This window comes from Engraulis encrasicolus, chromosome 19 (assembly GCF_034702125.1).
Source record: "Engraulis encrasicolus isolate BLACKSEA-1 chromosome 19, IST_EnEncr_1.0, whole genome shotgun sequence".
Lineage (NCBI taxonomy): Eukaryota > Metazoa > Chordata > Actinopteri > Clupeiformes > Engraulidae > Engraulis > Engraulis encrasicolus.
In genome coordinates, this window is record NC_085875.1 from 2,204,918 (window position 1) to 2,272,417 (window position 67,500).

Here is a 67,500-nt window from a genome sequence, read left to right on the forward strand (position 1 = left end):
CTAGAGGTCAGGGGCCTTCTTTTCTGGATATTATGTATTAATCCAATCGGTAGGCTTTGTGTAATTCTGGCAACGGGCAAACAAACATAGAGGATCACACAGCTCTGGTAGCAAACGATTATGCCCTATAAAGGCAAAGTGCAGCAACTACGACAACATCGATACTGAAAAAAGGGCCTTCAAAGTATTGGTAGGTTGGATGTTGTAATTACTGCAAATCTGGCATAGGAGTAGCTCTGAAATGGGACACATTTTCACAGTAAGGCTTTGTCACAAGATAAAGGAGATGTCATGAGGACTATTTTCAGTCTAAACTCAATTGTGACAAAATATGTTGTTAGTGCACTGGCTTTGTAGGGCAATATTTCCTAATGCTGTACAGCCAGCCCTCTGCATGTCAAGCAGCATGAGTAGCCGAGTTACCAAGCTGTGGATGACAAGGACTCAGGAGTGCATTTTTTTGGATCGGGTTTGTTTTTATTCCTTTGAGGAGCTTATATTTTTTAATCTAATACCGTATTTTCCTGAGCAATGCTGCTTATAAATTAATCTTTCTAAATTGCACCAGCTGTGCAGCATGGTCTCCACATGGGCGTGGCTTATCTACAGGGAACACATGTTAGCAATACACCGTCGCAGATACTCTGCAGTATTTTTATTTCTAGCCATTTCAACATTTTTATTTTTCATTAAAATTCATGCAACGTCTTTTTATAAGGACATTTCTGGAGACTAATTTAAAAAAGGACAGATTTGTGAAAGAAAACGCTGTGAGAGTAGTAAGCATTTTGGGATGTGCAATAGAGATCTCTGCTGTAGTGGAAGTAAGTGGTGCCCTATTCTCCTTCCACTGCAGCAGCCATGTGCATGATAATAACATAAGCTGACAGGTGACAGGCCTTAGAGTAGGGCAGGCAGAGGAGTAGTAGAAAAGCTCTATTACATAATAAAGCTGGAAATGTATTTATATGTTTAGCAATGAACTGTAAATGCTTCAAACGGTCTACAGGTACTACAAATTCTGAAATGTCCTGCACAGGAACACATTATACACAGCACACTCATATAGCGTGTAGAACTAGCACATTTTTGGTTGTCAGACACCAGCATTGACATGAATGACTTGGGCTGTTAGCTTGTTAACTTGCTTGTCATTCATACACCCTATAAGGGAAATTGTGGAGTCCAGAATCGAAATGTGTTGACATCACATACAATTTAAAACAATATTTCACTACACTAACTATACATTTTACATTTTGAAGCCTATTTAAAGGAAATACTTGTGCTGCTGTTGTCGATCTTTTTCTACAACTACAGCTCTACGAGGCAGTGGGGCAGATGTTCAAAACTTTGTATTACTGCCATCTATCTACAGGACGCAATACGCTATTGCTGTGGAACGGTATGGCACAAAATCCATACCTTGGTGAAAAAAATACAGCTTACAGTATTATACCATCCACACCGCCCTCCCTATGTATCAGTACACGTATGTTAATTTGTTTGTGTGTGTGTGTAAACTGCACATTGGAGACTGGTCAAATGCAATTTCATACTTCTGTGCTAACCCTGTTAAATAGATTTTTGACAATAAAGTACACTTGACTTGACTTGACATACACAGTCCATACATCACAAATGTGACTCAGTGAAGTCGCTGTGCTAAGATTATAAAATACCCACTGTTTTGTTGAATTAACTCATTTATATTCATGTATACGCATTACATTAGAAAAAAAATAAGAAATTAAACGCTGAATGTGCAAAAATAAATTACTTTCAGAACACAGGGTACTTAAAGGACACACACTTTTGTCTTGCTGTGCAGCAGATTGCTGATATAATATTTTCATTTTTAATTTCACAGTCACACTGTTTTGTGTTAAATTTCTTCTTTTAAAAAAAGTAAAAAGAAAAGTGGAAAAAAATATAGTTTTACTGGTTTTAAAAAGAGTATTGCTTTTAAACACTATCTTTGCACGTTTGTAAGTAAAATCAAGAATAGGCCCAATTGGAGATCAGACTCTCTGGCCTCTTAACCAATTTTGTCCTAAGCCCTTTTTGGGAAAGGGTGCCCTCTGGCTATTAAAACCTAAATATCTCAGCCTCCGAAGCACATAAAAACATGAAATAAGTTGTATTTAAAAGCTAGGACCTTCATTGTGCACTAGATTGTGTTCATTCCGCTCTAACATACCCACATTTTTTAATAAAACAGCTCAAATCTCAAGAACTTGAATGCAGCGTATATGTCGCTCCAGGACACAATGGGTTAAACTGGGAGACATGGTGGCCTTGCTAAGCAGCTGTATGCTAATGCTCTTGCATTCATTTACATACTTAGCTTTGTCTTTTGTGAAATATAAGACCAGGGGGGAATAATAAATAATAGACACGGCAATAATAAAAAAGTTATAAAGTCAAAGTCAAAAGTCGTCTGAGGTGCTTATTACTTAATTATTACTTAACAGGTATTCTTCTCCCATTTCTTTTTTGAAGAAGTGTGCCCAACTCGATCAGTATATGTGATGCAGAGAAGATCTCTTCTACAGTTCTATTTCATTATTATTTAGTGAGAAAGCGTGGCATAGACCAGGGTTTCCCAAACTGGGGTGCGTGCACCCCTGGGGGTGCGCGGCCTGCCATAAGGGGGTGCGCGAGCTGAATAAAGCAATGGCGGATATGTGAGTTTTTAGCATTAATGAACATTACGGGTCCATCTGAAGTGTAGTTTACTTCCAAGACTATTGGAAGAGAAGATTCCCCAAAAACGACTGTGCATAATATGCAGTGAATGAGCAGTGAATGTGCTGTGCATAATATGCAGTGAATGAGCAGTGAATGCATAGGCCTACTTGCGCGGCCATCAGCACACCGAAATATTCGCTCAGGGCGTGCGCGAACCACATTGAAATGTACAATGTTTGGGAACCCCTGGCATAGACAGTCAGACAGACACTGAGGATGGCTTAAGCCCGGCCAGCAGACACTGAGGATGGCTTAAGCCCGGCCAGCAGACACTGAGGATGGCTTAAGCCCGGCCAGAACATCTGCCTGTCTGTGTGTCATGCTATTCCGCTAAATATGGCTTTACTGGTTCGTGATGAGGGAGTGATGAGGGACCATTGACACTGTAGTATATCTGTCAGGGAGTGTGGCTCTGGCTTGACTGCAGATGCTTCCTTTGTTTGTTCCAGATCGGGAAGGCCGCCCCGTCATCTCCCACCAAAGATCGCAAGACCGGCTCACCACTACGCAACCCTGGCAGCCCCATGCGCCGGAACAGCCGCAGCGACAGACGGTAGGCTACCTTTTTACATTACATTACATCACATAGGGATGCACGAAAATTTCGGCCGATACCGATATCCGATATTGATATTGCGGTTTTGGCCGATAACCGATATTAACCGATACCAATGTTTTTTTTTTTTTTAAAGAGATAACATTTAATACAGACTGACAATGATGCAAACAAACTGATTTTTTGAAAGTCCTCTTATTTCCAAAAATATTTTTTAACCCCCTGTGATAAAATTAGATAAAAAATAGAGGCAAACTAGAAGACAAACAATGAAAGTCACCTTCAAGTCCAATCTCTCAGAACCGTAACATATAAAAAAAATACATTGGCGTTAACATCGGCCCAGTTTTACCCATCGGACCGATGTCCGATGTGTTGAGAAATGTCAAATATCAACCTATACCAATACATCTGGCCGATACATCGTGCATCCCTAACATCACACTTAGCTGACGCTTTTATCCAAAGCAACTTACCATTGTTTACGGGGTATTGGTTACAGTCCCTGTATTACAATGGCCTGGCACAGTAGTGAATCAGGTACAGGTAACCTTGAGGAGGTGGTAAATTATCTAGTAGAAGAGCTTGGAGTGCTCATTTTCTTAACTAAACAACAGTAATTCATTACATTACATTACTTAGCTGACAATATTATCCAAAGCGACTTACAGGGTATTGGTTACAGGCCACATTATGGGTTCAGGTGCCTTGCTCAAGGGCACTTCAGCCATGGATGGAAGTGTAGAGAGGTAAGGGTGGGATTCGAACGTGCAACCCTCTGATCCTAAGGCCACCTTCTAAACCACGGCTGGCCACTGACTTCATGGATTTGGAACATTTCCTGTTACTTACTGCCACCTTGTGACAAAAGTCAGTATTAGTGTCATGATGTTGAAATGATGCTTAGATTAATGTATGACACAGAGAATCCTCTACAATTGTCTGACATGACATGACAGTTTTGTTACGGTGCATGTATGTTTCTGTCCACCAAAGGGTGGGGGTGCGCTTTCTGAGCGCTTTATTAATAGTTAATAGTTAATATTAATAGTATCTAGTTATTAATGTTGTGCTGTGGGGCTCTACCGTGGCGCAAATGGATTGGTACTGGTTTTCTATGTTTCCGACGCGGGTTTGACTACCGGCCTGCGTCCTTTGCCAACCCTTCCCCATCTCTCTCTGCCCACTCACTTCCTGTCACTACCTTCACTAGCGGTGTCAACAATAATCCAATGCGGGGCATGGACGATCCAACTCAATGCGGCAAGTTCCAGAATCAATGCAGCAATTTTTTTTAAAGTTTCAATTACTTCCGTGGATATTTCGGGAGCAAATGAATGTTAAATTAAATAAAAGCACTTCAAAGCATTGCAAGACTGATACATTGCAATCAACATTGCTGTGGAAATTGTTGCTCAGTATCTGACTACTTGTATTGCCTCATCATGACTGATGAAACATTTGCTTTGCTTTCAGTAGAAATGTAATGCATTGCAATGCATTGTAGAATTGAATCGGATGGAATCGCATAGAATTTAATCGAATCGAAACCTCTCGAATCGTAATCGAATCAAATCGTGACGGCAGTGCCAATGCACACCACTAACCTTCACTATCCTGTCAAATAAAGGCAATACCCCCACCCCCACCCCCACCCCCCCCCAAAAAAAAAATAAAATAAAAAAAAAATGTTGTGCTGTGTGTTGCTTTTGCAGGCCTTCTGGAGACAAGAAGAGTATGGAGCCCAAGCCTCCGTCCGACCTGAATGGCTACCAGATCCGCGTGTAGTGTGGAGAGTGCGCCTCCCTCCTTGTTACCAGAAGATGATACCAGATCCGAGTGTAGTGTGAAGAACTCGCTCCCTCCTGGCTACAAGAAGAAGATGATACCACTGACAACATTTTTTCTACGTTTTTGTTACAAAAGTCAATTGTACAGTTGATAAAACTATTGCATTTTTACTCCGTTAACCAAGTATTTTGGTCAACCGACCCGACTGACCGTCGTCACAAGACTACTCACAAGACACAAGTGAACAAACAGCAAAAATGTGTGTTTTTTTTTTTTTTAAACAATGAACAGGGTTCGAGTGATGATATCGTAAGTGAAGTCTGGCGGCGTCAGACGTTGATGTTAAGAGTCATGCTGCTTCAAGGCTCTCCTCTGCATGACCTCTGCTATACCCAGAGATGCCAGAACGACTCCGCTCTACACCACTCCGTCCCGCTCAGCTCTGTCGACCGCCGCAAGTGTTCCCAGTGCAGTACCTGCATGAGGAGAGAAGTGCCGCACACTCCTGAGTTGCATAAACAAGTTTTTTGGAACCACTGACGTGACCTGAGGAAGGCCGACAGGCCGAAACGTTGTCACATTAAAAACTTGTGTATGCAACTCGGGAGTGTGCGGCACTCCTCCCCTTTTCCCAGTGCAGTACCTCTCATAAACTCTAAACTCCTTTGACATATCGTTGTACTGTACGTAGCCTTTAGTCTCGTTCAGACGCCTTCCAACTTTTTTGGAGGTGTTTCTACTATATCAGATCCCAAGTGCCTTTTAAATCATTGTTAGGATCCCCCCTCTCCTGTCCGTCCGTCCATCCGTCATGAATACCTACCTACCTACCTGCCTACCTACCCTACCTACACTCCCATGCTTGGCAGTTATGACTGAAGACTCACCCCTCAGAGGCCTATGTATACTACAAAGCTGGTTCAGGAGTGAACCAGGTTAAGTTAAGAGGTAAATCATCTAATAGCAGAGCCTGGAGTTTAATTTACCGTACCTGGCTCTTAACGTCACCTGGTTTACTCCTGAACCAGCTTTGTAGTAGTATAAGCCAACGACGCTGTGGGAATCCAAATATGCTTCAATAGTTATTGTACACCTGTATACTCGTTGCCAGTGCTACTTGAAAACATTTTTGCCTCTCTCCATCCCTCCAGTGCAATGCAATGCTTCTTAGCACGTCTGACTGAAATTCTGCATTCAGTAAACTCTTTTTAATGTACCGTACGGCTTTGTGAGCGACTACTTATTAAGCAGTCAGTCAGTCATCGCATTACGCAAATCCACCTGATCAAAAGGCTTGTTTGCGTCCATTCAGACATTTCATTAGCCACTCCAGCAGAGTGCAATGCTATCGTATCCTCTGCCAAGTTGGTGAAAGCACTACTAAAGCTTATTGAGTTGCAGCTCTGACAGGGAGAAACTACAGTATAATATTATCAAAACAAATCATTCAGTACATGTCTAAACTCCACAAAGGTCCATCTGATCTGACTCATTTTTTATTGTTTTGATGTCAATCTGTCCAGTGAACTGAACGGATGTTTACTGAAATGTAGCCTTTTATACTAAATGCTTCGCAGTTGAAAGTAGCCTTCTAGAATAGATGATAGGTGGTTAATGTGAAGGGCAAGAGAACAAGTGATGTATTATCTGTAGACTGGTGGCTTTAAGGGTTTTAATTAAATGCCTTGACTTTCTAATTTCATTTGCTTGTAAAATCATGATGAGACCATGAAAATGTTTCTTTTTGTAAAATGTAAAAAATGTTTTCACTTGAAATTCTTGAAGTCTGTCATCAACATTAGACTGAGCCAGCGAAGTATCAGTCTGTAACCATCAGTATGTATCTGTCTAAAACCACTGTCAGTACAACCGCATCACACACGCACACACACATTGAAGATTTTGTCGACTACACATCACAGATTGCGAATGAGGAATGAGATGGGTTTCAGGGTATATGGCTCCGATGTAGCCTAAATCAGTTAAAGATTTGTCAGTGGAGTGGAGAAGGGAGACAATCAGAAATGTACGGTAACCAACATTTGCTATGTGGAATTATGGTGAACGGGGCCCTAAATTAACTCTTCATCACCAGCCAAAATGGCTAGTAGATGTTTTATCTTAATAATAAGTAATTAGACGTCCCGGTTTAACCGGGACAGTCCAGGTTTTGAGTTGTGTGTCCCAGGTCCCGAGCAAACTCTGTCGGGACACAAACATGTCCCGGTTTTGGCCACCCGCTACATTGCGCTACATGTCTATCAGGGAAAACATATGGAAAAGATTACATTACCTGCCACAATTAATGGCAGCCAGCGCTTGTATAGAAAGTCTGAAGGAGTCAGTTGCGATTTGTCATTCCTCCCCCTAAAATTGATTAGAATGCAGGAAATTGCATCTAAAAAATACAACATTTTCTGGGGGAGGTCACCCTATCTTACTAAACACACTCACTAATGGGTGGAAGTGGCTTGTAAGTAAGTCTTCTCTCTACCAGCCAAACAGATTTCCACCAGTATTTGGCTGTTAGGCTGGTGTTAATTTAGAGCCTGGATGGTGAATATATTGTTTCCTGTGTGAAGGTGGAGTAGTTATGCTCAGTAATCAATCAGTTAGAGCAGGGTTTCCTAAACTGGGGTGCGTGCACCCCTGGAAGGATCCATCTGAAGTGTAATTTATAACTCCTAAACTTGTCATGTAACAAGTTCCATTGTGATGATGGCAGAAAAAACCTCCGGTCTATTGGAAATGCGGATTGGCCACAATGTGCAGCTGTGCAACATACTTAGGGGGTGCGCGAACCACATTGAAATGTAAAAAGTTTGGGAACCGCTGAGTTAGAGGGTCAGAACAATATGGAACTGTTGTGATATTGATTGTCATGGTAACCAAGGGAGTATTCCAATTGCCTGGCACAGTAGTGAATCGGGCATAGGGAACCTTGAGGAGGTGGTAAATCGTCTAATAGAACAGCCCGGAGTGCTCATTTTCTTAACTTAACAACATTAATACATTTCATTATACTTAGCTGACGCTTTTATCCAAAGTGACTAACAGAGATGACAGGGGTATTGGTTGTATTGTCTCTGAAGCAGTGTGGGCATAGGTGCCTTGCTCAAGAGCACTTCAGCTACAGATGAAGGAAGGGATTGGTGCGGATGGGGATTCGAACCTGCAACCCTGTGATCTACAGTCAGCCTCCCTAACCATTACACTATGGCTGCCCCTGTCTAACATCTGTGAGCTGTCCATTAGCAGTTTTACCACTTTGCCAGGTTTATCACTTAACCTTGGGTAACCCTTTACTTGACGCCGGTGTCATAAGCATGTCATTACAGTGTCATAATGGTGTTATGCATGTGTCATAAGCATTTAATGACTGTTGGCCTTAAGTGACATTCGGTTATGGCAAAGAATATTTATGACGTGGACATAATGTTTATGACTTATCTATGACTGTGTCATGACACTTGTGAATCTGACTGTGTCACGACACTTGGAATACCACCCAAGGGTATCAAGAGCCACATGTCTACAACTGAATCCGACCATTGCCTTGTATTAGTCATATTTCTCCAAAGTCTCATATTCACTGATGACAGACAGTGGCGACATAAGGTAGCCTGGTAAACCAGCGCCACCTGCTGGACGCCAAAATTGTTTGGCTCACAGTAAGGGGCTGGTTTATCAGGCTAGACATTAAGGGCAATCATTTCAATAAGCAGGCTTGATTGTTGTTTTGTGTTTTTGTTATTTAGTTATTTTGCCATCTAGCCAATTTTATAGTTAGCTTTACCTACACGTGGGACATGCATATACCTGTTATGTTGAAAGAAAAACGGGACATCTATGGGACATGATCAATGACTTATTTTTTTTGTACAGTCTATTTTTCCCCTTTTTAACAAAGAAAAAATCTTTTTTTGTTTTTTTAATGAATATGCATTTACACTTTACCCTTAGGTAACTGTAGTGGGGAGCAGAACACAGTTGTAATTGAAATGTGTGTATGTGAATTGAATTGTATTTCAAATTGGAAGATGTTCACTTGAAATTAAACTCCTGTGAATCGGGCACATACATTGGGCATAGAACTACCTCTCATTACAAAATCTCTATGGTAAGCCAGTGTTATTCACCTCTTCATCACGGAAGAAAAAAAAATATTTCTTTTTAAAAATGTGTACTAAGTACAGACTGTGTACTTGTGACTGTTCAACTGTTGTAGAAGGTCTGGCTGTGTGACTAAAGTATAAAGCCACATTTCATGATTTTGGACACTGAGACAACAATATATGAAGCAGAACCACAATTAACAATAAACTATAATTCTTCTTTTAAATATAAAGTACAGTGATATACATAAGTTTACAACTTTTCCCAAACCCTGTTTGGAGGAAAAGGCTGCGTATTTTGTGGAGCAGCACGGTAACAGCTTGTGCATGTTTATTTCAGAAAAGCAAAGAAAAAGAAAAAGAAAAATCTGTTTGACTTCCATAACTGGCTGAGGATGGACTGGTGACTTTAATGGGTCATGAGGTTTACAGGGTACATATGAAAATATTGTTTAACGAAAATAACAAACGTTGGCATGGCAGGCCAGTTTTGAGACGTGCCAGCAAGAAGGGTGTACTAAGAACATGGTCAAAAGATAAACCAGGCTTAGTTAACCTACAGGAAGTAATAAACCAGGCTTAGTTAACCGACAGGAAGTGGTAAACCTGCTAATAGATATAACCTGCAGGCATCATTTAGTTAAGAAATATGAGGACTCCACGCTCTTCTATTAGGTGATTTACCTCTACCATGAGGTTAAAGGGGTATGCCACTATTTTGGGGCTTAATACAGTTAAAATCGTTGGGCAGGGTTTATAAAGGTGGTAAAGTGTCTTATTTTTCATGTTAAGCGTTGTCTTGCTTTAAGACAAGTTAAGAGGGAATATGTCGCTAAGCTAGTGAAAGTCAATGTATCCGTGTAGCATTGTAGCATGCTACATGGATACATTGACTTTCACTAGCTTAGCGACATATTCCCTTTTTTAACTTGTCTTAAAGCAAGACAACGCTTAACATGAAAAATAAGACACTTTACCACCTTTATAAACCCTGCCCAACGATTTTAACTGTAATAAGCCCCAAAATAGTGGCATACCCCTTTAACTTAACCTGGGATAGCCTATACTTAATTTAACCTGGTTCACTCCTGATCCAGCCTCTAAGAGGTAAATAATCTAATAGAAGAGCCCGGAGAGGACTCCAGGCTCTTCTATTAGATGAGGAAAATGAGGACTTCTATTAGATGAGTTTCCTCTTAATTCAACCTGGTTTAATCCCATTTAGTAAAGAAAATGAGGCCTCCGAGCTCTTCTATTAGATGATTTACCTCTACCATGAGGTTAACTTGACCTGGTTTACTACTGAACCAGCTTCTTAGGGTGCGTTCCAATATGTGACCTTGCGTCCTCCACTTGTGCTTGTGGCCTCGTACCAGGAAGTAATAAGTTGTGATGACATCACTGATAACAGCATTTTATTTCAATATCTCGCAAAAGCTCAATTGTAAAGTCATTTTTTCATTTGCAAACTGGATCGTGAATGAAGAATAGCCCCCGAAAAATTGTTGTGGTTAGGCTGACAGCGGGGAAATGTAATTGTTTTCTCCACGGAGGCGGGCCATTAGCAAAATGTAAGGCCACAAGCACAAGTGGAGGACACAAGGTCGCATATTGGAATGCACCCTTAGTATCCCCCTCAGGATGGCCTTGGTCTGCTACAGTACTGTGTGCTGCTGGTGGCTCACTAGTTCCACGCCACCTCGTTACGAGGGGGCTGTATTTGCGTCTTTTATGTCATTCCATTGGTTAAAATCATGCCAGCCCGACGCAACTTTATCTTGACAACTAGACTGTAATTATAACAGTTTGCAGTTAGTCACCGCTGTGCTGGTAGTCGGGTAGAGATTTTCAGAACGTCTCAAGCATAGGCTATTAGAAGCATACATAGGCCTATCGTTAATGGATACTATTGGAAAAATCCAATAGCCAACTTATTAGCAAACGGTATTGCAGATCATACTTTGATGGTGTACTTCAACTGAAAACACGTAACCTACCGGTGGCTACCAGTTATCCTCTGCATCGTGGAGCAGCTGATTTCTGATTGATTTAGGACGAAAGTACAGCCCCCGGTCGGAACGAGGTGGCGTGGAACAAGTGAGTCGCATGTTGTGCTGGTGATGACGTGATTGTTTATTGGTAGGACCACTGAGGGTTAGCTTATACATCCACAAGATAAGAACAAAGAAGCTTTCATAAAATTTCCAAAAAGGTGTGTTAAGGCTCATCTGCAAAAGGGTAAAACTTAAAGGCTTTAAAAACCAGGCAGAAACGATAAAGGGTACCGTACCGTACCGAACAGGACTTGGAACACAAACAAATGAAGAAGAAGAGGTTGAATTGTGATGAGAATTAAAGAGTCTCCTCCGCGATAGAGAGAATATCCAGTGAGATGTTCTGAGACATGTGCCTGTGTCTCAAATGGCAGACTTGTGCACTTTGGGCACTACGTATATTTCTGTGCATACAGTATGGCACACTGACTGTACACTGAAAAATAGTGCACAAGTGTCAGCGTACTCTGAAAACATAGTGCCCGGAGTGCACAAGTGCGCCATTTGTGATACAGAAATAGTGTGGAAGACGACGATAGTCTGGTCTTTTTCCATCATGGCAAACCACACCTGACACCGAGTGTGCAGATCAGTGGCAGTCACCATGTGATTTGTGGCCTACACTGAGCTGGTTCAGGAGTACACTACGTTAAGTTCAGAGGTAAATCATGTAATACAAGAGCCTGGAGTCTTCATTTTCTGAAGAAAACTAGGTTTCCAGGCTCTTTTATTGGTTGATTTACCTCTTGACATAACCTGATTTACTCCTGAACCAACTCCTTAGTGTACGCCCCCCTGATCTGTCACTCCTGAGGGGTTAGACAGGGCTGCCGGCGGCGGCAGGCAGCTGAAACTTGGCCAGTACGACAATAGTGTGGAAGACAACTATACTCTGGTCTTTTTCCAGCATGGCAAACCACACTGACTTATGCCTCTTTTCCAGTGCCGGTTTTCTGGTAGGCCTACAGCTCGACAAAGCGTGATTCGACCGCCATTTTTTGCTTTTTGAATAGGCACGACACAGCTCAATCGCAAAGCAAAAAGTGGCGGCCAAGTCGCGCTGTAAGCCAACCAGAAAAAAGGCAGTGGAAAAGAGGCATTAGAGAGCAGACCAGTCGCGGTCACCATGCGATCTTCCACTCCTGGGGGGTTAGACAGGGCTGCCGGCGGCGGCGGCAGGCAGCTGAAACTTGGCCAGCAGGCTGAGGTGGTCGGAGGGGAAGACGTGGTTTGGCAGCCCCCGCATGGACATGAGCTCCGACTCCGACAGCAGACCCAGCCGGCCACACAGCTTCAGACTCCCTCCTCCACCACCCTGCCGCTCGTCTGGAAAAGAAATCATGCATGCAACAGTTAGAATATGACACGAAAACAATGAAAGTTGACTTGGAAGCCATCAATATTGTGATTAGAAAAATACAAAATATCTTCTAATAACATTTTCACATTTCACAAAAAAAAAAATCACATTTTGCAAAAGTAAGATCTACATTGCGCTTTTCCACTCTACTAAGGGCTTTTGAAGAAATACTACATGCAAATAATAGAACCGTTTTCAGATTAGAGAAATATCTGTATACGTATATGACCATGATGCATATTATGGGCCCTAAATTAACTTTTTTCACCACCTGTCAAAATGGCTCTTAGATCACACTAGCCAAGTGCAGAGAAATCACACTAGCCAAGTGCAGAGAAATCACACTAGCCAAGTGCAGAGAAATCACACTAGCCAAGTGCAGAGAAATCACACTAGCCAAGTGCAAAGAGATCACACTAGCCAAGTGCAGAGAAATCCCGCAGACTGTCCATTCCACCAACTAAACATTCCAACAACTAAACATTCCACCAACTAAACATTCCACCAACTAAACATTCCAACAACTAAACATTCCACCAACTAAACATTCCACCAAGTAAACTTTACCTGAAAAGTTTGTTGGTGGAATGGACAGTGTGCTGGATTTCTTTGCACTTGACTGACAACCCCGCTGGGATAACATCCTATGCACCTGGGTCAAAGACGAAACAGGGTTTTCAGGACTCCAAAAAATAAAACTGTCCCCTGACACCGTTCTTCAACTTTTTTGGGTACATTGGAGTGTAGAGTGATTAAGTTTATTATTTTCTGTTCAGAAAATAGTAAGGAACATGCATTTTACCCCATTTTCACCCATAAAATGTCATTCAGTGTAATACGGTGTTAAACTGTTGATAATGCAAAAAACATAAAGATGACGTTAAAAAACTGAAATAAGCTACATACCATAGTAAAGGCCTATATTTAAGGTCTTCATCAAACCTAAAATTTCTAGTAAAAGGCATTTGCAAATAGTTTTTGCAGTGTTTGTAGTCTTTCACCGAGTGCATTTCACCCATTTGGCTTTAAGAAGTTTTTCCACTGAAGAGAAAATCCGTTTAAAATGCACAATTATTCATTTGTTGTATGCCCCCGCATTTGTTGTGCTAAACAAATAAGTTTCGTAAGAATTTGACTTTATTTTCACATAAAAATGTGCATTTCACTGAATGACCACAACTATTACACTGAATGATGCCTTGGCAAAAAAGCCTATATAAACAGCTACTTTTCATTGCTATCATATTGTTACCATCATACTACAGTACTCAACGTCCTGAATGAGTGACAACAGAAATAGATGTTGTCAAATAATTGGTATTTTACTTAATATTGGGGCATTAAAATGTGTTTTGAAGAACTTCCAAGATCACAAGCTTAGAGATAGACTACTACTTAGGCCTAAAACAAAAAAAAAGAAATGTTTGTCTGTTAACCTGCATATTTCGGGGATTGTGACTTAGGGTGTTCTGATAATTCATGTACAACTTCCAAAATCCCAGAATCTACCCAGTAATATGGATGCTACATGGCAATAACAAGGTTATAATGGAAATAACAATAAAAGTCATAATTTCAAGTAGTATCATCATATTATTGTATCTTAGAGTAATATTGAAACTTATATTGCTGTTTTGATTCTTAATATACAACCATGAACTGATTACACTGAATGAAATGGCCCTTACACTGCATGTCACTGAATGACATCTCTTACACTGAAGGACGACCAAATACTTTTCACCTTATTTTTACCTTTTTACAAGCACACAGTTAGTCACCTACATGAGACGATGACTTTGACCCACAATGTTTACTATGTCTATTTAGAAAATATGCTTGTTTGGATGAATATCTGAGTATAAAAGTGCTTTTTGACATTTCACTGAATGACATCTGTTTTTGTGGACGCTGTAACCACAAGATAAAAATACAGAATTTTTGACTATTGAAGAACAAGATTCTCCCTTTGCATCATCACTTAAGGGGTCCCTAGGGTTCCTTTTGATGATGTCACATATTGTGTGTGACTATCACTTTTTATTATGATTTAAAAGCACCATGTTGATCTTATTACACTGAATGATATCTAAGGAATTGAAAATCCGGACAAAAGTCCCCAGATGATTTGAATATCTAAACAAAATGGTAATGAAGCGTGCTTTTGATACAATAACAAGAACACTTCTAGAATTATGCCCAGAGAGTGAAAAAAGAATTTTGATCGTCATTTTGCATAATTATTCAAGGATGTATTGATGATTTTTAAGTTCGGACCATTACACTGAATGACGTTTTTGCACTTTATGAGATTATTTAACACATACATTCACAATTATTTTTCTTTAAATGTTACTGAAATGAGACACCAGACTATGCTGTTTATCAGCATAACATTCAAAATTCATTAATTTACTTTTTTGATAGTTAAATGAGTGCGGAACAAAAAAAATGCACGTCTCGTCTTTGACCCACCTGCCCAACTACAGAGGTGTGCAAAAGCGAAGCTGAAATTTCACCAGCATTTGGTTGGTTAGCTGGTGTTAATTTAGAGCAGGGATGGGCAACTTTTATGATGAGGAGGGCCACATTTTTTCATCGCCACTATCGGAGGGCCACATTTTTTCATCGCCACTATCGGAGGGCCACAAGACCTCAAACTTGACTGCCACTCGAGTTTGAGGTGCTGTTGGTTGCTCACTGACAGGTGACAGCCCATATAGTTTGGAGGGAATAGAAATGTACTCTATTGGCGAACAGTATAATTACAAAGGATTGATTCAGTGGTCATTTTTTTTTTTAAAAAGGTCATTATTTTTTATAAGTAATGTCTTATCTACGGGCCGTACTGAGTGGTGAGGCGGGCCGCATGTGGCCCTCGGGCCTCCAGTTGCCCATCCCTGATTTAGAGGCCTGTGTATGACAAACCTCTTTGGTCTTCGTCAGCGTCTTCTTCCTTTCTTGCGGAGTAGAAGATATAATCTACGGTGACGCCGGCGTTGCTGTGGATGGTGCTGGCCTCTCCGCTCTCCTTCCAGGGGATAACGTGGCGATACGCAGACCTCAGGCTCAGACTGTGGCACGCCGTCGTGTTACGCATCCTGAAAATCAGGACAGTAGTTTTAATTTAACTGGTACAACTTTGTTCTTCACATCCCATTGTGCTTCAATCCGTTAAGACACAGTGTTACAAATGTGCTGTTACCAAAATGGCAATGACCAAGTCGTAGTGCATTACTAAAGGTTCTGTGTTGGGTCATAGCACTGTAGTACCATGGTAGTTAACTTTTTAATGACGACTACAGCGTGCCACTGAAGGCTGGGCGTGCATTATGGGGCTATTTTGATAGAAAACACCACATCTTCACTCATTCGCACTCTGGAAATCATGAAAATAGTTTTAATTACGCTTTTTGTTCTTTTTTCGGAGTGAGGTGGAGTGTTTTCATACACAGAGCTTTCAATACATTTCAAAATATCTTTTCATTTACATTTGGGTGCTTTTTTTTCTTATTTCAAAATGTACAATTTACGCCTTCATTCTTCATTTCCACCTGCTTTAATTTGATTAAACACACTACATACATCTTTGCCAACATGTTATACAGTTTACATACCTTTTAGTGCATGGCCGCTGGTCTTCGGGATCTAGAAAACAAAAATGTAAAGGTCAAGCACTTTAGACTGTCTATGTACATAGACTACTACTACTCCTTGAAACTATGCAGTGTTGTTGCTCCACACACAATTCTGTTGCCTACAATGACAATGACAATAAACTCTTGAATCTTATGAGGTGTTTACCAGGTGTGATGTCAGTGAAGTCAGGTACAGTATGAGATGTTTACTAGGGGTGCATTTCTCAAAACCAAAGTCGCTTACTACATTAGATACATTGTTGTTTTCAATGCATTTTCCCATTGCCAACTACCGAAGTTGCTAACAGGCTAACAACTTCTCTTTTGAGAAATGCACCCCAGGTATGGTGTCAGTGAGGCCAGGTATGAGGTGTTTACCTGGCGTGAGGTCTGTAAATCCAGGTATGAGTGCTAGATCTCTGGGCCGCACCAAAGCTGCCGGACAGAACCGCAGGCCTAGCAGGAACTCTGGACTGTACTTCAGTCTACCTGCAAAGGATAAAAATAACAAACACCAAAAAGTTTGTGTTAATGAGAGGTTTCCATGATTTAAAACAATGCTGCAACAGTATTAATTATATTTCTAATTGTAGCTACTGGAAATCCACCATCAATACGGTGTACGATGAAAATACATATGTACGTATATTAGTGTTCAGTGTACTAGACAGTAAACTAAGCCGTTACACAATAAGGACAAAAACACTAGAAACTACACCCACACAAACACGGAGTGCACTATCGTTTAATACAGTGGTTCCCAACCGCCCTCCCTCGCGAAGCCATCTTGATTTTAAGGGGTTTCATTTTAAATACCATATAAAGCCCATGTCGAATAAATGACAAAGCATGTAATTAATATATGCAAAGAAGCAACAAAATTTAAGTGCTACATTTAACATTTATGGGTCACCAAAGCTCACAATATAAAAATATGGGTCCCTGAAAAAAAAGGTTAGGAACCACTGGTTTAATAGAGTATGACGTCGATCATCATGTCTGTTTTAGCAAAACTTCACTTCAGACATGTAGAAGTGTTATCTTTTATCTGACATGTTTCGACGGTATAGCTTCTGTCTTCTTCAGAGGGTCACATGTGAGGTAAAAGGTAACACTGAAATATAAGGAAAAACTTTTTGCATGGACTGTACTGCACTAACCCGATGCTAATGGCTTGAACTTCTTTGCGGTGACGTATTGGCAGTTGTCATCGATGCCGAGGGAGAGAGGCAGGAGCGGGGAGTAGAGCTTCCTGGGGTGAGGCTGATACGACAGGTCCTCTTGGCCCGATATCTGATAAGAAAAGAGGAATTTAGGTTTGAAATACAATAAAGGTTTGAAATGGGGCAGGCGCGGTCTAATGGTTAGGGAGGGGGTCTTAAGATCAGAGGGGGGGTTCGAATCCCATCCTTGCTTCCATGCAAGACAAACCCAGCCCTCTATAACCTTTTTCATTCGAGGGGCCACTTCAACTTTTATGAAGTCCTCCAAGGGCCGTACTATGAACACAAACCAGGATTTCCCCCCGCTCTTTAGACCTGTATTGAAGGTAGCCACCTTTTCAACTGGCCCCACCTTCTAAGAAACCCCAAACTTCTAGAACAGTGGTTCCTAACCTATGGGTGGGGACCCAACCTATGGGTTGCCAAAGATCCACAGTGGGTCGCGAAGCCCTCTTGATTTTAAGGGGTTTAATTTTAATACCATATAGCCCGCGTTGAATAAATGACAAAGCATTTAAACTAATATGCATAGAAGCAACAAGATGTAAGTGATGCATTAAACAGTTATTCTATATTCGACTGGAGACAAATTGAGGAATAAAATGAGGACTAATGAGTTTTCGCAGGAAACAGAGTGTCATGTGAATCCCTCTCGTGCGGGTGCTCACGCGGTTGGGTCACCAAAGCTTACAATGGTAAAAATATGGGTCCCTGAAGAAAAAGGTTGGAAACCACTGTTCTAGAACTCTTAATGCACCCCCTTACCTGTGCAAAAGACAAGCCGCGCACCCCCACCCCAAACTTGTATAGGTACTAAAAATGATTGTGATTAATTGCAATGATTCTTGCTTAAGACACTAAACAATATCATAATGCCTTTACATGGGGACCAAAACATGCATTAGTTTGGTTTTGATTTGGACCAATTATAATGTTCATAAGCTAAGTTTTGGTCACAACCTCAACACAAACTAAATTCTGTGCACCCCCTGAAATCTCTGGCGCAACCCCAGGGGGTGCCCGCACCCCAGGTTAAGAACCACTGTTCTAGAATACCTACATTACATACCCGCACCCCAGGTTAAGAACCACTGTTCTAGAATACCTACATTACATACACCTACAGGGATGATGATGATGATGATGGAATGCTCACCGACCACGCTGGTAACCCGTGGTAACAGAGCTGTCCCAGAGTGATGAAGTCATAAAGGGGTAGATGGGGCAGCGAGTTGAAGTCTCCGCACAAGACGACTTCGCAGCCGCGGCCCATCATCTCCTTACAGCGCCGCACCACGCCGTCCACCTCCGCCAGCACCAGCATCAGCTGCGCCAGCTTGATGTCCCCTCTCCTGCGGGGGTGAAGATCGATTTGATTGTTTACATTTATTACACATAAATGAATAAAGACGCACTCATCAGATTTCTTTTTTGTTTTTTATATCACTTCTATGTTCTGCTCTATGTATTTTTTTTCTACATTTATTTTCCTTAACATGTCTTTATGTGTCTGTCTGCGTCTGTAACTGTGTAGGGTGCCATTTTGACAGAATTAGACAGTCCTGGATAAATAAATAAAAAATAAAAATACAGACGCAGCCATGGGGTAGAAGAGCAGGTGGGTGGTATTATTATTATTATTATTATTATTATTAAATGAGAGGTCACCTGGGATTGAAGAGCAGGTGGGTATTATTATTATTATTATTATTATTATTATTATTATTATTATTATTATTATTATGATATATGAGAGGTATAGACCTGGGGTTGAAGAGCAGGTGTGTGGTGTATTATTATTATTATTATTATTATTATTATTATTATATGGGATGTCACCTGGGGTTGAAGAGCAGGTGTGTGGTGTATTATTATTATTATTATTATTATTATTATTATTATTATTATTATTATTATTATGATATGAGAGGCATGACAGGTCACCTGGGCTTGAAGAGCAGGTGGGTGGTGGCGATGCAGATGGGAGGGAACCGCTCCTCCTGGTAGGTGAACCCTGTGGTTGCCGAGGTGACCGGCTGGAGCAGGAGCACGATGGCCACGTTGTCACGGTCCAGCACCTGTAATACATCCCATAATGCTTTTAGAATGGGATTTGAGTGTGCTTTTATGGTGGACTTTTAAAAAAAAAATTATTTATTAGCTTTTAGTTTGTATTATGTGTTTGTCTGCTCCTGTTGTTATTGTGTGGATGACCAGGGGCATATACTAAGAAGTTTGTTCAGGTTAAGTTAAGAGGTAAATCATCTAACAGAAGAGCCTGGAGTCCTCATTTTCTTAAGATTTCAATTGTTATCAATTAATTTCCCCCTTGGGATTTCTCTCTCTGTCTCACCCTCTCTCTCTCCCTTCCTCTCTCACCTCGCAGCCGTTCTTGAAGAGATCCAGCAGGCTGACTGAGAGCTGTGTGAAGCGGCTGTTCTGGAAGCAGACCGCACAGCCGTCCGTCTTGGAACCCGTCCGCCGCTTATACGCACAGGTGTACCCTGGTGGATACATGGGAGCAATAGAGGTTAGCAGCACAGGTGTACCCTGGTGGAGATCGCAGCATAGGTAATAAACACATTACAACATTACAACAGGTGTATACGCACAGGCGTAGCCTGGTGGAGATAGCAATAGGGGTTAGCATTATAGGTAATTAACACTTTACACTGTAATAAGTACTTTAGACCGCACACACAGGTGTATACACGCAGGTGTGCCCTGGTAGAGATAGCAATAGGGGTTAGCAGCACAGGTGTACCCTGGTGGAGATAGCAATAGGGGTTAGCAGCACAGGTGTAGCCTGGTGGAGATAGGAGCAATAGGGGTTAGCAGCACAGGTGTAGCCTGGTGGAGATAGTAATAGGGGTTAGCAGCACAGGTAATAAATACAATACACTGTAATAAGTACTTTAGACCGCACAGGTGTAGGACTGGGTACCGAAATTCGGTTCCTTAATGGAATTGAATGAAAGGCTAAGGTTCTACTTGGCATCGAAACGTGCCTTGGCTGTCGGTTCCACATTTCGGTTCCTAGATGTCCATCACGTCAGTTATCATTTCGCATTTATAACCCCAGAACGTTAACGCAGTCAGAACGGCAGCCGCTTCTGGCAAAAAATCTGGTAACATTAATTGTGATCATTCTGGCTTGCAGAGACTGCTGGCAGGCTACAACCCCCTTTTAAACAGGTCGTCAAATCATCTATGGATACTAACGCTGTTACGAGAGAAACTACCATCAGCCCATCTTTAATTTGTGTAGGTTTACCGAGAAGAGTAGCCTATTTCTAGCGTTTGTAGACGGCAAAGAATTCAAACTTTGTCTTCGACACAGCCACTGCGAGCCAAGAAACAGCCAGAGGTGTGCAAACGAAGCATTCCATCATTCTCACGCAGATGGTTACATCGGCGTATGAGGAAAGTAAAAGTCGGCAACACTGTTCACTCCACCATGACTCATCAAACAGTGTTGGGGACCTTTTCCCTTTAGTGGTGGGTGCGCGCATTCTCTGACTTTTTGGATTACACCGTGAATCATTGCAAAGTTTAAATTTCATGTCAATAAAATGTAAACTCATATCAGAAGCATCAGGTGAGCTCAGTCACTTTTGGCCGCGAGAGACTTTCTTTGTGCCACGGAAGGCAGTAACGTGTATTATTGAAACTGAAGACTTGATTTCTTCTATGTGGATATTTTTTTTCCGTTTGGTAGCCTATAATTACGGACCATGCAAAGAACTCGAAACAGAGCGCGCCCAGTGCTTCACTGCGTGCGTAACAAGCTATAGCCAAGTCGCCTCCGCCCGTTCCCCAAATCCGCCCGCCTACTTATAAGTGATAGCTAATTATGTATCCACTGTTTAAGTCAGGAATGGATATCGACATGATACGGAGTTCGTATGCATACAATTTGAAACGGTGATGACATTTAAAACTGAGTCAAACGGCCATAAACAGCATTGTAATGAAGGGTGTCGTAACGGCAGCATGAAGGTGGAACTTTAATTTCATGACGACATTCTGGCTAAAAACTTGCCCTGGCTGCTTCCCTGTTTCGCTTTAGGACTACAAGTGTGAACGAAATAAGCAAAACAGCATGAAGGAATAACAGTAGGCTAACGGAAATACCGACGTGACCTGAAATCAAGCGGGCGGAATTGGGAGCCTTTCGCCGGCGAATTGTGCTGAAACTAGATTTTGGACATGCTGGACGTTATCTCCAAATTACGATAGAAAGGGCCACCAATGTTAGCTAATATTGCTCATTACCTCATCTACACAGTTGCCGCTATCCAAAAATATACGATAACATAATCAAATAGTATTTGAAATAGTGACATTATCACGTTCACAGTGATCAGTGAAGTGGGCGGAATTTGGCGACCTTACTTGTTTTAAAAGTGTTTGCAAGAACAGCATACCTGTTAGCTACAAAAAACTGCAAAATTGCCTGATTTTAAGACAAAAGTTGGAAAAGTTTCAACAGGCCAAATCCTGACAGTCAACGGGACGGCAGTGACAGGTCAGACAGTACACCATGCTTTTCCATTTAACAGTCCCTGCGCGAGGCCAAAATCCCCTCACACAGGGCATGTTTTAAAAGGAGCATGTGCAGCGTAAAAAATGAAATATGAGTTTCTCCTTGTTTTGCCGCTCAAGTTGTCTGGGGCTGATGCAAAACTTCATGCTGGTTCAGTTTGTAATCAGGTAAATTCGCACGATTGTCTGCGCGATTGCCATGAACATCGACTGTATGACTATGACCTGATGCTCCGATGCAAAGATGCACAACCACGAAATGGATAGGGTTGGATTTAGATTGTAGTTCTCAATTTAAAATAAATTCCCGGGAACTTCAACTGGATAATGAGGTAGGCTCGGTGGTCGTTTGAGATTTTTAAACATTTCGTTCAGTGTTTATAAATTAGGAACCGAAAATGGCACCGTCAGGAACCGGCATTGAAACGTAGGTTCTGGAACCGGAACCGGAACCGAAAAATTCTGATCGGTACTCAGCCCTACACAGGTGTACCCTGGTAGAGACATAGCAGCAATAGGGGTTAGCAGCACAGGTGTAGCATGGTGGAGATAGCAATAGGGGTTAGCATTATAGGTATTAAACACAATATACTGTCCTTATCAGACCGCACACGCAGGTGAATACGCACAGGTGTATACGCACAGGTGTACCCTGGTGGAGACATAGGAGCAATAGGGGTTAAAATGATGCGTATTAATCACTTTACACTAAGTAGTACACACAGGTGTACACGCACAGGTGTACCCTAGTTGAGAGGGCAGCATGGAATGAGGATAGCATTATAGGTAATAAACACTAACACAATACAGTTGTAATAAGCAAGCCGCACAGCAGTCCTGCTTATAACCGCAAGTGTACCTTGGTGCAGATAGCAATAGGGGTTAGCATTATAGGAATTGGGGTAATAAACACTGCAACACAATGCCCCCTGAAGCTGAATGTAATATTAGGGCCAAAACATACCAAGGCGGAACAGAACGAACGTGGTCTTTCTGCTTAGTTTTGGCCGGCGTGTTTTTCTCTGCCTTTCACACTGACAGCGTCGGCGTGCGCGGCCAGTCCTATTCAAAACCCTCCCCACAGCCAAAGCTAGCATGCTACTTTGCCATTCATTTGAATGAGACACCGCCGGTCGCCGGCGTGAAAAATGCGCTTGAGTTCTATTTTCCAAATGCAGCGCGGCGCGGAGCCGGCTCCCGCGCCGCTGGTGCTCGACTACCGCTGGCGCTCGACTACCGCCGGTTGGTGTGTAAGGACAGATATGTTTCAATGCATTTTCACCGACGCCGGTAAAAAACGCGGCCGTTCCGCGACGCTTTACCGCCCTGGTGTGTAAGATCCCTTATATTGGAGCTTACCCATGTCAGTGAGAACCGGCTGCATCTGCTCCTTGAAGTGGTCCTCCTGTGCCTCTTGCAAACACAGAATCTACACATGATAATAAAAACATGATTAATTAATCTTGTTTGCAAGTATACAATTGTTCATTACAACCAAACAAATTCTGCATGATGCCAGTAAAGTTCAGTCAGTAGATTACTGATCACATGATAACATAACAGGCAGAAAGCAACATCAATATCATGCTTTAAAAAAAAAAACTGGATATCAGTGATATTGCCATTATACCTTTGGTGTATGATGCTTGTGTTTTCCTAAGATAGTTGGGAGGCAGGCTATTTCAAACTGTGATGTGCAATGCTCAAAATCATGCATGTTGTTGTCTTATGTGTTGTACATTTTGATATGTACATTTTTTAGCACACCCTCAGCTGGCAGGTGCGTAGGAGACTACTCATTCACAAATCACAAATTCGCTGCTTTTGTTTTAATACACAACATTTCGATCCAAGCGAAATGGTCCGTGTGCAGAAAATGTTTCCCTAATTGTCTGATATATAAATGTTTAAAAATAAATATCGCCCTATCGCGGCACTACCGTTAGGGCACTCATCTGCTACGCGGCTGACCCGGGTTCAGTTCCGGCCCGGGTCCTTACCCGTCTCTCCCTCCCAACTCCTTTCCTGTCTTTCCACCTCTATCGATTACATTACATTACATTACATTGCATTTGGCAGACTCTTTATAAAAGCGACTTTCAATATCCCGACTTTCAATATCTCAATAATGAGATATCCCATCTCATAAAAAAAACGAATAAAGGCTCGAAAAGCCCCAAAAATGTACTTGAAAAAATAAATAAGAAATGAATATATAATCCCGTCTCACATCTGGTTTCCATTGCTGTATCTCCTTGAGGATGCCCTTGAGTCGCGTGCCCCAGACCAGCGCCTCCTCTGGGCAGTAGGTGTACAGGTGGGGGTTGCCCTCCAGCAGGTCCTGGACACAAGATGATGGGTTTTTTTAATCATTTTTATTTTACTCAGTCATTTAACTGGATTACACCACACTCTTGATTAAAAGGTGCCAATAATAATACTGCCCTACAAAGCAAAAAGGCAGTAACTGCGCAGAGCTCAAAACTGAGTCAGTTGACTTTAAAATGATACTGCAATCTAGTGTAAGTGTTTTTTGGGAGATTATTGGCATGTGACAGTTTTGTTACTTTATATTACCACCTTTTTTGAAAATCAATCATTTTATTTTACTTTACACTTTGATATATATGTCATTAAAGTCATAGTAACACATCTAAAACAGCAATGCAGTTACTGCCTTTTTGCCTTGTAGGGCAGAATAGAGGTGAGGGTTGGCCTCCAGCTGGTCCTGGGACATAAGATGATGTTTATAAATTAATAAAAAATACTCAGTTAAAGGTTTGTAAAATCTTGAACATATTATTTGTATATTTTTTATAAAGCATGAATAAAATGTTGTTAATAACAAAAATACTCTGTTAAAAGGTTTGTAAAATCGTAAACATATTATTTGTAGATATTTTATTAAGCATGAATAAAATGTTGTTAATAACAAACACATGTGTTAATGTTTTGTTCATCATTAGTTAATTGTTTACTAAGTGTTTATAAGCAGACATTACAAGTGTTACCAATAATTCTTATTTTACTCTGTTATTTAACCGGATTACACCGCTCTCTTGATTAAAGGGTGCCATTAATAATAGAAAAGTGTGATACATGAAAGAATAATGTCTGCACACTTCAATCCCTGTTGTGTTTTTTTGATTTGCCAAGCTTTCGGTCCATATATTCAGTTTACTCAAACATCTCTACCTACATATCTTCTATTCACCCCTCCACACGAGACTAACCGACACCACCCACACCCACACCCACACACTCACACATACTCACACATACTCACACACACCCCTGGGCCAAGATTTTGTAGGACATCACTGTAAACTCAAACATGGACACGCACGCACACACGCATGCATGCACGCACACACACACACACACACACACACACACACACACACACACACACACACACCTGGGCCAAGATGTTGTAGGACATGACGGTGAACTCAAACATGGAGTCTGGTGTGTTCTGGCCTGCTGTCTTCTGCCCCTGCTGCTCCTGTTGCTGTGGTGCTGATGCTGAGGAGGGGGTCTCATCTGTAGTTCCATCTGGGGGGCTCTCTTCCACATCCTCCCAGACTCGCCACGTCACTACACACAAACGTGTTGTTGAAGAAGTGAAAAGTGAAAGACCATCTGGGGCCTATTATACTACACAGCTGGTTCTAGAGTAAACCCAGTTAAGTTAAGAGGGAAATCATCTAATAGCCCTGTTCTTAGGAAAACGAGGACTCCAGGCTCTTCTATTAGATGATTTACCGCTCAACTGAACCTGGTTTACTCCTGAACCAGCTTTGTAGTACAGGCCTCTGGGAAACTCCAACTCTCATTCATTGTGTGACACAGCACTGCACAGCACACAAGTGCACACAGCACACAACAAACTTGCATTTATGCCTCACCCGTGCAAGGGGGCAGCCCCAAAAGGGAACAGGCCGGCGGGAGGGTACCATGCTCAGAGTAACTCAGTCATGGAGGAGACAAGAGCATTGGTAATCAACCCCTCCCCACCAACCTGGTGGGTCGGGAGTCGAACCAGCAACCTTTGGGCTACAATATCTTCTCTTGCAAATACCTGTACTAAGTTATAAATAACCATCATACACATAAACTGTTATATATTGATATATTACATTTCCATTTACATGGGGCAGCGTAGGCCTCATGGGCTTTAGATCAGAGGGCTGCAGGTTCGAATCCCATCCTTCCTACACTACTACATGTAATGTTCAGCAGACTACCTTAATTTAGCCAATCACATCTCACCTTGAAACTCTGTGTTATCCTGCTGTGCAGGTGGATAGTAACTCATGGATGGAAACTGCAAACAAGGCCGATACACCACCTCAGTTAACCCTCGCCCTGCCGGAAAGTGAAAGCCCTGGACCGCTGTTGCTGCTGCTTGAGTTTGGCTTCCAAGAAAGCCTGCCTGGTCCAAGGGCGGCCAGTCATCCGTATTCGTACCGGGACAGCCCTGGGCAGCATCACCCGAGTTAAAGTGAGTATGTGCCACTAATTCGTGAGCAAGCCAAGCCTTCTGCTGCACGTCAGACTTGTCGTTTTTCCTCTTGGGGGCAGGCTCTCCTCCTGCCCGTGCATCTATAAGCAGCATATTGTTGTTGTCCTGCTGGTGGCTCTTCGTTGTCTTGTCGCCGTCTGTGTTCTCTTGTGGAGGTGCAGTTTCCAAAGTGCCCTGGAAGGTAACTTTGGGAGCTACTTTGTGTTCTGCCGCCTCCGGTCCCATCTCATCAGTCCTTCTCTCTAACTCCATCACCTGGGGGCATTTAGTTTCACCTCGCACTATTTCTGTTTTGCGATTCAAATAGTCTTCACCCGAGCATTCATTCGACAAAGGCGTCTGGTGTCCGCAGGCCAGAAGCTGTGGTAGTGTCCCTTCTTTATCCCATGCTATTTCTCCATTCATTAACACCACCGACACCACTTTTAGCAGGGACACTGTGTGTTGGGAAAAGAAAACGCTTTAATAGGAAAGCAGCAGTGTCACAAACCTTAATTACTAACTACTAAGATTGCAAACATCTTCGCAGAGCACAGAGATGTGTGAGGGTATTTTTAAATGCCCAAAACTGACCAGTGGGAGGGAGTAGCCATAATAGTTCTACGTGCTGCACGTGCATTGTGTTGTGCTTCGGCAGCCCCCCTCACTAACTAGCAAGCTAAGCAGAATTCAATGCCGCTAAATTGTGAATGTATCTGCGCGATTTCACGTGGTGTATCATAATTTAACAGACACGTAGACGACAGTAGAAGTAAACTGTTCATATTCAGCTCTAAATTCACGACTATGGTTGGTTCAAACAAGCAGATTAGCAAATAAACAGGTTAACAACAACTCTTGTCTGTTTACGTCTGCATGCATGCTGTGTGCTACATTTCTAACGAATTAGTGCTTCGCAGGACAATCGTGACAGCAACGCATCAATGAATAAATATGTCAAAACTATGTTGTTGGCCTACTACATTACCTGAGACACTTGTAATTACGCGACTCAGTGGATAAAGTGCATAGTACAGACAGCTTCCCAGCATGGTATGCTATGCCATTGCCATGGCGTGCTATCTGCTAACAACTGACCAACGGGTGTCAAAATAAAAGTTGCTCATGGGGACAGGTTTTTTTGTACTGTGGCTCAACACAGGAGGCCCTTTTTCAGTTGCCAATGAGCAGTGCATTCTTGATATTCACTTCAAATAGTTAAGACAGACATTCCAGATACATTCCAGTAATTTCAAACCATATGGCATATGTTTTTTTGTTTGTTTTTTTAAGAATAGTCTCTAGTCTCCTTAGACAGAAGGTAGCTGTACTGTATGTGTGTATGTGAGTTTCCCCCTGGGGGATAATGAAGTGTACCTTAACCTTGACCCTTGACCTTCCTTAACCCTATGCATTTACGAACTGAATTCATTTATTCAGTCAACCATTCAATTTGAAGATTTTTTAAAATGCTAATGCACGTAGAGATGCATGATGTGTATGAATGTGTGCTATATGAATATGATTATTAATAGTACTGTATATAAAGCACAGCTCTGCAATTTAGGGCAACGGGCCTCTGTTGGCACTGAAAGCTTTATTATTACAGACAAACAAACAGGCAGACCAATGAGACCGAAAACACAACCTCCTTGGCGGAGTTAAAAACATAATAATTAATCTAGGAATGGCCTTGTTTGATTTCCCATAAACATTTCCAAGTCAGATTCATTGGGAGGAGTAATACTTAGTTTTGGAATTCGGTAACACCTTACCAGATTAAACATTCATGGTTTAACCAAACACCCTCATTAACTTTGCATGAAGCCTATTCTATTGGATAGTAGCCTACAACTCAGGGAGCTTGGGTGTCACATAAACCCACGGAAGGGTATGGTTGCTAAGAATGCCCAAACATTTTGTCAGAGGACGACATTAGAGACTGAGAGACAACGTGACAGGAGGACACTGACGGCAGCGATATTGCAGATGTTTTTTTGTCATAATGGAAAAAAGGACATTAGAAGCAGAAAGAAACAGTGACAAGACACACAGCGTTCGGGCAATATTGCAAATGTTCTGTCATGATGGGGGGAAGGGACATTAGAAAGAGAAACAGAAAGAAACAGTGACAAGACATGGCGGTGCCGGGGACATTGCAAATGTTCTGTCGTAATGGAAAAAAAGGACTTTGGAAGGTGAAAAAGTGGATCGCACTCGGGTTCTTCTTTTCTTCTTTTTTATTTTGTATTATTTACATAGCAGCAGAAGTGTAGACAAACGTTTCGGCTGTTGCCTTCATCAGTGTCTCCTTTAGGAGGACTTTAGAAACAGAAACAGAAACAGTGACAAGACACAAGGCGAGGTGACAGGACACACTGACAATGGAAGTGAATGAGACTTTGTTGAATGTGGATGCCCTCAGCCTAACGGATCAGGACATTTCTCCGCCCCCCACCCCAGTGGGCCAGGAGGAGAGGGACGAGTGGGACACAGACCTGGAGATAGAGGGTAAAATTCAAGATTATTATTTTATTTTTTATTTGTATTTTTATTGGTGGCAAAGGAAATATGTCTTGGACATAGCTGCTGCATAGGCCTAACACACAACACTGATACACATGACGGCAAAAAAAAACAAAACAAAAAACACACACACAGACATAGAGTGTCATCATAGAGATGCATAAAGTGCAAACTTAAAGTGCACATCTAGTACAGTCTCCCACATACAGAGTACATGGCATTACAAGGATGGTGGTAAGATGCTGGTTACATGTATGGTATGCCGATATTTTTAAATGTGGATTTTGTAGCCCTGTAATGCACGCCGTACCACCAGTGGCTCCCTGTAATAGTAATTGAAAGGTTAACCCATTGATGCCTAATGTTGCATTGCGCAACATTGGCCCTGGCACCTGGAGCTGCATTACACAACATTCAGGCTCATGAGATTTAAGACAACTTTCTAAAAAAATCTCTAATATAATAATCTCTAATTAACTCATTGCCAAACTGCAAACTAACCCATCAGTGAGGAGGAGCTGTTTATCTGGCCTAAAGATTGCAGATGATGTCACAAGCGATGGTTGCAATGCAAGGAGTAAAAGGCGCTATATAAATGCATATAAGTCCATTTACCATTTTTCCCATTTACTTTTACCTTTGACACCTCTGCCCAGCAGTCATGGGGCAGTCATCATAGGGCAGTCATGGGTAACTGGTTAGGTTTGTGGAAATTCAAAATGGCGGACCATGGAGAAGATCCCCCTTTTCATGTATGAAAAATGCAATTCTTCCCAGTCATAATGAATACTTAGAATTTGATGCTGGTGGAAAGTATTCATGAAAAAGATAACATTAGTGAATAGACAGCATGAATTCTGGAAATAAACAACTAAAAATCTCACACAGTGTCCCTTTAAGTCCATTTATTTTTTTACCATTTTTTACCATTTTCTTTAGGAGACACTGACGAAGGCAACAGCCGAAACGTTTGTCTACTCTGCTGCTATGTAAATACAAAATAAAAAAGAAAAAAAGAAGAACCCGAGTGCGATCCACTTTTTCACCTTTCAAGTTATTCAACTGGAGACGCACCACACGGAAGAGCGCGGTGTATGAACTACTACCATTTTCTTTAACCTTTGACACCTCTGCCCATCAGTGGCCAAGCCCATCAGGAAGGAGGAGCTGTCCAATCGGGAGCTGAACAGATAGAATTTTAACTGCACCCCTGTGTTCTAATTTCTCTGACTGCACCACCTCTGCCCATCAGTGGCCAAGCCCATCAGGAAGGAGGAGCTGTCCAATCGGGAGCTGTACCTGGAGGCATGTGACCTGCTGGGCGTGGTCCCCGTGTCCCACTTCCTGCGGCACCTGGGCTCCGACAAGGTCGACCTCACGCACCACGGCCTGGGACCCCTGGGGGCCAAGGCACTGGCCATCGCACTGGTGGTGAGTTTATACTAGATAGATGGATGGATGGATGGACAGACAGACAGACAGACAGACAGACAGACAGACAGATAGATAGATTAACCATGTCTTCCTCACCCATCACAGCCTGAGGCCTCTCGGGGCCAAGGTACCGGCCATCGTACTGGTGGTGGTTTTATAATAAATGTGTCCTTTTTGTTGTGCATATAGACGGATATGAACGCCACCAGTCTGGAGTTGGCAGATAACCACATCTTAGCTGAAGGGGCGAAGTACATCGTGGAGATGCTCAGAGCCAACTTTACTATCCAGCATCTGGTGAGTGTTGTACTAACAATATAATTACTAGGGCTGTCAAATAATATTTTTTAAAATCGTGTTTCATCTTGGAAATCCCATAGTTAATCGCGGTCAATCACGATTTTTTTTTCCATGTTTCATTTTTTATTATTTTGCATTTCAAATAAATGTAAATAGTAATTGTAAGTCACTTTGGATGAAAGTGTCAGCTAAGTGTAATGTAATGTAATGTAATGTAATGTAGTGTAATGTAATGTAATGTAATGTAATGTAATGTAATGATACTATATAGCTGAAGATCCAGGGTGCGATTTGTAGTGGTGGATTGGGGGGATTGTCCCCCCTTCTGGTTTTGATATTGAGACTTTTCTACATACTTTTAATCACAGCTTAATGAAATTCTATTGATAATGCTTAGAATCTTAAACATATCCCCCCTTCTGGTTTTCTGACAAATCGCACCCTGTGAAGATCTCTGTTCATTTGAGCATGTTGCACCATATACAGTATGCAAAACAACAACTCTTAGAGCAGTATTTAGGTTTTGAGTTTTGACTAAGTGTTTTTTTTCCCTTCTTACAGGATCTTTCCAATAACCACCTTCAGTCTGCTGGGGCAGAGTGTGTTGCAAAACTGCTACTGGAAAACATTTCCATCAAAACCTTGAAACTAGCAGGTAATGGTTACAGTACAATTAGGACTCTACGCATCATCCCTCAGCTTGCAGGTGCATCACAGTTGGGATGTTGGGACAAACATCACTTAGATGTAGAAGCTGTAGCACACTGCAGTTTAGTTTTTAAAAAAAAATAGTTTTAACGTTTTTATTGGGTGCAAATACTACTCCAGCCTCTATGTCTAGGTAATAATGTACACTTGGCAGATGCACAAGCAAAATATAAGAGATTTGACTCCTTTTTTGTGTCATGTTTAACCAGGCAATGAATTCATGGAGGATGATGCCAAGTACTTTGCTGATGCCTTGGCGGTAAGATAGTGAGTAACTCATGGCTGAAGTTGCAGTTTATTGAGCAATCACAGAATTCAGGTGGTTTTAATTTGTTTGTTTTTCTCCTCAGTAGAGTAACTACAGAGTAAAGGAACTGGATTTAAGTCATAATCAATTTGCTGGGAGTGGAGGAGATCATCTGGGACAAATGCTAGGTAACGAGAAAAAAAATCATTTGTTGCCTTCACAACAGAACTGTATAATCATTGACATAGATGATTAACCCAGTAATGTACTGTATTACTGTGCACTCATATTGGTGTAGTACTGTGGTAATAACGTTTTTTTTCAGTGACTATTTTATTGCGTTCCACTGCTGGAAGGGCATGTGTTGAGAGGTTGAGCTTCACTGATGTCTGGTTTTAATGTTTAACTTTAATATCTAATTCCACAGCTACTAACGAAGGCGTAGAGACACTGGACCTCAGCTGGAATCATCTCCGAATGAAAGGGGCCGTGGCATTTTGTGCCGGACTGAAGGTATGGAACCAGTCTTCATCATGCTCAGGTGTGACTTGTGCAGCTGAACTGAGTCAATTGTTTTTGGATAGGATGTACAAACTTAATCTTCCCATTACATGTAGTGTTTATTACTTACGGAGTGAGCACCCAGTTGCTTTTCTCTTTTGTTGAGTTGAACACGTTATAAAGCTTATTTTGATATATTGTTCAGAGTAATGTGACTCTGAGGTACCTGGACCTGTTGTGGAATGGTTTCTGTAATGAGGGGGCGCTGGCCCTGGGGGACCCACATCGTTAGACCACTTACTAGTTTCCTGAAGTTTCTCTAACCCAGTTGCTTTTCGAGGGGGCGCTGGCCCTGGGGGACTTCCACTGAACTGATCTACCTATAATGTCATGTCATAAATTATCCATATATTATCCTCCAGAGTAACGTGACTCTGAAGTACCTTGACCTGTCCTGGAATGGTTTCGGTAACGAGGGGGCGTTGGCGCTGGGCGAGGCCCTGAAGTTTAACAACACGCTACTGCACTTGGACCTCAATAACAACCGCATCACCAACGAGGGAGTCTTCATGCTCTGCAAAGGCCTCGAAGCCAACGAGACACTTAGAGCACTGCAGGTACAGTCTGTGTGTGTGTGTGTGTGTGTGTGTGTGTGTGTGTGTGTGTGTGTGTGTGTGTGTGTGTGTGTGTGTGTGTGTGTGTGTGTGTGGAGGGGGTCTTCATGCTCTGCAAAGGCCTCGAAGCCAACGAGACTCTTAGAGCACTGCAGGTACAGTGTGTGTGTGTGTGTGTGTGTGTGTGTGTGTGTGTGTGTGTGTGTGTGTGTGTGTGTGTGTGTGTGTGTGTGTGTGTGAGGGCGTCTTCGTGCTGTGCAGAGGCCTCGAAGCCAACGAGACACTTAGAGCACTGCAGATACAGTGTGTGTATGTGTGTGTGTGTGTGTGTGTGTGTGTGTGTGTGTGTGTGTGTGTGTGTGTGTGTGTGTGTGTGTGTGTGTGTGTGTGTGGTACAGTGTGTGTGTGTGTGTGTGTGTGTGTGTGTGTGTGTGTGTGGTACAGTGTGTGTGTGTGTGTGTGTGTGTGTGTGTGTGTGTGTGTGTGTGTGTGTGTGTGTGTTTGTGTGTTTGCAAAGGCCTCGAAGCCAACAAGACACTCAGGGCACTGCAGGTACAGTGTGTGTGTGTGTGTGTGTGTGTGTGTGTGTGTGTGTGTGTGTGTGTGTGTGTGTGTGTGTGTGTGTGTGTGTGTGTGTGCACGCATGCAAGAGTGTTTCATGGTAGGGGGTTAGGGTGTAGGAGGGCAATCATTTTGTTTACAGTACTTTTAATAGTCCTGGTTTTCTGTTTCTTGCTAATGAAAACATAGCAACGTACTTCCCTTCACATACAGCACACTAACTCATCTGGGGTGCATTTCTCGAAACCAAAGCTGCTCACTAATTTAGCAACTTTGTTGTATGCAATGTAATTTCCCATTGGCAACTACCAAATTTTCTAACTGACTAACAACTACACTTTTGAGAAATGCACCCCTGCAATTCGTCTCCAGTTGGAGTATAATTACGTCCGCCAAGGAGGCTATGTTTTTTTGGTCGCATTGGTTTGTCTGTCTGTCTGTCTGTCTGTCTGTCTGTCAGCAGGATAACTCAAAAACGTTATGCACATGATTTTGATTAAATTTTGTGAAGTTGTTGGAAATGACAAATGGAACCATGGATTCAATTTTGGTGGTGATCTGGATCTCCGGATAACTAACTTATCTGCTTAAACACTTAGGGTTTTCTTTTGCCTTAAGACAGGTAAAAGTTTTTATCTTTTACCTGACATATTTCGAGGGTGTTACTTCCGTCTTCATCCGGGGGTCATTAAAGCACGTCACTCATCAACATCACAGTGACGCTCTGATGAAGACGGAAGTAACACCGTCGAAACATGTCAAGTTAAACAGTTAGACATAATGAACTTAATACATAACTCACCTGCTCTTTGTCTCCAGTTGGAGTATAACTGCCTGACAGTGGAGGGTGCTCTGGCTTTGGTCCAGGTGGTCAAGACCACCCCGAAGAGCGCTCTGGAGGAGATCAACATGTCTGTAAGTTTCATTTCAACATCGCCATATGTAGGTGCTGGTTACACCTATGCAGATATTTTAAAATGCAGATGTTTTGTTAATACCTTTGCGTGTAAACGCAGCATAAGGATCAAAACAAAAACTGAGGTGTCTTGCTCAAGGGCAATTCAGCCATGGATGGAGGTGTGGGGAGGGGTAGGGTAAGGGTGGGATTTGAACCGGCAACCCTCTGATCTTGAGACCACCTCCATAACCACTAGACAATTCTGCTCCTTTATTACTCTGGTTTAGAACATTGGGTTTTTTTGCAGCTTCTGGATGGAGGTGTAGGGAGAGGTAAGGGTGGGATTCGAACCTGCAACCTTTTGATCTAATTTATGTTCCTTGATTGTCTTCTTCTGCTCTGGTGTAGAACGTGCTGGTGAATGAGAACTTCGTTCAGCTTCTGGAACTGACGTGTCATGAGCACCCCAACCTCAACGTGCAGTACGGGGGCGTCGGGGGGTTCATCGCCAAGAAACCCCCAAAACGCCTCGACCCCATGAAGGTCATCCAGGTAACCATACAATACAATACAGTACAATACAATACAATACAATGCAATACAATACAGTACAATACAATACAATACAATACAGTACAATACAATACAGTACAATACAATACAATACAATGCAATACAATACAACATGTATTTATATAGCACAATATCACCCTGAAAGTCATCTAGGTAACAATACAATACAATACCTATTTATATAGCACAATATCACAAGTATAAAGTTGACTTGACCCCATGAAAGTCCAGGTAACCGTACACACAATTTGGTCCGATACACAGACAGCAGCTTTGTCTTCATACGGTATGTAATACGGTGTAATTGGATTTACACTTGTGTCAGAGAGACTGGATACTCTTAAAATCTCTGCTTGTGTGACAATTAACATTCACCTTGAGCACTTCTACTAGTTAGACACACAGAATAGCAATGTAATTCCCTGCCTTGAAATATGAGAAATATTGAGATCATATGTTAACTGTATATACCTACACTGTAATTTTAATACCCATACAGTATATAGATGTATCAGCACAGTATTTGATGCACAGGTGTGCACAGGTAGGGACGTGGTGGTGCTAAAGCACCTATCCCTTTGCCCTACTGGACAAAAAAGGCCCTTTTATGGATTTTTACCCCACAAGGTACTGTTCCATGTTGACATGATCATCTATGGCGATCAAAAGCATGCGACAATTCTCCGCCATAACACGATAAAGCCTCTATATCCTAAGGCAGCTGGAAGTGCCCCCTGCCCCCACCTCGAGCACCTGCCCCCCAAGATGTCTGTGCACGCCACTGATTTGATGTGTCTTAATTTCAGGACTACCTAGATCAGCGTAAGCTGCGCTTGTGGGACTTCTTCCGGAACATCGACAAGGACGGAACCATGAGGGTCTCCGTCACCGACTTCCGGAAGGCTGTTTCGGTATGGAGCTGTTGATCTACTCTTGGGGAAGCTTTTCACTTTTTTCACAAATAAGGTTATTTATGGGAGACTTAATTTCCAAGTTACAGTATACAGTATCCAGGGAAACAGTTAACTTTTTACATTTAACGTTTGAACTGCTCATATTTGTTGGTAATTTAGAAAAGGGAGATGATTATGCATGATCATTATACTGTATGCACGATTTTGCACGCTTATTGTATGCACAATGATTATTACGATGATTATTATGTATACTATGTATGATTATTCTAAGTTTTGCACACCATTGTAACCCTACTGTGACTATAACTCAAAGCCTTCATCACTACCTGTTTCACCTGAACAGCAATCCAGCATCCCACTGGACCGCTTCCAGATAGAGGCGCTGATACAGAGACTGGACAGAGACCGGACCGGGATAGTGGACTACAGGTACTACATTGTTACATACAGAACTAGTATTGTGGGTAGTTACTGTATACTCTCTAAAGTACTGTTTCTCTTTCTCTCTCTCTCTGTCTCTCTCCTCTCTCTCATCCTCCAGGGGTCTGGCGGACACCTCTGCTTGTGTGACCTTGATAGTTCTCTAAAGTACTGTCTCTATCTCTATCTCTCTCCCTCTCTCTCTCGTCCTACAGGGCTCTGGTTGAAAGTGCTCCCCCTCTCTCTCTCTATCTCGCTCTCTCTCTTGTTCTGCAGGGGCCTGGCGGACACCTCTGCTCTACTCTCCCCCCCTCTACTCTCTCTCTCCTCTCTCCTCTCTCCCTCTATCTCCACGGGTCTGACGGACATCTCTGCTAGTGTGATCTTGATCATTCTCTAAAGTATCTCTCTGTCTTTGTCTCTGTCTCTCTCTCTCTTTCTTGTCCCACAGGGGTCTTGAGGACCCCTCTGTTTGTATGACCTTGATCGTTCTCTAAAGTACCTCTCTGTCTGTCTCTGTCTCTCTCTCTGTCTCTGTCTCTCTCTCTCTCTCTCTCTCTCTCTCTCTCTCTCTCTCTCTCTCTCTCTCTCTCTCTCTCTCTCTCTCTCTCTCTCTCTCTCTCTCTCTCTCTCTCTCTCTGCAGGGGTCTGGCGGACACGCGTAAGCAGATGATGCGAGACCACCGTCGCCAGCTGCGTAAGGTGGAGTCTCGCCAGAAGAAGGAGAAGCAGAAGAGTGATCGCATCCTCAAGACGTTCCAGAGCGCAGTGGAGGCCGTCACGCCGCACGGCTCCCTCGTCATGTCACCAGGGGGCGCCAAAGGTCAGGAATCACTCATACCGGTGTACCGTTCTTCTCATCATCAACCGCACTTGTTGTCTCTGTGTGTGTGTGTGTGTGTGTGTGTGTGTGTGTGTGTGTGTGTGTGCGTGCGTACGTACGTGCGTGCGTGCATGTGTGTGTGTGTTTGTGTCCCTTGTCATTTCACAAGGGGGCGCCAAAGGTGATGAATCACTAATTACAGTAAAAGAAAGAAAAATCTGGTTCCGCACGGTTGCCTATTTTATGTGTCGCGTTGTGTCCGTCTGTCTTTCTGTTTGTCTGTCAGCAGGATAACTGAAAAAGTTATGAACAGATTTTGATGAAATTTTGTGGAGTTCTTGGAAATGACAAAACTCTACTCTACACTACTCTACTGTACTACACTACTCTACACTACTCTACATCACTCTACTCTACTCTAATTCTACTCTACTCTACTCTACTCCACAGATGATTCGAGTGGTCCGCAACACTTCTCGGCCACGCCCCTCAGCTCCTGGCATCACATCATCATGTCAAACAGCAGCCGCTACAGCGTCACCAACCTCAGCAGCGAACACGTACACCTGCCACTCATAGGTGAGGACGTGTGTGTGTGTGTGTGTGTGTGTGTGTGTGTGTGTGTGTGTGTGTGTGTGTGTGTGTGTGTGTGTGTGTGTGTGTGTGTGTGTGTGTGTGTGTGTGTGTGTGATCTGTAATGGCTGACAGCAGCCGCTACAGTGTCACCAACCTCAGCAGCGAGCACGTACACCTGACACTCATAGGTGAGGACGTGTGTGCGTGTGTGTGTGTGTGTGTGTGTGTGTGTGTGCCTGTGTGCGTACGTGCGTGCATGTTTGCTATGTGTATTTGTTGTGTGTGTGTGTGTGTGTGTGTGCCTGTGTGCGTACGTGCGTGCATGTTTGCTATATGTATTTGTGGTGTGTGTGTGTGTGTGTGTGTGTGTGTGTGTGTGTGTGTGTGTGTGTGTGTGTGTGTGTGTGACTGTGTAATGGCTGACAGCAGCCGCTACGGCGTCACCAACCTCAGCAGCGAACATGTACACCTGCCACTCATAGGTGAGGACGTGTGTGTGTGTGTATGTTGTGTCTACGTATGTGTGTAATAACAGAGAGAGTAGAGAGAGAGAAGTTCCATTGGCCCATTGTTTCCGTGTTCTATTTAGGGGGGGTGGGGGAATCCCCCTTTAGGCAGACCTAGGCAGACCTAAGGACTGTTCTATTCAATGCTACACAGTAAATTGCGTAGTGTTAAAATAACACTTAAAGAGTTAAAATTAACACTGTTCTAGTGTCTATTTGGTCCTGCTCCAGATCAGTGTTAAACACTGGTGTTAGATTTATAGTGTTAAGCTAACACTATAAAGAGTAAAGCAGTTTCGGGGAGCACCCTACTAACATTTTTAGTTCTAAGCAGGTTCCTGGAACACAAGCCCTTGGTTCCAGTTTAGTTCTGGGTACGTCCCCAGAGAGTCATGTTTGGTTATTTTTCCGTTCTCACTTGGTTGGCAGGAAAGTTTAATTTTCGTTCCTAGAATGTTATATGTGTAGTTCCCATTCCGTTCCCTTATTGTTCTCTCACCGTCACTTTATTCCTGTTCATGTCATGTTTGTTCCCTTGCCATTCCCATATGGTTCCCTTAACCTTGTTGGTTGCATATTTGGTTCCTTAGACATGCTCCTGATGTTCCCCCAACCTTGTTTATTATTGTGAATGTGTTTTGGTCCTGCCCCACTATCTCTCACCATAGTTGAGGTACCCTGATCATGGTAATTAAGCACCTCCCATCCTCCACCATGACTGAAACACCCTGCGCCTGGCATCAGTTTGCCACACTGCTCTCTTAAAATAATGTTTAAAGTTGCTGAAAACATGTAAAATGTCTATGTAAAATGTCTATATGTTATATATCAGTCTATGCTGTACTGCGCCACAATGTGAGAGAAATATCAGCTGAGCATGTATGAACACAATCTAGTGGGGATTAATACCAAATGTTTTCCTTAATGAAGTTTAAAATATAACCATACCATCTACTTCAAGTGCACAATGGAGCAAGCAATGTAACATGTGCTGTTACTGACTAGCTCACAAAGCAAGGCACAAGATGTAGCTAACAAATGCCATAAGCCAAAAGCGCCTTTAGCTTGCTTGCAAACATCAAGTGCACAATGGAGCAAACGATGTAACATGTGCTGTTACTGACTAGCTCACAAAGCAAGGCACAAGATGTAGCTAACAAATGCCATAAGCCAAAAGCGCTGTTAGCTTGCTTGCAAAGCAGGTAAACAAGCGCTATGCTGTGCCATGCTGACCAGCCAGCAGGCAGGCAAATATTTAAAGCACTGTGACAGTCCAGGTTTATATACAGGCTCAAGAGTACCATGTGACCAGATTGATTAGGAGTTTTTCAGGTGCAAGCAATTGAGTCATGATATACCAGCCCTAAGTAATTAGGTTTGGCCAGGCGCTGATGGACAGATTGGTTGTGAGGGGCCTGCTTGTTACCGGCAAAGGTGTAACAAGTTCTCAAGTTATTTCTTTCACTCAACACATCTTTTGTGTGATGTTGTGTGCACAGCCAAACCTTAGATCAACCCAACCAAGTTGAGTTAAATGAATGAAATGGAATAAATAATAAAAAAAAAGATTGTGTACATGATTTAATCTGGAGGAAATACTGTTACTAATATGTAGATGTATGTGATTTAATATGGTGGACAGTCATCATTGCGTATGCTCTGAACAACACAGTATAAACAAAGTTGGGGGAACATCAGGAGCACGTCTAGGGAACCAGACGTGACCAGACCTATAATGTAACCATCAAGGTTATGGGAACCATATGAGAACGATGAGGGAACAAACATGAAAAGCAATAAAGGTACGGTGAGAGAACGGCGAGGGAATGGAATGGGAACCACACATATATCGTTCTGGGAAGTTAAATTAAACTTTCCTGGCAACCCTGTGAGAACCGAAACAGAACCAAAAATGACGTATCCGAAACGTATCCAGAACTGAACCGGAACCAATGGCTGCTTGGTTTTTACTGTAACCAAAGGGAACGTTTCTAGGTGGTAGATTTTGGTTTGGTAATAACCCCAACCTTTAGAGAACCAAAAGTCAAACGTTCTCTTTACGTTCTCTGTTACTAGGGCATACAATGGCGCAGACAAACTCCATCACCTCGAGGAGGCGGGGGCTCTCTGGAGTACTTCTAACTCCACACAATTTAACAACTTCATTTGACACTGACACTGGAGAGCATCTCACTCCATTTGGTGTTGGAATTACTCCAATAGTGTTAATAAGCCTTAACACTGCAAAATTAACACTGGCAAATTTACTGTGTAGGAGCATTATGACACACCCCTTAAGGCAGACCGGAACCTGGTCACGTTAGGTGCCCATAGCAACCTATTACATTGGCATATCTCTATACTTAAAGAATCTCTGGTAATAAGTTACTCTCCCCTCCCCTCCTCTCCCCTCCTCTCCTCTCCCCTCCCCTCCCCTCCTCTCCCCTCCTCTCCTCTCCTCTCCTCTCCCCTCCTCTCCCATCCTCTCCTCTCCCCTCCCCTCCCCTCCTCTCCTCTCCTCTCCTCTCCTCTACTAGGCAGTAATAAAAGTTACTCTCTTCTCCTCTCCTCTTCTCTAGGCAGTACTACGTCCCCCACCACCCTGGCCATGCACTCCTACTCTCAGCCCAACCTGCAGGACTCCCACTCCCACCACCACCACCACCACCACCCCCATGCTAAGCCCACCTCAGCCCAGGGCGTGCTCTCCATCCCCAGCAAACTCAGCCCCATCAACCACCTGACTCGCTCCAGACCCGCTCTGAACAAAACCAAAACACCCAAGACCAAGAAGAAGAAAAAGAAGAAGAAAGCAGAGAAGGAGAAAGAGAAAGAGAAGGAGAAGGAGAAGAAAGGCCAGACGAGATGAAATGGAAAGGACACTCTCTGACAGACAGGCAGACAGACAGATAGTGAAACAATTGAACTGGGCTGTGTTTCCCAAAAACTTTTACAGTAAGTGGTACTTAAGGCCTTACGGAAAGTATCACATCACTAAAAGTTTATACATACAATAATCTTTTAGGCCTACAGAAAACAGTTATTTTCTTGCACATGCAAATAAAGTGCAAAGCACATGTGCGAGGTATAATAGTGTATATATAAACATTTAGTGATGATGTGAGACCTGCTGTATTTCTGATATATTACCATAGGGGCCCCTCATACTAAAGTACTACTTAATCTTAAGTACCACCGTTTCGGGTCTAGCCCATCATCAGTTTTCCCAAAATCAAAAATCAAAATCCTTTTGAGTTTGGGAACACTGATGATGGGCTAGACCCCGAAATGTTTGCATCCCACTTTTTGTTTTGGCTTCTTTTTATTTTCAGCTTTTAATACAGTTTCACTGAACAGCATCAAGCTCCTGTGTGTGACTCCTTTTTATTCACACTGCATCATTGTTTTGAAATTACGCACCATGGGAAACACAGCTCTGAATATTTGAACCAAATTGATTTGTAAAGTTAAAAGGTAGGGTTGCATGTTAACCATTTTAAGAAAATGTACCATTATGACATCACGTTGGGGGTTCCGCAGGCTCATAGGAGTCTATGTAGAACCTTAGAATCCTGGGGGAGTTCCCCCAACGTGATGTCATACCTGCAACCCCACCTGGCATGGGGGTGTGCTGTATGTCTGTTATTGTGCTCTGTGTGCATTTTAGCTGCAACGGAGACTGTGAACATCTTCCATTATGGAGGGACAACATCTGACAATCTTCTTAGTGGTGTTGACAAATGGACAAACCACATTTGAGACATTTTGGCAAAGGTTGTTAATAGCCTAAATAAATACAAAAATAAACTGTCTTGTGCGTTTGGTATGTGTGAATTATCGAGAGGTCGGGCAAACAATTCGATATGGATGGGAATTCCACCCGCTGTACACTACTCTGCACACCAGGGGGCTCCTGTGAGCACAAGACAGCTCTTCAGGAGCTTGTAAGGTTCCCACCCCCAGGGGGTGCCCGCACCTCAGGTTAAGAACCACTGCACTACACCACCTCAGCACTCTACACTTCTTCTCTACTCCACTATGGCGCTCCACTACAGTGTGCGTCTCTTGTAATCAATCTCTTGCTCCGTGCTGATTGGCTGAGCTGGGCTTGGCCACAGATGTGTAATTTGACACCATGTGGTGGGCTGCAGGCCAGGGCCGCTGACATGACAGCTTTGGCCCCGGGCCCGGAAAACAGGCATCTGAACCCCCCCATCCAATGCGACCCAATTCTGGGCCCCCCTTTCCCTTTTTTCCCCAAACCCAGAACGAGTTCTAAAGTGCTGGTCCATTTTTTTCTTCATTCTTTATTTCTTTATGCTGCACTCCACTCCTTTGTCTGCAGTAAAAGTTGAGTTAGCCTCATTTAGGGAGCCCAAAAGTGGGGATGCAAATGCACCAGTGCATCCCCCTTTCTTCCCGGCACCTACGTATGCAGCCGACCCCTTTGCTATAGAGCAGAGCCCCCCTTGAGGAACACAATAGCCTGCTGAGATACAATACTGTAGCAGCTGTAGCCATCGCTGCCGCCCTACCCTGCCCCCATCCTGGCAGCCAGTTAGCACATGCAGCAGAGAGACCACAGCACAACACAGAGCAGCACAGCACTGCACTGCACTGCACAGCCCAGCACAGCACAGCACAGCACAGCACAACACTACACTGCACAGCACATCACAGAGCAGCACAGAACAGTTCAGCACAGAGCGGCAAAGAACAGCACTACACAGAGCAGCACAGCACAGCAACGCAACGCAACACAGCAGAACACAGAGCAGCACATCACAACACCACAGAACACAGCACAGCACAGAGCAGCACAGCACAGCACATCACAACACCGCAGAACACAGCACAGCACAGAGCAGAGCAGAGCAGCACAGCACAGCACAGCACAGCACAGAGCAGCACAGCACAGGACAGCCCAGCACAGCACAGCACAACACAGCAAAGCACAGACAAACAGCACAACACAGCACAGCACAGCACAACACAACACAACACAGCACATCACAGCACAGCACAACACAACACAACACAGCACAGCACAGCACAGCACAGAACAGAACAGAACAGAACAGAACAGCACAACACACTGCAGTACAGCACAGCACAGCACAGCACAACACAGAGCAGCACACTGCAGCACAGAGCAGCACAGCACAACACAATGAGACCTCCTTGGCACAACACAACACACAGCACAGCACAGCACAGCACAGCACAGTACAGCACAGCACAGCACAGCACAGCACAGCACAGCACAGCACAGCACAGCACAGCACAACACACTGCAGCACAGCACAGCACAGCACAGCACAGCACAGCACAGCACAGCACAGCACAACACAACACAACACAACACAACACAACACAACACAACACAGCACAGCACAACACAACACAACACAACACAACACAACACACATCATCACAACACAACACAACACAACACAACACAACACAGCACAGCACAACACACATCATCACAACACAGCACAACACAACACAACACAAAACAGCACAGCACAAGACAGCACAGCACAGCACAGCGCAGCACAGCACAACACAGCACAGCACAGCACAACACAGAGCAGCACAGCTCAGCTCAGCGCAGCACGGCGCAGCACAGCACAGCACAACATAGGACAGCAAATCACAGCACAGCAAAACAACACAGCGCAGTGCAGCACAGCACAGCATAGCACAGCACAGCACAGCACAGCACCGCACAGCACAGATCAGCACAACACAGCAAAATACAACACAGCAGAGCAAAACACAGCACATCACAACACAGCACAGAACAGCACAGTAGAACACAATACAACACAGCACAGCACAGCACAGCACAGGGAAACACAACACAGAGCAACACAGTAGAACACGACACAGCACAACACAGCACAACACAGCACAGCACAGCACAGCACAGTAGAGCACAGGACAGAGCAGCACAGCACTACACAGCACAGCACAGCACAGCACAGCACAGGACAGAGCAGCACAGCACAACACCACAGAACACAGCACAGCACAGCACAGCAACGCAACGCAACACAGCAGAACACAGAGCAGCACATCACAACACCACAGAACACAGCACAGCACAGAGCAGCACAGCACAGCACATCACAACACCGCAGAACACAGCACAGCACAGAGCAGAGCAGAGCAGCACAGCACAGCACAGCACAGCACAGCACAGGACAGCACAGCACAGCACAACACAGCACAGCACAGCACAGCACAGCACAGCACAGCACAGCACAGCACAGCACAGTACAGTACAGTACAGCACAGCACAGCACAGCACAACACAACACAGCACAACACAACACAACACAGCACAGCACAGCAGAGAACAGAACAGAACAGCACAGAACAGCACAACACAGTACAGCACAGCACAGCACAGCACAACACAGAGCAGCACACTGCAGCACAGAGCAGCACAGCACAACACAATGAGACCTCCTTGGCACAACACAACACACAGCACATCACAGCACAGTACAGCACAGCACAGCACAGCACAGCACAGCACAGCACAGCACAGCACAGAACAGCACAACACAACACAGCACAACACAGCACAGCACAGCACAGCACAGCACAGCACAGCACAGCACGACACGACACAACACAACACAGCACAACACAGCACAGTGCAACACAACACAACACAACACAACACAACACAACACAACACAACACAACACAACACAGCACAGCACAGCACAGGACAGCACAAAGCAGCACAGCACAGAACAGCACAACACAACACAAGACAGCACAGCACAAGACAGCACAGCACAACGCAGCGCAGCACAGCACAACACAACACAACACAGCACAGCACAACACAGAGCAGCACAGCACAGCACAGCACAGCACAGCACCATACAGCACAGCGCAGCACAGCACAGCACAGCACCGCACAGCGCAGCGCAGCACAATACAGCGCAGTGCAGCACAGCACAGCACAGCACTGCACTGCACTTCACAGCACCGCACAGCACAACACAATGCAGCACAACACAACAAAACACAATGCAGTGCGGCACAGCACAACACAACAAAACACAACACAGCACAGCACAGCACAACACAACAAAACACAGACCAGCATAGCACGGCACAGCACAATGCAGCAGCAGCAGCAGCAGCAGCAGCAGCAGCAGCAGCAGCACCCCCCCCCCCCCCCAACACACAATGTAATGGGATCCACACCTCTGGGCTCCCCCTACTCTCTGGGCAACTGACCCCTTTGTCACCCCCTGCAGACTTCCCTGCAGAACTGCACAGCTTGCCTTTTTTGTTTGTTATTCAAAAAAGGGTCAAAGGTCATTCAATGCCATTCATGCTAATTGTATTCCCGTTGCATTTGACATCCTAACAAACAATACGAGTCAATCAGAATAAATACACTGATGCCATTGGCTTGAGCAGACAAGCAGTGCATTCATTCAAAAGCCTTTTTCTTTTTTTAAGCCCCTTTTCTTCATTGAATGAAAAACAAAGCACTGTGCCTTTAAATGAGACAGTGAGCTAACAGTGATGCAATAGCACTATCAGCCAATGGGCTGTGAGGATGCGCTTCCTCCTCCACCCTCCTCTGAGACGTCTCTCCTCTCTCTCCCTCTCTCTCATCTCTCTCCTCTCTCTCTCTCTCTCTCTCTCTCTCTCTCTCCCTCTCTCTCTCTCTCTCTCCTCTCTCCTCTCTCATCTCTCTCTCTCTCCTCCGCCTCCCAATATGGTTGATGATGCTGCTGAGGCTACTGGGGAGGATACAGGGTGTGATGGCTGATGCTGAGCTAGGGTGGCCATCGGTCCGTTTTTACGACCTGTTCACGACATCCGTGTGTCCCTCTCTTTGTCTTTCCTTTCCTCCTAGCCTTTTGCTTATGGCCTCGAGATGCGAGGCAACGTCATTGACGCAAACTAGACCTTGACAGTCGGTCGCGTTTCCGATATCTGCGACTGCCATGTTACTCCAGATATAACCCCAGACTTCGTACAGCGAATTAACTGTATTGCTGTCGCCTTATGTCGGGGAAATCTCCGTGCAATAGCCCTATATGAAGTTCACTGTTCTGACTGTATGAAAGTTAAATAAGGTAAATATATTATTGTCTGTCTGTTTCCTATTTTTTCCTGCACTGGTGGCAACGCATAGTGCAACAAAGTTTGTCCGCTAAATGCCTTTACAACGTTACGAGGGTTATCACAACTTTACAAACAGGGCAAAGAAACGTCTTTCTGCACGGGCGCTGTCTGTATTTTGAGCTCGTGTTGTTGGTTATCCAGCGTCTGCATGAAAAAAAAAGGTTGACAGAAGCGGTTTGCCTCCCTTAAAACACCGCTGATAAACAGACTTCTGACCAACTTTGAGTAAAGTAAATCAAATTAATTGTTGGCTATCAGGCCTACGAATGCATGACTACCCAAAATGCATAGCCTAAAAAAAAAAAAAGAAATAGCCTACACAGACAACAACGGAAGGATTTGTCTAACCTGCCGTCTCTGATACAATATTAAGTTAGTGGTAGCCTACTGATGACTCCTGTATCGGGGTGAGGTAATGACATGCGAAAATCCTTTCCCCCCAAAATATTGTTTTACAAGTAGGCCTAAAACTGTTGTTGGCAGCTGAGTTAGTCGAGGTAAGATGGCAGCGCTGTTCCCTGATTTCTGCCTACAGTTTAGAATGCCAACTTCACTGTTTTCTCCACGGAGGCGGGGATTCGGCAAGTCGAAGCAATGGGTGCGCGCGAGGACGCTAGGTTAGAAAGTTAAGGGGCGGGGTTGTCCGGCCGAAATCCGGACAGCTGGTCACCCTAGAGCTGAGCAGAGCTGAGGAGGTTGGTACCGTACTGTAGCCTACTGTCTTATGCATCCTGACATCATCTTTCTGTGTCACTATTATGGGGAATCTGTTTCATGTCCCTGCTCTGTTAGCTATTGACTAGATAGCCTATATAGAATATATTACAACCCAGATGATTACCAATGTGGGCTGTCTGTGTGTGTAGCTTTAGCTATATAGGGAGATTTCTTCCACTGTTGGTTTCAGTTCTTTATTTATTATTATGTATTTCTTTCTTTCTCTGTGTCACTAATATAGGGGATCTGTTTCATGTCTCTGCTCTGTTAGCGAGACTAGATACTATATAGCTGATATTACAACCCAGATGATTACCAATGTGGGCTGTCTATGCATTTACCTTCAGCTACATAGAGAGAGAGTACTGGTATATTTTTCCATTGTTGGTTTCAGTTCTTTATTTACACAAGAACGGGAATTGAGAAAAAAACATTTAGTTTTGTTTTCTCCTGTATGTGATTGAATTTAGGCTTTGATGGTCATGACAGGAAATGTGCAGTTCCTATTGTGTACGTGTGTATCTGCGAGTCACATGTGTGGTGTGGTGGTCATGCTGAAGCTCCTCTTGTCTTATCACCATATTGACTCATGACTCAGATACATTGGCACAAGTATTCCCTGACCTGCTATGACTCACATATGAAGTATATACTACAATACTCCCTAACCTGGCTTGACTCACATGTGACCTTATGTATTCAAGTATATACTGTAAGTAACTTATATTAGGCCTATATTTGACCCTATAGCTTATGCCTTTTCTTGCCTTCTTTTTTAATCAACCACATTCTATTTATTTCATATTGCTATTTCATTTAATTTTATTTATCTTTCTTTTCTTTTCTTTTCTTTTAAGGGGGGGCGGGGTATTATTGTGACAGGAGGACAGTACAGGGTGACAGGAGTGAGTAGAGAGAGAGAGACGGGCGAGGGTTCACCAAATGACCAATTCCGGACTCGAACTCGAACCCGGGTCGCCGGTGTAGCAGCCCAGTGCCCAACTGATAGGGCCACGGCTTGACCATAACGACCAAGTCTTAATCGGTTAACTTAGACTCTCCTTGCATTGTCATAGCAATGTTGTTATGATGTACAATTATCAGGGGCAGCCGTGGCCTAGTGGTTAGGGAGTTGCTCTTTCAATCTAGTGGTTGCGGGTTCGAATCCCCCCTGACCTCTCCCTACATCTCCATCCATGGCTGAAGTGCCCTTGAGCAAGGCACCTAACCCCACATTGCTCCAGGGACTGTAACCAATACCCTGAAAAATAATAGTTGTAAGTCGCTTTGAACAACAATGAAAGCGTCAGCTAAGTGAAATGTTATGATGTACAAAGTAGTTGAGTGTTGAGCAAAGAGTGAATACGCCCGTCGATGGGCCCATCTGCAGCAAGACGCAGTGTTCTAGTCTACGTATTATTATTATTATTATTATTATTATTATTATTATTCTAGTCTACGTAGAATGCAGGTATATGTTGTATACCCACCAGAAAAAGGTCAGGGATTGGGGTATACCCACCTAAAATGTGATTGATTCAATATTTAGAATAGCACAGCCATGTTTAATCAATAGTGAATCATCATGGAAGCCTTGAAATTTAACAACATGATGATAAGATCACAATCAGAATTCTCTCAGATGTTAACAATGCCTCCCTCTAGCCTGGGCGATAAGCCGACTGTTGACTCCATCAATCAGTCTGGCAAAAGCCATGAGGAATGCGTCTCCGTGGACGATGGGAGGTGGTCTGATCTTACTCTATCATTGAAATTAATTGAAGTTCCAAACTCAAATTAAAACCCATTATTGTGCTTTATTGGCATGCCTGTTACGTTATAGCGTCGCAAAAGCATACAAATAACAAAACAAAAGTGTGAATATAGTTACCTTAACCAATCAGTAACGGAGCTCGCGGGTGAGTTCTACGTCCCCACTCTCAACTGTTTGCTGATTGGCGAAACACTGAGAGAACCGAAGCTCGAGGCTTTTGCCAGACGATGTGCGGAGCCAAAATCTTTGGGTGGAGTACACAGGATGCCGTCGCCAGGCTAGCCTCCCTCTGCCTCTGGAAAAACTCCCTCCTCTCCTGCCCCTAGTTTGGGAACCTATGCTGCCCAAATACACAGTATACCCACCACAAAAAAGCAGACTACACTACGGGCAAGAGGCTACTTAACCACTCTTGTGGTTGAGCTAAATTATTGCCAGGGAAATACACCAGTGTCTGTCAACGTTTATTGTATAGGAATTAAAGTGAAACAAATAATTTTGAGACACTTCTTAGCCGTCTTCACAGATAAGAATTAACAACAAATGCCTGGTGGAGAACTCTTTCATCTCCTCCCTGTAAGCAGTTACATAAACTGGGAATTAGGATAGGAAGTGAAAGTGTCTGGTTGTGTCACCTGGTCTTTGCCACAGATTGATATATCCTAGGAAGCCGAAGTGCAATACAGCTGTATGAATATAGAAACTGACACACGCATCTTTTACTATTTCAAGCTGCTGTGGTGTACTGTAGCCTACTTCCCTTTGGGGCGGGACAAAAATACCAGAGAGACTGACATGATATCAGAGATGACATGACAACGTCCTTGGCTGCCGCAGGCCTCAAACGCATAATAGGCTTTTAACTTTTTAAAGCTGGTTTGTGGATGTGATAAAAAAAAAGACAACGAGATGCATCTCACAAATGGCCTGATGTGCTTTTGTTTCCTGTAGGCCTCAATAGAATTCTGCTAGAATTCTAGAACCCCAGCCAGAACCCCAGGTGTTGGACATGCCTTGCCATTGGACATGTGGAGGTCTACTGTGAGGGGGCTCCCTGATAGCCACATCCCTGTCTTGGGGAGCTACCCAGGGCTGCAGGATAACCCAGAAGACTATGAGGCAGCCTTCAACTACTACAAGAAGGGAGTCGATCTGCTACTGAACGCAATACAAGGTATTGGCACGTGTAGCATCACGGTTATTTAATTTATTTCATTGCAAAATACTCTTTACTCTTTACAAAATACATTTTTCCCATCGCTAACAATAACGAGCTATTTTTGTTGTAGTATTATTATTAATAATGCCTTTGTATGTGTATTCATTTGAGACTGGCCTTGCCTACGTGATGGATTTACCTTTATTGGGCATGTTACAGATGTCTGTATGAAATTCAGTTTTTCTCTCCATTTGCAGAGGCCTACCCTGGGGCTTCCTGTAGCGTCACCTGTAGCCCTGCTACACATCTGGGCAACCCTGCTCACCTGGGCAGTCCTGCACACCTGGGCAGCCCTGCTACACACCTGGGCAGTCCTGCACACCTGGGCAGTCCTGCACACCTGGGCAGCCATGGCCAAGCGTGACTACCTGGTGGATGCGGCCAGGCAGATCCGCATGGCACTGGACCGGGAGGTCAGTGAGGACTATGAGGCTGCCTTCAACTACTACAAGAAGGGAGTCGACCTGCTACTGAACGGAATACAAGGTTAGCACATACATGATCATGTTTATATAATTTCATTACAAAATACTCTTTACTCTTTACAACATGCATTTGTAAACCTGCTAATAGATTTATCTGTAGACATCATTTAGTTTACGTAAGGAAATGAGGACTCCAGGCTCTTCTAGATCAATGCTTCCTAACCTTTTTCTTCAGGGACCCATATTTTTACCACTGTACCTTTTGGTGACCCAAGCATGCGAGCACTCGTTCAAGAGGAAGTCACATGATACTCTGTTTCCTGCTTAAACTCATTTGAGTTATCATTTTATTCTTTAATTGGTCTTCAGTCAACTATAGAATAAATGTTTAATGTAGCACTTACATTTTGTTGTGTCTATGCATATTAGTTTAAATGTTTTGCCATTTATTCAACATGGGCTATATATGATATTAAAAATAAACCCCTTAAAATCAAAAGGGCTTCGCGACCCCCTGTGGATCTTTGGCGACCCATAGGTTGGGTCCCGACCCATAGGTTGGGAACCACTGTTCTAGATGATTTACCTCTACCACAGGGTTAATTTAACCTGGTTTACTACTGAACCAGCTTAGTATAACCCCCAAGATTTCCTACACCATGGGTGGGGAACTTATGTCTCGAGGCCGCCTTATCCGGACACGATATCATTTTAATGTTGTGCAGTTTCAGATGAAATATGTTTTGTTAAGCAACAGCACAAATTACGTTTGCAATACAATTGAGATAATGTTTTCAGGGGACCTGGTGAAATTGGGGTTGGTTGAAAATGGTGGCCGCCTTCAATATAGGCCTCCTGGTTTGTGTTCATAGTACAGCCCTTGACAGACTTTATAAAATTTGAAGTGGCCCCTGGCTTGAAAAAGGTTCCCCACCCCACATCGTAGTATGTCAACCTCTTGTTTCTGAGAGAGTCCTTGTGCACAAGCCCTCAGCAATTCAGGTGCAGGTGTGAGGCAGGAGAAGGTGAACAATGAACAAAATTCAAAAGAAAAAGAACAGTAAGCAGTGGGCTGTGTCTTTTGAATTTTGTTCATAAGTCAACCTCTTGTTGGTGTTTGCAGTGGACCCCAACATGGAGCGTCGGGAAGCGGTGAAGAGGAAGACCACCCAGTACCTGAAGAGAGCCGAGGACATCTTCCTCTCACACCTACAAAACAACATGGAGAAGGAAGGCTCACAGATGATCGTAAGAGTAACTGCTTTATACTGAAACTACTGATAGTAATGTTCTGGTACTACTGGTACCTCTGCCACAGCAGTGATACTTATCTAATGATTAGGATAAACTGTTCTTGATTAAAGTGAATAAACCTTCACTTGCCAATAGGATGCATGCATGCATGCAAGTTTTATTAGGGTTTATTAGAAAATAAGTTATCTTCTACACACCGCGCTTTTCCGTCTTGTTGGTGCGTCTCTGAAGTAATCAAGTGATTAGGAAAAGGAGCGCACTCAGTTTTTTCTTCTTTCTTGTTCTTTTCTTTTTATTTAAACATTGCGAGTCCCCTACTTTATTAGAAAATAAGCCATGGCGTTTTGCGAAGCAAGAAAGAAATGTTTGGCTTATGTTATACTACGTAATAAAAACAGATACAAGCTCAGAACACTCATACTGTGTGGAATGTTGTCCAGGGTTCCAGCAGCCTAAGGTTCCGACCAATCAGACGGCTGAACGCGCTAGTGGAGGATCTGAAGATGTACAAGGTCATCGACATTGGAGATAAGGTTTGCATTATATTTAATTATAACAATTTCATTGGGTGATCTGGTTGGTCAATTATTGTGTTGACACATAATTACATTACCAAGGCACCAGTTCATGTCGTATAACACTTTCAACAAAAGCAAAGCACAGCAGGTTTGAATCACAGGAAGAATGACATACATGTAGGTCTGAACCTGAATAAAATGAGTGATGTTGTTCCTGACGCCTGTCTCTTTTACAGGTTCTTACTGTTGAGAGTATCATCTGCAAGGACACATTTGTTATAAAGGTAATTCTGAAAACTTGTGTATTCACATGCGTGCAAATTCTCTTATGAGATATGTATGGCTTGATTAGCACTGCAATCATCATCAGCATTGTCATAATTTCATTTTCATCATCATAATCATCAACATCAACATTAATCATCATTCATCATAGTCAATCCTCCTCCTCCTCCTCCTCCTCCTCCTCCTCCTCCTCCTCCTCCTCCTCGTCCTCCTCCTCCTCCTCCTCCTCCTCATCATCATCATCATCATCATCATCATCCATCACAGTTATAACAAAGCATCATTTTCGGCTTTTTAGACCGTTATTACGACGGAACAGTGTGAGAGGAGACAGGAAGAGAGAGGCGGGGCAGGGCTGGGACATGACACAGGCCAGACTCGAACCAGAGATACTCTAGAGAGAGAGATAAGTCATTCTGGTTAATTTCTGGTATCCACTTTCTGTCCGGTGAACGCCCCTTTAGGAGACCTTCGGTTAGGAGACCTTCGGAGTCCTGAGGTTGAGAATAAATGGAGTCCCCTTAGCGCTGTAGATGGCGGTAGCGCACTTCTCCTGCAAACACCTCAAAAATACAAGAAGAAGCAGGGGACAACGCCCCCTTAGGAGACCCAACTTGAGCACACACTTTTGCATCGGGTGGGTGGGTTTCGAAGCCTCTTTATTACTCCACCCTCTTTGCTCGAACCTTTGTCCCCATGGGCATGCAAGCCCATAATGCCGTTATGATGATGATGACGATTTTTAATGCCGCTAAAGCTGCACTATCATTGTATTTTTTTGAAAATGTATTCATGATTTTATTTAGACAATTGGTAACATCTCATTTTTATTTGATATCTTCCTTAAATCACCCTTCTCTCTGGTCCTGTCCTATGTTTGTATGTGTTTCGTCTATTTTTGCGCACGTTGATTGTTGTGTAATGTTGCCTGCTGCAACACATGAATTTTCCCCATTGTGGGATAATAAAGGACACACTTACTTACTTACATGCCTCCCTCTCTGCCCTTGTCTTTAGAGCCTTCCTAAGACCAGTGGAAACACCCAATCCCGGCCCACCATCATCCCTCAGGAAGTTCCTTATATGGTCAAGCTGCTGAGGTACTACGTCAGCGAGGATTCCATTTACCTGCATCTGGAACATGTGACAGGTGAGTCAGAATTCCATTTACCTGCAGCTAGATTCTAGAACACGTGACAGGTGTCTAATGAATTCTATTAACCTGCATCTAGAACATGTGACAGGTAAGTGAATATTCAATTTACCTGCATCTAGAACATGCTACAGTAGGCTAGGCTAATAAGCAACAGCCGCTGTTCACATGCTGGGCTACTTGGCGCTATTCCGATATGCCGCTATTCCTACATTGATGTTTATTGTCGGAATACCGTCGCGAGATATGCCACTTCTGTGGTTTGTGCTACGTTGCTCAGCTTTTATCAGTTTAGGGAGAGTGCATGCAGTTACCCTGACCCTAACCCTTGCCCCCCACATGCTGTACCGTAGTTATACATGCATGCAATTCTTTTAGGACTTTCTGTATCTTCACAGGACTAACTAATGTGTCCTGTTCACTGTCCCGTGTAGGAGGGAAGCTATTCTCAAAGCTGCACAACCTCAGGGGGCAGGCGTCGAGGAGGGATCGTCCCGAGAGCTTCAGCACGGGCCACCATCACCAGAAGAGCTGCACGCTGTCGTCATCCACTCAGAGGAGACCGCCTGGGCAGCACGTAGAGGGACTACAGAGTGCATCAGGTCTACGCAGCACCAACACACACGCAACCAAGCACACAGAGAGGGAGCACACAGCCCCAGCCGCAGCCTCGGCCTCAGAGGGGGACCACCCAACCCCGGCCCCAGCCCCAGCCCCTGAGCGAGACCATCGGGCCCCAGCCCCGGCCTCCTGGCACGAAGCGCAGCGTCAGATGGAGAGCTGCCGGACTCACTCCTACTGTGAGGAGACGGGCTGCCTACAGCAGCACTCCAAACTCATACAGGAGACGCTGATCAAACAAGCCAGGATGGAGGCATCCCAGCATGCAACAGCCGCTGCCGCGCCTCATAGTAACAACCACAGCAACACTCATGGGGCATCCCAGCAGCAGCATCCAATAACAACTACATCATCTTGTAACATTCCATCACAGCATGCAACAGCCACCGCATCTGTTCATAGCAACCACAACAACACTCATGGAACATTCCAGCAGCATCCAACAACGACATCATCATGTTGTAACATTCCGTCCCAGCAAGCAACAGCCACCGCATCTGTTCATAGCAACAACAACAACACTCATGGAACATCCCAGCAGCATCCAACAACAACAACATGTTGTAACACTCCTTCCCAGCATGCAACGGGCACCAACCACAAAAACGCTTATGGAACATTTCAGCAGCAGCATCCAACAACGACATCATCATGTTGTAACATTCCACCCCAGCATGCGACAGCCACCGCGTCTGTTCATAGCAACAACAGCAACACTCATGGAACATCTCCGCAGCATTTAGCAACGACATCATCTCCATCCCAGCATGCAACAGCCACCATGCCTTCTATACAGAAAACAACCCCTCCTTCTATACCTGTGCATTATCATCACACTCATTCACACCAACAACAGGCATCACCAAATGCTATGAACTTGGAATTAACGTTGCACAGCACTCCTCCTACACCTATTCCTGACCATTTCAACACTCCTCCTACATCTATTCCTGTCCATTTCAGTGCTCGTTCACACCAACAGGTGGCAGCAAATACTACGAACTCGGAACAAAACGCAGGTGAACCACCACCACCACCACCACCACCACGACTACCACCACCACCACTACCACCACCACCACCACCACCATCATCATCATCACCACTACAACCACCACCACCATCACCACCACCACCATCATCATCACCACCACCACCACCACCACCATCACCACCACCACCACCACCACCACCATCACCACCACCACCACCACCACCACCACCATCATCACCACCACCACCACCACCACCACCACCACCACCACCACGACAACCACCACTTGTGCTCCCGTCCAGGAAACCCCATTTGACTTGCAAAGCACTGCAAGAACCTCATCCCTGTCAGAATAATAGTGGGACTGCTACCACGCTCAGTCAGACTGGCCAGACTAGCCAGGGTCATCCACAAGTCAGTGGTGTTATCTCAACCAACCACCCGATGTCATTACTGGGTCACATGCCAAATGCTGAGACTGGGAAACCTACTAATGCTGCTGCTGCTGCTGCCTCTGCTGGTGTGGAGGATAATGGTAGCCTTCCTCACCAAATTAACTCAGCAATTGCGAGTAAAGCCATGAATCCAAAGTCTTGCAGATTATCTTCGTCACCACCACCGCCACCACCATCATCACCATCATCACCACCACCATCATCTCCACCACCACCATCACCATCATCATCACCACCACCACCATCATCACCACCACCACCATCCTCATCCTCCTCACTCTCAGGGAGTGTGTGGTCACCAAGTGCGTTGAGTATTCGTGGCGTTGGCCAGCTGCATACAGGTGACTTCACAGGTCAGGTGCTTCCAGGTACGCGGTGCGGAGACGCGCGAGACAGTTTGCAAAATACGGTTGAGCGAGAGGAGACACAAGGCCATTTGGGTTCACTCCAGAAAGAGGAACCTCAGAGAAGACACTCAAGGGAAAGTGAAAGTGAAAGTAGTCTGCGATCACCACCACCACCACCTTCGTCATCTGGCCTCGCTAGAGTCGACACACAGGGCCATGGGTATGGTACACCACCCGAGCCCAGTGTTGGGGAGCAGACCACTATCGAGGGGCATGGCAGTCTGCCCCTCCACCACAGTCTTCAGGACGGCTGCAGCGTCCAGACCTCCAGAGGGGGGGCCCAGCATGGCCACTGGGGTCTCCCAGAGGAAGAGGTCCAGGCCTGGGGAGCGCAGATCCTCATGGCCCTGGAGAGCCTCCACCAGCAGGGCGTCATCTGCTGCGACCTCAACCCAAACAACATCCTGCTCTCTGATGACGGTAATTATTGACACATAATAACAACAACAATAATAATGATGAAAAATAATAATAATAGCCTATGTATTGTTTTTACAGTGTAATATCGTCATACACCATGGCCTCAAAACACAACATTAATAATAATAACTATAACAAAAATCATAAATTAAAATAAGAGGGAAAACAAAACTGATGGGTAAATTAATCATAATAATATAAAAATAATCATAATTATTATGGTATATTGGTCTAGTGATATAATAAGCTTCTCATGAACCTTTTTGTATTAAAGATATGGGGGTATGATATTGCTGGATTATATGACTTCATGGGGTGTTGCCGGTTCAAATCTCACACCATCCATTGCTGAAAGACACCTAACCTCCCATCGCTCCAGGGGATACAAACCAATACCCTGCACCTAAGCAACTGCAAGTGTTTTGGATGTCAGCAAAGTGTCCTACTGAAAGACACCTAACCTCCCATCGCTCCAGGGGATACAAACCAATACCCTGCACCTAAGCAACTGCAAGTGTTTTGGATGTCAGCAAAGTGTCCTGTAATGATCACTGTCTCTTCCCCAGGTGCAGTGTGCCTGACGTTCTTTGGCCAATGGGGTGAGGTGGAGCCGAGGATCTGCACCAAGGCCATGGAGCAAATGTACTGCGCACCAGGTAATATACTCTATAGCAGGTAATATCTTATGTAGATTATATCCAAATGTACTGCGCACCAGGTAATATACTCTATAGCTTCAATCAATCAATCAATCAATCAATCAACATTACTTAAAGTATATAGCAGATTATCATAAATATGCTAGAGATTAGAGAAAGAGAAAAGAGAGAGAGAGAAAAAAAAGCTTGGTTGATGTATGCCGTTCATTACATGTAACTGTTAAATAAATTTAAAAAAATGCAATTTTTATCTTTTACTTGACATGTTTTGACGTTGAAACTTCTGTCTCAGAGGGTTACAAGGATGTTGATGTGTGACGTGCTTCAATAGAGTCAATAGAGATCAAAAAGTGTGTGTTAACAATGTACATAAACCTCTGTTGTGGATATCCAACCAAAATGCCTTGTGTGTGTGTGTATGTGTGTGCGCGTGCGTGTGTGTGTGTGTGTGTGCGTGCGTGTGTGTGTGTGTGTTCTCCACAGAGGTTGGTGGTCTAGGCCGAGTGAATGAGGCGGCTGATTGGTGGAGCTTGGGTGCCCTGCTGTTCGAGCTTCTAACTGGGATGGTAAAATATTTAATTTGTATTTTCGTAGTTTGCAGTTGGGACAATGCAGTGCACATTATTACAAATATGACTTGTAGATGAGAATACGTACCTGTAGAAAGTTTGTAGCCAGTTGGCTAGTTTGCAACTCAAAACATCACGTAATAGTACATAGAAATATACAATAACATGTGAAGTTAACTCAACTTGAATAAGCCTCGGATACAAACTTAAGGCAGCAGGCTAACTTACTTTTTTACGTTTAACTGGCTTGCAATGCAAACTCCTTGACTCCTTGTGTTCTATTGTCGGTATGTAACTTGAACTGTAATGTTTGTCCGATGATGTATTGCAAGTTCTATTATTTGTTTTGGCAGCTACAAACTCAGAGACATTAAAGGTTTGAGGCTTATGGTATGAAACTTTAAATCTAATGTGTGTGTGTGCATGTGTGTGTGTGTGTGTGCGTGTGTGTGTGTGTGTGTGTGTGTGTGTGTGTGTGTGTGTGTGTGTGTGTGTGTGTGTGTGTGTGTGTGTGTGTGTGTGTGTGTGTGTGTGTGTGTGTGTGTGTGTGTGTGTGTGTGTGTGTGTGTGTATGCCAGCCTCTATGGCAGTGCCACCCTACAGGTGTGACCTCTCATACCCAGCTCCATGTGCCAGAGCACCTCAGCACTGCTGCCGCCTCACTGCTGACGGAGGTTAGTAACACCCCTTTAGGGTGTGTGTGTGTGTGTGTGTGTGTGTGTGTGTGTGTGTGTGTGTGTGTGTGTGTGTGTGTGTGTGTGTGTGTGTGTGTGTGTGTGTGTGTGTGTGTGTGTGTGTGTGTGTGTGTGTATGCGCGCGTGCGTGCGTGTATGTGCGTGTGTGTGTGTGTAATTTGCACTGCTGTTACAGTTACAGCACATTTTAACATTACATTATTGTATACATAGTTATGGAAACATAACTATGATTTAAGAATATATTATTGTCCTCTCTCTCTCCTCTTCAGCTTCTTCAGTTAGACGCTGGGTATCGTCTGGGTTCCGGTGGCGGTGGCGTGAGTGACATCAAGTGCCATCCTTTCTTCCACTCTGTGGAGTGGGCGGATCTGGAGAGCTGAAGGGGACAAGAACGGGCATCACACATTACACGTGACTAGGAGTTGGACTGGGGGAGAAATAGGACCCGGGCACTTTTGGATTAGAAGGCCCCCTCATGGGGGAGAAATAGGGCCCGGGCACTTTTGGATTAGAAGGCCCCCTCATCATAATTAGTGGTGCAGAACTGACTCACCATCGGGCCCCGTATCCTGGTGGGCCCCTATTTATAGAAATTGTATAGCCTGGTGAACCAGCGCCACCCGCTGGACGGCAAAAAGTCTGGTTTATCAGGCTAGAAATTGTACATTTCTGAAAATAGGAGCCCATGAGGGTGCGGGGCCCACTGTGAAACGCCCGCTATGCCAGACGGCCAGTCTAGCCCTGCTTAGTGACTAGGGTTGCCAATGGTCTGTGAAAAAGATATGGATCTCCCTCCCCCCACACAAAGAATGGCATTTCTTAGATGCAATTTCCTGCATTTTAACCAAATTGTGTCCCTGCCGTTTCAGCTCAACATGGTACCGTACTTTTATTTCTAAATACCAACTGAGGGTTGCCATGCCTCACTAATGGCACGTCTATGGTCTAGTCTGGACAGCGAGATAAAGGGAATTCTTACCAATTATCGTATATATGTTTGGTGCTGTAACTTGATGCACTGCAGCCTGAGGTACTGTACTTTCATATAGGCTACTTCATGTACTGAAAGTGTTACCAAGGTTTTTGTATTAACAAAAAAAAAATAGTGTGATATTCAAGATTATTGGGCAGCCACATATCAACACTGATTTCCTAAACTGCAACATGGAACATGGAATTTGGAACATGGAGCTTGGATCATGGAACATGGAACATGGAACTACTGAACTCTTGGAGTTGTTGAGTGTGTGCATCAGACTCATATACTGTATGCTACCTATGCAAAAGAAATCACTGGTTGAGGGTTAGGAGGAGAGTCTTTCTGTAATACATCCCGCCTGTCATCTCCATAACATTTTGTCTGTCTTTTTGATGGGGTATGACATTGACATTTCCCGCATTAATTGTGTGGAATATAACGATCATAACACAGGAAGTTAATAAAGTAAAAAACGACTATGCCTACAGTATGTTGAAGAGAAATCCTATAATCATATCCATAAAGGCATGTGTGTTATAGTCTGAGATATCCTTTATTTATTTGCCTTGAATACTGTAATGGTGAGGATAACCTATTTGCCCAATGTTACATATACCGTTACATATGTACAGTATGTTTACCTTGAATAAGGGTGTGGATAACCTATTTGACCATTGTGACTAAGACCATTACATACGTATGTTCTGATGTCCATGTGGTTGGCCATCTGCTGTGTTGCTGGTTCTTTGTGTCAGTCATGGTACATGACCACCCCCTAGTGGACAAACTGGGGTAGTAATTATGGTCTTCCTACAGTTCAGTTATTTTAATTTTTGCACACAGTAAATTACTTCCATCAATGAAGCCAACCAGCCATTCCCAAAATTAAGAAGAACCGTGATGGATTAGTCATAGTCCGGAGTCTCTTCACTCTTAATAATGAATGATGCTTCACTGATTTGAAAAATGATGCACCCGTATGAAAAAGTGAACTATAGTATACATCATTCAAATCAGCACTACGATATGTTTATTAATATAATGTGATAATGTTTCAGGCGGGAACATAAAGAACATTATGAAACTGATGTGCGTCGAGCAGGTGGCCCTACCGTATATTCCTAAATAACATCCAACCAGCAGCGATGCATGCATCTCAGTGTCTACTGTGTCTCCTGTACTGTAAACCTTGTGTGAGAAAGCTACTTTGTGACTTAACATGGACTCTTGTGAGTGACTTTTGTTTCTGCCTTTTTTTTGTCCAGATGTGCTTTACGAAGCGTGAATGGAAACTTTAATTAAGATTTTGTTATGATCGAGCCCTTGTGAAAACCCTGGGCATTTTACATGTGGTGGTAACATGTGTGTGGATATTTTTGTGAACACATCATCCATTTAGGCCTTTTGTTCGCATGTAAATTGGGATTTAGCTCCGTAAAATTTGATATATATTTTTTAATCTGAAGTTTTGAGTGGAGATTTCTAAACACTCACCTGTCACAATGGTGTTTTTTTAACCCCCATGCCATGTACTTGTACACAGCTAAAAATATCAGTTTTTAAAAATATCCGCATCCGTGTAACCAGGGCCCAAGACTTGGGGTGTTTCCTTCTGTCTTACATACGTTATCTCCTCCAGACAAAGAAAGTGTGTGTGTGTGTTTGTGTGTGTGTGTGCGTGTGTGTGTGTGTGTGTGCGTGTGTGTGTGTGTGTGTCTGTATGTGTATGTGTGTGTGTTTGTGCATGCGTGCGTGTGTGTGTGTGTGTGTGTCTTATATTTATTGTGTGTGTGTGTGTGTCTTATGTTTATCTGTGTGTCTGTATGTGTATGTGTGTGTGTTTGTGCATGCGTGCGTGTGTGTGTGTGTGTGTGTGTCTTATATTTATCTCCTCCAGATAAAGACATTGTCTGGTGATCTTGTGCCTCAGGTGTGAATGATCAAAGCAAATGTGTATGTAGTAAGAAGTCCATATGAACGCGTTTAATATCTTTAATAATGTGTATGTGCTATGTAGTGAGTCCATATCAGAGCATTTATTATGTTTAATGCAGAGTTCATGTAAAGTCAGAAAGCACCTTGAAGAATTCCACTTTAATATTGTTCATTTCTATGCAGAAAATACTGTATCTGCAATACAAATCAAATAAAAATGTAATTTTGTCCTGCTCTTTAAACACGATTCGAGTCCTCCTTTTACTAAGAATATTTGATCAGAGATGAATGTGCCTTATGGAGTACGTATAGGCCTATCTCAATATTGTACAATATTAGAGATGCACCGGAGTTTGAGCCAACGTGATAAAAAGGGCCCACATGTGTGAGTAGGCTATGTGTTTCAACCCTTTCGTAGGATCCGGTATCCGGTTCCGGATCCGGCATGATCTTAAGCAGTGGATCCGGTATCCAGCAGGATCCTAAAAATCAGGATCCGGTGCATCTCTATACAATATACAAGGCTTTGCAGGTAAATCTACATCATGGGTGGGGAATCTATGTCTCAAGGGCCGTTCATGGCCCATGGCGCAGCGCGCTAAACCCCCCACATTTGGGCTTACATGCCCACGGGGACCCCGTTTCCACTCCAGCCGGGGTCATTTCCCAGCCCTACCCCATCTCTCTCTCCCAGTCATGTCCTGTCTACTCTCACACTGTCCTATAATGATAAAGGCAGAAAACCCCCCAAAAATACTTAAAAAAACAAGAAAAAGAAAAGACATTAGCTACTAAATTATATTTTCAGGGGCCGTAGTGAAGGTGGGGTCTATTGTAAACTGACCTACCATAGTACTACACCACTATGACAGTGCATTACTACCATAGTACTACACCACTATGACAGTACACAGGGCCTTTAGTAATACATTACTACCATAGTACTACACCACTATGACACAACACAGGGCCTTTAGTAAGAGATTAGTACCATAGTACTACACCACTATGACACAACACAGGGCCTTTAGTAAGACATTACTACCATAGTATTACAACACTATGACCGTGCACAGGGCCTTTAGTAAGACATTACTACCATAGTATTACACCACTATGACGTAACACAGGGCCATTAGTAATACATTACTACCATAGTACTACACCACTATGACAGCACACAGGGCCTTTAGTAAGACATTACTACCATAGTACTACACCACTATGACAGCACACAGGGCCTTTAGTAAGACATTACTACCATAGTACTACACCACTATGACAGCACACAGGGCCTTTAGTAAGACATTACTACCATAGTACTACACCACTATGACGTAACACAGGGCCATTAGTAATACATTACTACCATAGTACTACACCACTATCACAGTGCACAGGGCCATTAGTAATACATTACTACCATAGTACTACACCACTATGACAGCACACAGGGCCTTTAGTAATACATTACTACCATAGTACTACACCACTATGACAGCACACAGGGCCTTTAGTAAGACATTACTACCATAGTACTACACCACTATGACAGTACACAGGGCCTTTAGTAATACATTACTACCATAGTACTACACCACTATGACAGCACACAGGGCGTTTAGTAATACATTACTACCATAGTACTACACCACTATGACAGCACACAGGGCCTTTAGTAAGACATTACTACCATAGTACTACACCACTATGACAGCACACAGGGCCTTTAGTAAGACATTACTACCATAGTACTACACCACTATGACAGTGCACAGGGCCTTTAGTAAGACATTACTACCATAGTACTACACCACTATGACAGCACACAGGGCCTTTAGTAAGACATTACTACCATAGTACTACACCACTATGACAGCACACAGGGCCTTTAGTAAGACATTACTACCATAGTACTACACCACTATGACGTAACACAGGGCCATTAGTAATACATTACTACCATAGTACTACACCACTATGACAGCACACAGGGCCTTTAGTAAGACATTACTACCATAGTACTACACCACTATGACAGCACACAGGGCCTTTAGTAAGACATTACTACCATAGTACTACACCATGACAGCACACAGGGCCTTTAGTAAGACATTACTACCATAGTACTACACCACTATGACAGCACACAGGGCCATTAGTAATACATTACTACCATAGTACTACACCACTATAACAGTGCACAGGGCCTTTAGTAATACATTACTACCATAGTACTACACCACTATCACAGTGCACAGGGCCATTAGTAATACATTACTACCATAGTACTACACCACTATCACAGTGCACAGGGCCATTAGTAATACATTACTACCATAGTACTACACCACTATGACAGTGCACAGGATCTTTAGTAATACATTACGACTAGGTCGTTGGCATTCTGCTATCAGCTAATTGATAACATGGGTCATGTCATACTGGGTTAACAAGATTGTGCAAATACTGTAGCACAACCATACAAATCTAATCTATTGGCCAAAGGGGAAGAGACTAAAACCTAACCTATGGAACCAGTATACCATGCCACAGATGGTTTTTTTTTGTTTATCCACACAGTGTGAGGAGGGCCAAGACACTGGCAGCCAACCATGTGAGATAATTTTTTGACCAACAGCGGTTTCCATCAATCAGAGGTTGAATTGTGTGCAGCTAGTTTTGCGCAGTCAGGTTATAACAAAAATGTTGAACCCATGAATATACACATTTCCATATGGGCAGTGTAACACCCACCAGCGTAATAACTTCCCACCAACGTAATAACCCTGCCAACCGTAATAAAAAAGTGTGCATTTCAGACGTAATAGCCCAGCCAACGTAATAATGTCCTTAAAGGGACACTGTGTGAGATTTTTAGTTGTTTATTTCCAGAATTCATGCTGCCCATTCACTAATGTTACCTTTTTCATGAATACTAACTACCACCATCATCAAATTCTAAGTATTCATTATGACTGGAAAAATTGCACTTTTCATAGGCCTACATGAAAAGGGGGGTCTCCATGGACTGCCATTTTGAATTTACAAAAATAGCCATTTTTAGCTGCAAAAATGACTCTGCTTGGGCCATACTAGAAAATATTTATTTATTACTCTGTAAACTTTAATGTAAAGATCAAATTTGGCAATAGGCAACACAGTTTCAATGAGCAGCATTGCAGTTGCAGTACCTTTTTTGACCATTTCCTGCACAGTGTCCCTTTAATGCAGTAATGCATTGTAGAAATGCCAAGTCTGTCCAGGAGCCTCCAGGTGTGCATTATGGGGGATAGCAGCCCCTAAAAGCTCTTTGGTGAATCTGTAGGTGGAAAAATACTTCTAGACTAATTCTAGGCTTCTTGACAAACATAGTGGTGTAGTCTACTTTTTTATGGTGGGTATACTGTATATTTGAGATTTTTTTGAAGTGGGTATACTGTACATATAGGCCTATGTGCTATTCAAAACAATGGATCAATCAATTTAAAGTGGGTATACTGAAATCCCTGAAATTTAGAAGTGGGTATACTCTGTATACCCGCGTTCTACGTAGACCACTCAACCGTGGAGAGAGAGAGAGAGCGAGAGAGAGAGAGAGAGAGAGAGAGAGAGAGAGAGAGAGAGAGAGAGAGAGAGAGATGGAGAGAGGGAGAGAGAGAGAGAGAGAGAGAGAGAGAGAGAGAGAGAGAGAGAGAGAAAGCAAGGCAGAGCTGCGTCTGTGGGTTGGTTTAAAAAAAAACTTCAGGTGCTCATCGGTGACCAGAGGAATACATCATGTACGCAGGAAAATGACTAGAGTCCAAATGGCAGAGTAGTAAATAAATATGAACAGATTCTCCAGAGAGCTTTTAAGGGCTCCTATCCCCCATAATGCACAGCTGAAGTCTCCTTTTGAGAGACTTGGCATTTCTACAATGCATTACGTTAAGGTTGCTCTGACTGGGATGAAAGGGCCAGGCACATTACATTAATGTAACACAGTGGTTCTCACCCTGTTTTGAATAAACGCCCCCCTGGACCTCATCATATGCCTCCCAACGGCCCCCCTCAGTTTCATAACATAAAATGAACTACTGCAACTAAGCAGTTGGTGGGGGGAGTAATTAACCAGTGCTCTCCCCCATCCTCCTCCATGACTGAGGTACCCTGAGCATGGTACCGGTACCGTCCCACCGCACTAGCTCCCTTTCGGGTGCCGACATTGGAGACTTGCTCCCTTGCATGGAATGCAAATTTGTGGAGTGCTGTGTCACAATGGCAATGGGAGTTTCCCAGTTACGTTATCACTTTCACACTTTCACATAACACCCAAAGTTATACCGTAAATAGCATCTAACACCAAAAGTTATACCGTAAAAGTAAATAGCATCTAACACCCAAAGTTATACCGTAAGTAAATAGCATCTAACACCAAAAGTTATAGGCCTACCGTAAGTAAACAGCATCTAACACCAAAAGTTATACCGTAAGTAAACAGCATCTAACACCAAAACTTATACCGTAAGTAAACAGCATCTAGCGCCACTTCCTCTACTCCAGTGGTTCTCAAACTTTTCCCATCATTCCCCCCCTTCGGAGGGTCTGGATGCTTAAGAGTCCCCCCCCCCAAAGCAACAGCAGTACTCGTGCAGACTGATTTTATGATCACTGCGCAGAATCAAAGAAAAGGTGACTAATGAGATAAAACAAAGAGGGACATGTGTTAATTTCCTGTTATTCAAATTTCTGACAATTTATAATATAATGTTGGTGAGGGCTTAAAATGTATTGCTTATTGGAGAGACCGGAAATAATTTCCTCGGGAAAACCCCAAAATCAGATGTCACACGCCCCTAGCCTACCCCAAACCCCCACCGCGATGCCTCCGCGCCCCCCCACTTTGAGAAAGGATTAGCTCAGTCCATTGTCTATATTTTAAAAAGATGGTTCATCTATTTAAAATATAGACAGTGGACTGAGCTAATCGTGATTAACAAGACATTTGCGAATCCATGCCAAACAAATGTTTGATTTTGCTTAGTCCATGCCTCACACATGCACATTGTATTAGTGCTAAAGTGCTAACAGATGTAACACTAAAATAAAGTCTTACCTTGTTTGCCCACCGGGCAGGTGACCAGCAGGGCTGTAGTCAAGTCCACCTTTGTAGAGTCCAAGACAAGTCCAAGACCAGTACTAGTCAAGTCCGAGACAAGTCAGAGTCCAAAGAGGTTCGAGTCCGAGACAAGACCGAGTCCAAAAAGATTCGAGTCCAAGTCAAGTCCGAGTCACATGTCGGTCAGTGTTTGACAATGAAAAGGATGAATGTCAATAGTGTGAACCTTAGAAGATAACCTATATGGCATGGATGTGAAGACAAAACTTGTTTGTTATTGGATTTCAAGCTCCACTTTACAATCTATGATGGCCAGTGTTCTAAACAAAACTTAATGACAGACCCGGCGAGTCCAAAAGCCTAATTTGGCAAGACCAAACAATACCGAGTCCGAGACAAGTCCAAGTCCATAAAAAAACGGACTTGAGACCGAACTCGGGCCGAGTCCGATCTCGAGTACTACAGCCCTGGTGACCAGTCCCGCCCTGCTTAGACAAATGCAATGGCAAAACATACCAAAGCGGAACGGAACGGTCGCGGGACAAACGCCGTCTTTCTGCTTAGTTTCGGCCGGTGTGTTTTTCTCTGCCTTGCACACTGACAGCGTTGGCGTGTGCGGCCAGTCCTGTTCAAAACCCCCTCACAGCCAAAGCTAGCGTGCTACTTTGCCATTCATTTGAACGAGACACTGCCGGTCGCCGGCGTGAAAAATACGCTCAAGTTTTTATTTTCCAAATGCCGCGCGGCGCGGAGCCAGCTCCCGCGCCGCTGACGCTCGACTACCGCCGGTTGGAGTGTAAGGACAGATATGTTTCAATGTATTTTCACCGACGCACGCCGGTAAAAAACGCGGCCGCTCCGCGACGCTTTACCGCCCTGGTGTGTAAGACCCCTAATACGCATGTGTACCGGCCCGGGCCTCAACCAAGATGGAAATAGGGGCCCACAAGGGTACGGGGCCCACCGTGAAAGGCCCGGTATGCCAGAAGGCCAGACCAGCCCTGTGTGTA

The 67,500-nt window shown here is 43.6% G+C and overlaps 4 protein-coding genes across 4 annotated transcripts in view; 3 read left to right on the forward strand and 1 right to left on the reverse strand.

The window, feature by feature from the left end:
* The window catches only part of vash1 (vasohibin 1), a 19,906-nt gene extending 13,044 nt beyond the window's left edge, over nt 1–6,862 (forward strand). The window contains exons 9-10 of the mRNA XM_063183424.1: nt 3,201–3,304; nt 5,023–6,862. Coding sequence (XP_063039494.1) covers nt 3,201–3,304; nt 5,023–5,095 — 177 coding nt within the window. The 3' untranslated portion in view covers nt 5,096–6,862. The remainder of the gene's footprint in view (nt 1–3,200; nt 3,305–5,022) is intronic.
* Nucleotides 6,863–10,390: 3,528 nt separating this feature from the next.
* On the reverse strand, nt 10,391–27,629 carry angel1 (angel homolog 1 (Drosophila)). The gene is made up of 13 exons (XM_063183425.1): nt 27,526–27,629; nt 26,306–26,995; nt 25,452–25,630; nt 24,264–24,374; nt 23,393–23,462; nt 19,868–19,992; nt 19,433–19,566; nt 18,645–18,840; nt 17,426–17,558; nt 16,644–16,754; nt 16,245–16,275; nt 15,556–15,728; nt 10,391–12,593 (listed from the first exon to the last, which is right to left on the reverse strand). The coding sequence occupies exons 1-13, from the start codon at nt 27,587–27,589 to the stop codon at nt 12,418–12,420; spliced, it is 2,193 nt and encodes a 730-aa protein (XP_063039495.1). The 5' UTR covers nt 27,590–27,629; the 3' UTR covers nt 10,391–12,417.
* Nucleotides 27,630–28,921: 1,292 nt separating this feature from the next.
* On the forward strand, nt 28,922–41,904 carry LOC134435146 (leucine-rich repeat-containing protein 74A). The gene is made up of 15 exons (XM_063183999.1): nt 28,922–29,048; nt 30,316–30,494; nt 30,687–30,794; nt 31,359–31,452; nt 31,715–31,764; nt 31,859–31,940; nt 32,180–32,265; nt 32,676–32,870; nt 34,248–34,343; nt 34,735–34,878; nt 35,706–35,810; nt 36,160–36,245; nt 36,881–37,059; nt 37,510–37,638; nt 40,721–41,904. The coding sequence occupies exons 1-15, from the start codon at nt 28,922–28,924 to the stop codon at nt 41,008–41,010; spliced, it is 1,950 nt and encodes a 649-aa protein (XP_063040069.1). The 3' UTR covers nt 41,011–41,904.
* Nucleotides 41,905–50,353: 8,449 nt separating this feature from the next.
* On the forward strand, nt 50,354–58,874 carry rps6kl1 (ribosomal protein S6 kinase-like 1). Its single transcript, XM_063184001.1, has 12 exons — nt 50,354–50,506; nt 51,569–51,693; nt 52,140–52,232; nt 52,454–52,501; nt 53,520–53,652; nt 54,090–54,737; nt 55,259–55,295; nt 56,029–56,552; nt 57,119–57,208; nt 57,695–57,777; nt 58,359–58,454; nt 58,748–58,874. The coding sequence occupies exons 1-12, from the start codon at nt 50,371–50,373 to the stop codon at nt 58,856–58,858; spliced, it is 2,124 nt and encodes a 707-aa protein (XP_063040071.1). The 5' UTR covers nt 50,354–50,370; the 3' UTR covers nt 58,859–58,874.
* The last annotated feature ends 8,626 nt before the right edge of the window (nt 58,875–67,500 follow it).

Excerpts from the sequence above, each read along its gene's own strand:
- angel1 (XM_063183425.1), bottom strand. The coding sequence starts at position 27,589 with ATGCTGGGAAGCTGTCTGTACTATGCACTTTATCCACTGAGTCGCGTA. Across the intron at positions 18,841-19,432 it reads CACCTGCTCTTCAAGCCCAG|GAGAGGGGACATCAAGCTGG; the intron begins GTGACCTGTCAT and ends TCACCCCCGCAG. Across the intron at positions 12,594-15,555 it reads CGCTGACGAAGACCAAAGAG|ACGAGCGGCAGGGTGGTGGA; the intron begins GTTTGTCATACA and ends TTTCTTTTCCAG.
- LOC134435146 (XM_063183999.1), top strand. The coding sequence starts at position 28,922 with ATGGAAGTGAATGAGACTTTGTTGAATGTGGATGCCCTCAGCCTAACG. Across the intron at positions 31,453-31,714 it reads CAAAACCTTGAAACTAGCAG|GCAATGAATTCATGGAGGAT; the intron begins GTAATGGTTACA and ends ATGTTTAACCAG. Across the intron at positions 34,344-34,734 it reads TGGAGGAGATCAACATGTCT|AACGTGCTGGTGAATGAGAA; the intron begins GTAAGTTTCATT and ends GCTCTGGTGTAG.
- rps6kl1 (XM_063184001.1), top strand. The coding sequence starts at position 50,371 with ATGGCCAAGCGTGACTACCTGGTGGATGCGGCCAGGCAGATCCGCATG. Across the intron at positions 51,694-52,139 it reads AGGAAGGCTCACAGATGATC|GGTTCCAGCAGCCTAAGGTT; the intron begins GTAAGAGTAACT and ends AATGTTGTCCAG. Across the intron at positions 52,233-52,453 it reads TCATCGACATTGGAGATAAG|GTTCTTACTGTTGAGAGTAT; the intron begins GTTTGCATTATA and ends TCTCTTTTACAG.